The 72089-nt window shown below is 37.2% G+C and overlaps 1 protein-coding gene and 2 long non-coding RNA genes across 4 annotated transcripts in view; 2 read left to right on the plus strand and 1 right to left on the minus strand.

The window, feature by feature from the left end:
• Positions 1–14702: 14702 nt before the first annotated feature.
• On the minus strand, positions 14703–20820 carry LOC136223627 (protein DEFECTIVE IN MERISTEM SILENCING 3-like). Its single transcript, XM_066011739.1, has 8 exons — positions 20655–20820; positions 19572–19663; positions 19231–19345; positions 16964–17201; positions 16460–16651; positions 16069–16386; positions 15186–15411; positions 14703–15105 (listed from the first exon to the last, which is right to left on the minus strand). The coding sequence occupies exons 2-8, from the start codon at positions 19656–19658 to the stop codon at positions 15070–15072; spliced, it is 1212 nt and encodes a 403-aa protein (XP_065867811.1). The 5' UTR covers positions 19659–19663; positions 20655–20820; the 3' UTR covers positions 14703–15069.
• A 19366-nt stretch (positions 20821–40186) lies between these two features.
• On the plus strand, positions 40187–46605 carry LOC136223766 (uncharacterized). 2 transcript variants are annotated; one of them, XR_010686128.1, is made up of 5 exons: positions 40187–40498; positions 43110–43199; positions 43289–43354; positions 44280–44614; positions 46300–46605. It is a non-coding gene; the product is annotated as an uncharacterized lncRNA (long non-coding RNA). The 2 variants fall into 2 exon arrangements; XR_010686127.1 differs by having other exon boundaries at positions 44298–44614.
• A 24443-nt stretch (positions 46606–71048) lies between these two features.
• LOC136221567 (uncharacterized) overlaps positions 71049–72089 on the plus strand; it is a 2071-nt gene continuing 1030 nt past the window's right edge. Inside the window, exons 1-2 of the long non-coding RNA XR_010685177.1 lie at positions 71049–71132; positions 71579–71841. This is a non-coding gene — a long non-coding RNA (uncharacterized lncRNA). The remainder of the gene's footprint in view (positions 71133–71578; positions 71842–72089) is intronic.

Below are 72089 nucleotides of genomic sequence, written 5' to 3' on the forward strand. Positions count from 1 at the left end.
CGTCCATGAAGACTTCCATGAAATCCTCAATCATCTCGGAGAATATAGCCGTCATGCACCGTTGAAAGGTGGCGGGAGCGTTACAAAGCCCAAACGGCATCCGCCTATATGCAAATGTCCCATACGGACAAGTAAATGTCGTCTTTTCTTGATCCGAAGGATCAACGTGGATTTGCATATACAGTAAGACCTTTATAAATTAATAATGTTGGGACCATGAAATTTTATTAATTTATAGAGATTATTAATTTATCGAGTAAAAAATTAGTGATATGGTCCAAGTCGGGACCAGAAGAAATTATTATTTTAAAGAGGTTATTAATTTATCGAGTATTAATTTATGAAGGTTTTACTGTAGCCGGATAGGCCATCGAGGGTACAAAAGAATTTCTGTCCCGCCATTCTTTCCAACATTTGGTCAATGAACGGCAAGGGGAAATGATCTTTTCGGGTGGCTTCATTGAGTTTCCTATAATCAATGCATACTCGCCACCCCGTTATTTTTCGTGTGGGAATTAATTCCCCTTGATCATTTTCCATTACCGTAGTGCCCCCTTTTTTGGGAACGCATTGGACCGGATTAACCCATGGACTATCGGAGATAGGAAAGATTATACCTGCGTCGAGGAGTTTGATTACCTCGGCTTTCACTACCTCTTTTATATTGGGGTTAAGTCGTCGTTGCGGCTGCACAGAGGGTTTGACTTCGTCCTCCATAAAGTTGCGGTGTGTGCAAATGGTGGGGCTAATCCCTTTAATGTCGTGAATGGTCCATCCAAATGCGCCTTTGTGTTTTTGCAACACCGCAAACAATGCTTCCTCCATCTCTTCTGTCAAAAGTGAAGATATAACAACAAGTAAGAAATTAGGGGGTTGCAAAACCACATATTTAAAATTAGGAGGCAAGGGTTTAAGTTCCAAAATCGGAGGCTCTTCGAGAGATGACTTTGGTTTTGATTTGCTATCCCGGTCCAAACCCTCGAACTGGCTCCTTGCCAACAAACATTGTTCTATCTCAGAGGAGTATTCAAACGTCTTGTTCAATGGCTCCTCATCCAAATGCTCATTACCATTTGTATCCGAAAAGGTTTCCACAGAAGACCTATCACAAAAATCCTCAACAAACAGATCAATAGAGTCTACGGAATTTAAAAAGTTACAATCCTCTATGATATGAGACGGGAATTTCATGGAGTTGTACACGTTAAACACTACCTCTTCGTCTTACAACTGTAGGATAAGCTTACCTTCGTGGACATCAATGAGAGTCCTACCCATTGCAAGAAATGGTCGTCCTAGGAGGATCGATACCGAATCGTCTTCCGCCATGTCAAGCACCACAAAATTGGCGGGGAAAATGAACTTGTCCACTTTCACCAAGACATCCTCCACAACTCCTTTTGGCTGGGCAATGGATCTACCGGCCAATTGAAGCGTTATATTGGTAGGCTTTGGCTCTCCCAAGCCGAGCTTCCTAAAAACAGACAAAGGCATTAGATTGATACTAGCACCTAAATCACATAAAGCTCTACTAAACTCAACATTACCAATCATGCATGGGATAGAAAAACTTCCTAAATCTTTGAGTTTAGGTGGGAGTTTATTCGTTATAATCGCGGAGCATTCCTCCGTAAGCGCTACCGTTTCATTATGTTCTAACTTCCTCTTTTTGGTGAGGATTTCTTTAAGAAACTTCGCATAGGTGGGCATTTGTTCCAATGCCTCCGCAAATGGGATGTTAATGTGAAGTTTCTTAAAGATTTCCCAAAACTTGCCATATTGGTGATCTAATTTTTCCTTTTTAAGACGTTGCAGAAACGGGAGCTTCGGTACGTAAGCCCCAATTGGATCACAAACATTCTCATTCTTATCCGAGGAAGTCATGGTTTTCGGATCCGAACCGAGGTTGCTTACCACTTTCGGTTCGTCACTTACCTTTGGAGCGGTTGGAATCGCCTTTGGAACCGGTGGTTCCAAACCCTTACCACTACGGAGAGTTATTGCTTGTGCGGTCTCCCGGTTCTTGGGCCTCGGGTTTTGTTCGGTGTTAGTCGGGAGAGACCCATGTTGTCTCTCTTGTTGTTGGCGATTTAATTGGGCCACTTGATCTTCCAAATCCCTGTAAAAAGCCTCATTGTCAACAAGACGAGAAGATATGTCCTTGAGGAGATTAATTACCGTAGAGTCTTGCACATTGCTAGGAGGTTGAGAAATTTTTGCACCTTGCGCGTTGGGGGATTGGCCCAATCCTTGCTCCTTGAACTCATTATGGAATCCAGATGGGGGCTTCAACACATTTTGATTGTTGCCATAAGACAAATTCGGGTGTTAGTGTTGAGGCCTCCATCCGTCGTTATTATTATTATTACGGTGGTGATAAGCATTCGAGTTATGATAGGAGTTATAATTAGAATTATACCTTGGTTGCCCCCTTACATAACTTACGCTCTCGGCATCGTCGGCAAAAGGGCTTCCGGCTTGACAATCCTTACCATGGTGGTCACCACCGCAATGTGAGCACATCAGGACCTGTGCTGTATTCTGGAGGCTCAATTGTGCCATTAAGGCGTCTAGCTTTTTATTCATCTCGATCATGGAGATCTTGGGAGCCTCGTCTTCCACGACAAATGTTTGATGTCGCGAGGGTCCGGCAAGCCGATCTTCTTGCCACTGGACACTTTTCCTAGCCAATTCATGGATGAGCTCGTAAGCCTCGCTTGCCGATTTTCGAAACAAATACCCACCTGCGGCGAAATCAACGGTTGCACGATTAGTGGGAGTTAAACCATGGTAGAAGGTACTTACCAAATCATGCTTAGGGATGTCATGGTGGGGGAAGTTTCAGAGCAACTTCCGGAAACTAGCCCAAGCTGAATGAAGGGCCTCGCATTCAAGTTGCCTAAAGGATGTGATATCGTTCCTCAACTTAACCGTTTTGGATGGCGGGAAGTAGTAGGAAAGGAACTCCTTCTCAAGCTCCTCCCATTATGTAATCGATCCCGCCTCCAACGAGTGCAACCACTCCAACGCTTGTCCTGTCAAAGAGAAAGGAAACAACTTTAGTCGGACGGCCTCAACCGGAACACCGTTTTGCCGAGAAGTTTCAGCACACATAAGAAATTTATCGAGATGTTCGTTAGGGTTTTCATGGGGTTCCCCTCCGAATTGACCAAGTTGTTGGATTAGTTGGATCATGCTAGTCTTTATTTCATATGTGTTGGCCGGAATGGTGGGGGCAACGATTCCGTTGCGTTTTTGAGGGCGATGCGGAGCAAGAATCTCCATCATTGTCCGGGTGTCGTTTCCACCATTGCGGTTGTTATTCACGGGTTGAATAGGCGGCCTTTGGTTGGTCTCGGGTTGGTTAACTTCATTGTTGAGGTTGGTCATTTTCTCTCTCCAAATCCTACAAAGAGTACGTTCAATTTCAAGATCAATAGGAACGAGAGTATCACTCCGAGATCGGGTGTGCATAAAATAAATGAATAGAGAAATTATAAACAAGAAAGAATATTGTTAGTAAAAAGTGTATATAAACAATTTATACAAAAACAATGCTTAGACTAACAATAAAACGTTTTTGTCTAATATTAGAAGAAATTATAAATCCCCGGCAACGGCGCCCAAATCTTGATGCGTGGCGCCTAGGTAGAGCTTATGAAATATATATTATGATAAGGACGTTATGACTATGGATGTGATCTTCCTAAATGCTCTATCTCTACTAGATGCTACTACTTAGGGGCAAGTGTACCCCTTCGTATCAAGTAATAATCCGGTTAAGACCGGGTATCGAATCCACGGGATTTATAACTACAAGTATTAAACGACTCGGTTTTATACGTTATCTAAGCGGTGAATACTTTGGGTTGATTTGGGAAACAACTACAAAATACTCCTAACTATGGGTGAGACAGATTTATATAACGAAAACTCTACGAAGTGATATGGATGGTGATAAGTTATAAGTATGTGTTTGCACTATAATTTAATTTTTGGCTTTTAATTATTTTTAATATATTAAGTGGCCTAAGTTACGTATAAATAGATTTTCCAATAGGGAACACCGGAGGAAAACTATTTTCTAAGATGAACCTCAAGGGGAACCTAAGGTAAATCAAAGGAACATCAGAAGGCCAGTTAATATTTTAATGTATATTTTTGTGAGCCAATTAGAATGCAGGAAAGTTAGAAAGCGTCAATTTCATCGTGGAATCAAAGTGGACCGGTTACTCAATGTGGTGGAGAACGTGGATTAGTGGAAAGAAGCAGGAAGTTACCTCCAACATCTACAAAAGGGAGGAATCACGATGAAACAAGCCCAATCAATCAACTCAACAACAACTACCCAAAACTCTAGCAAATTATCTCTAGACTTCAGCATTTTTACAATTCTCGATTATTTCCTTAGATTTAATTTTCAAGTGCAAAGTTCATTCCAGCTTCCAGTACATTTTTATTTTATTTGTTGTTCAACCATTTTCTGTAAGGTCGGTATCGTTTTGATAATCGAATCTTAGGAATTTTACGGTCTCTTTATTCCTTACAATCGTTTTGATAATTAGAAGTTAGCAAGCGCACTCAATTTCACTCCATAGTTTGATAATACTATAATTATCTGGCACGCCCGCAATTTATTCATCAAGCAATAATGTCTATCAAATATGTTTAACAAAGAAATCTATCTAGAAGGGAATCAAATCAAACATCCTCTAAATCTATGGTCTTCAGATCTTCCCAACAAGCCCGAGAAGCCGATCGAAGTTTTTGACGTTCGGCAACCCATGCTTTAGCTTGGTCATAGTTTGTTCTCAAAGAGTTTTCCATGAGTCTCTTTTTCTCCCACTTATCTTTCTGGAGGTGGCGCAACTTTTCACCTTGGACTATCGAGCTCATCAGTTCATCTTCAACTGTCTTCAACAGTTTCTTGACTTCTTCCATCTTTTTATACCTTTGGTCGATCAATTCAATGGAAGACTCAACTTCTTGGTCGACAATAGAGTTACTTTCACACAACTTTTGGTAAAGGAGGTGATCGGAGGCACATGAATCTAACTTCTCACTTAAAAGGGCCAACTGAGGTTTCACAGCTGAGTAATCAGAATGCCATGAGTGAACTTGAGTCTTGAAGCTAGTCAGGCGTTTCTTAAACTCAACAGAAGAGGAGCGGTGAATAAGATCATCAATAGTCGAAAAGAGCATCGTCAAATGTTGAGTACAAATTGAGGATATATCAAGATCAAGTATCGATCGTATCATATTCTTAGAGGCAGAAGTATGGTTTTTATCAGGTGCATCACTATGAGTGTCATTCTCAAGAAAGGAGAAGTCGATGTTAGAAGAAGGATCCTCAAGAGGAAAAGCTTTTACTCCAGCAATTCTATCTAGGAGTGCCTGATCAAAAGTAAAGAAATCTATTAATAATAAAAAAAAATCCTAAAGTTGGAAGTTGGTTTCATTTACCTCAGATCTAGAAACAATGGGAGTGTCATTCTTTGATGGAAGTTCCCCTACATGGTCTATGATGGCTAGATCAGAAGAAGATGGAGGTTGAGGGATATTGACCACGCCTGAAGCATGGATCTCACCTACTGATGGCGAAGTACAATCAACTTGTGCTACAGAAAGTACACCACCATGCTCTGCCTGGTTGCCTTCATCACCTGGGTCAATGGTATCAGCCGGAATATTAGAGGACTTGTCCATTTTTTGCCTTTTTAAAGGAGGGGTATCATCTTCCAAGAGTCTCTCATCTGAATCTAAATCCAAATCTTCAAAGTTAACTTGGGCAAGGAAAGCAAAATCTACTTCAGGGAAGTCGTCGAGGTCGATAGATTCATCAGGAGCAACATTGGCCACAACAACATCACTATCTTCATCTTCATTGGCATCTTCCTCATCAACCACCATCCCTGTGTGGAGTATGTGTGAATGGTCTGGTTCAAATCAGAGATGAGAGGAAGTAGAAAGAAGTCAATCAAGAAATTTACCTGATGCTTCTACTTTTTGTTGAAGGTAAGGAAGGCGTAAAGACCACCACTGGTCAAACTCATTAGTAACAATTGAAGAGGCCTTGCCCACTTTTGACAATTTGAAGTGAAAACCATCATTGAGAAGCCGATGTACACGAGATTCAGAAGCTTTATAGCATTCTTCCAAAGGGAGTAAAGGAGGAGCAGGAATGACCTGAATAAGGCCAAACTGTCGAGCACACAATGCTGGCCAATACAACTCGAAACACGTCGCCGTCCCTGTGATAGTTGGTTTGAAGGTGGCACCGACATGGAGGAAACGAGTTGATAAGAACGACTTCCACATTTCATATGTCTCATCCAGGTTGATTGTAGAAGCTTTCATTATTCTTCCAGATTCTGGCAGTCTAGAGAAACAATAAGTGAACCTCAACGGAGGTTTATCTTTCAAACAAGAGAAAAACTTGAAGAACTTCTTGGTCTGGGTCATTTTGGTTCTACAACTCATCAGAGACCGACCAATGGGCATAGATGTGTCTAAAACAGAACTTTGAAGCTGAGGAAAGTAAGCAAGGAGCCACAATTGAACGATCCAGAGGTTTCCACCAAGGCGGGTGAAAGGTTCATTAGAGACCACGTGGGCAATGTGATGATAAGTTGCACCCAACAACATGGATCCTAAAGCCAATTTTTTCCCAGTTGCAAGCTCATATGCAATCTCCTTGTATTTTGCAGTTACTTTGCCAGATGCAGTGCAAAAAATATATCGGCAAACAAGAGTCCACAAAAAGAGAAAATGATCAACCCGCTTTCTCTTTGGAGGATGATTAGCCATATATTCGATCAGCCTCATCGAATCCATAGTTCTGTACTTATTGAAGAATTCTGGAAGCTTATGTCGAACTAAGGAAGGTATCTCAAGACCAACCACTGGTAGTCCTGTTAGCGCAAGCACATCCCTCAATGTAACAGTCATCGGCACAGGTGGAAATAGAAAAGCATTACAGTTACGTGACCAGAAACCCAAAGCTGCATACAAAAGATTCTTGTTTATCGGAAGCTCTATCTGGGACATTTTAATCAACTCATTGATTCCAAGATTGCACCATTGTCTCTCATACGTCGGCTTCAACCGATTCACCCAGGTAGACCATGCTTTTGTGGCAGTTTCACTAGCAAGACGGGGCCAACTTTTGCATTTAACATGGCGGCCGATGAGAAGATCAGGTTTCATCAAAAGAAGTTCTCCCTCTTGAGATATTGGAAAAGGCACATGAGGAGGTTTGTCTCGACCAGTCGGCAAAAGAGCATACAATTCATCATCATTAAAATTGATCTTGATTGTGTCAGGTTGATGTGCTTTTCCGAGTTCACCAGCACTTCTTCCAAGAGGAGTTGCGTGTGACTTTCTTACAGGTGGAGCAGTTGGTTTTTTGATAAAAGGGGTTTCTGCCAAATTAAAGGTACAAATTAAATTTTTAAAATTTCAGCAGCATTTCCCCTTAAATTCTAAAGTCCCAAAAATCATGTCAACACAAAATTGTTCTTTCAAGAGTGTAATCCATTCACCAAATATCAATCATCAAACACATTTGAAGTCCATTAGCTTTTATTCACAAGTTCGGTGGTAAGTTTACCTTTGGAAGACATCTTGGCGGTGATTTTGAGTAAAGGAGTTGCACTGTAGCTACACTGAACCTCAAGTGTGGTAACACCTTGATTAAAGGAAACCGATCAATGATTAATCCGGCCTTTAATCCTTGAGGTCTTCAAATCCTTCGTCAAAAGAGGAATCGGTTGTGCACTTATTCTCAGAGACTTCAATCAAAGGTACAAGCGAGCAAAGAGTTGGTAGTGCAATCACGAAAAACTTGTTAGCACCGTGATTAAAGGAAACCGATCAATGATTATCAATGATTGATCCGGCCTTTAATCCTTGCTACCGGTAAGCGTATCGTCACAACAGGAACTGATTCGGTTCAATAAGATGCAACGGACAAAATAATTCTTCAATCTGCAGAGCATTAAAAGAAAAAGGTACTGGTTATTATTACTCTGTATAAAAAGAAAAAAAAATAATAAGAAAAAGAAAAGAGTTGAGCAAAGTGAGAGGAGAACAACAATCTGGATGAAGCTTTCTCTAATGTACGATGTCGTTGAAAGACAATAAAGAAGATCATATGAAGGAGGCAAAATTGATTGACAGGAAAAATAAAATAGCATCCATTTATTCTTGAAGCGAAGTTGAAGACGACCCCAAGAGCACACCAGACGACAAAAGAACAGGTAAATAAGAGAGAAGAGTGGACATCATACAGAAGAACAATGAAAAGCAAGGGAGAAGAAGCCGTCAAATTCCGCCGCATGAAACAGAGAAAAAACAAGCCAGGTTTTACCTTTTATATTTTAGTGTTGGTTTATGAGTAGGACTTCTTTGATTTTTTAAATTCTTTTTCTTACCTTTTTCCTTTCCTGCTAACGTCTCTTTCATAATTAATTGTTGGTGTCAAACTCATTAGTTAATTCGTTTGTCCTATTCACAATTGAAACTCTTGTTTATTAAATATTTTTTGAGTCTAGGTATTATCTTTTTGTTTTACTTTTGCGTCTAGGTATTATCTTTTTTGTTAAATGATTAACTAGTTGTTTGTTTAGTTTTGAATTCATCTAATTTATATTTATTTAATTAGTTAGTTATTTTCAACTCCTGAAACTTTTTTTCTTTTTTTAATTAAATATTGTTTGGGTCCAGTATCATCTTTTTGTTTGTTTAATAATAATGAAAGAGTAGCTCTTATTATTAAATTGTAGTTAGGATTAGCTTGTCTTTTAACGGTTTCTAAGATTAAATACTTAGTCTTTTATTTCAATTAAATATTTTAATTTTGCTTTATTTTATTTTATTTTTATGCATTTTCGATTTTACGGAGTCTAAAATATTTGCTAGAGACCAACCATAAATTTTCGACTCTAAAATCCATACTTGTGGGGGATAATTATTTGCACTATAATTTAATTTTTGGCTTTTAATTATTTTTAATATATTAAGTGGCCTAACTTAAATAGATTTTCCAATAGGGAACACCGGAGGAAAACTATTTTCTAAGATGAACCTCAAGGGGAACCTAAGGTAAATCAAAGGTACATCAGAAGGCCAGTTAATATTTTAATGTATATTTTTGTGAGCCAATTAGAATGCAGGAAAGTTAGAAAGCGTCAATTTCATCGTGGAATCAAAGTGGAGTGGTTACTCAATGTGGTGGAGAATGTGGATTAGTGGAAAGAAGCAGGAAGTTACCTCCAACATCTATAAAAGGGAGGAATCACGATGAAACAAGCCCAATCAATCAACTCAACAACAACTACCCAAAACTCTAGCAAATTATCTCTAGACTTCACCATTTTTACAATTCTCGATTGTTTCCTTAGATTTAATTTTCAATAGCAAAGTTCATTCCAGCTTCCAGTACATTTTTATTTTATTTGTTGTTCACCCATTTTCTGTAAGGTTGGTATCGTTTTGATAATCGAATCTTAGGAATTTTACAGTCTCTTTATTCCTTACAATCATTTTGATAATTAGAAGTTAGCAAGCGCACTCAATTTCACTCCATAGTTTGATAATACTATAATTATCTGGCACGCCCGCAATTTCCCACGAAAGAGCCAAACAGTATGATAAACAATGACTCCAAATATGTACGGTTAATGGTTTACTCTTGCAATGACGACTACGTGTAGAGTGATCGATCCGTGAAGTACTTAGACTACGTGGTTCCTAGTCAAGGCGTGTCTAAAGCTGGGGATTAAAAACTAGGGCCCGTAAGTTCCGTGGTTTGTCAATTCCTACGGTTTCCGGTGCGTCACTTCCGGTAAGGCAACACCTATATGAATCCCTAAAGATAGCCCGAATGGCGTCGGAAATCGCGTTCCCCTACATAATAATCAATTACGAATATCAAAACAAGTAGCAAGCATCAACACATATAAAGAAATAGAGATTGTAAATCATAAATTATAAATATGAAAAACGTAAATATGGAATACAACCAAGCCTAGTACATAGGAAGAGTATAAGCAAGTGAAAAGCGAAGAATCCGCCCTCGGAACTAGCTAACCGAACTCAAGGTCGTCTCTTAGGACTTGGAGGTGGAACTCTCGAGCTTGGTGAACGAGGATGGAACGGAACCTTTATGTAGTGACGGAATACACGAACAAGCTCTCAAGGTGATAGAGTTTTGCTATGTAAAATTTGAATATCTAAATGAGTGCTACTCACCCTTATTTATACACATCAAGCTAGGGGTAAAATTGTAAATTCACAAGATACAAGCATGGAGATACATTATTTCTGCAGTTTTCCCAAGACACGCCACGCGTAGGGTTGAGGACGCCCCGTGTATTGACCCATTTCGTCAATAATCTCTTGCATGTGGGCCAAATTCAGATTTTGTTGTCTCAACCACGCCCCGCGTAGACTGGGGTATGCCCCGCGTGGTTGAGCTCCTGAGATTTAATAGCTTCAATTATGCCTTGTACGCCACGCGTAGCCTGGAGCACGCCCCGCGTAGGTGAGTCCCTGGATCTTTGGATTGAAGAATTTCCCAATACGCTCCGCGTATAAGATGGGACGCCCCGCGTAGAACCTGTTGACTTGGGAGACCATGCAGTCTGACCTTCATGATTGAGTGTATTATTGCATATACGCCCCGCGTGGTGGTTCACACGCCTCGCGTATCAGTGGGTAAGTCCCACGTGGTGCCTGTGGATTGCTCAATCAGTTCTGACTAGATAACACGCCCCGTGTATGTCGGTGGGATTTTGCTCCTTACTCGTACCTGAAATACAATTCTCGAGAGCCGAGTTAGCTTGACGTTTTATTTTCTAAATTTAATCAAAAATAAAGACAATTAACCGAAAGTTCGGATTTTATTTTTATTTTGTTATTTTATTAAAAACTCCTTATTTTTGTAATTAAACTTATTTATTTGGTCCTAAATTAAGCCGTAAACCATGCTAAAAGATAGGGGCGAAACGTCCCTATCAATGCTCTTAAATGCATGCTTGAGTATGTTTATCTTAGTGTTAATGAATGATGGGGAACTGCTTTCATTCTCATGTATCTCTCATTAAACATACAAAACCCAAAGTAGGAATACAAGGGGTTTGTATCAAGGTTTTCTAAAAAATGAAATGTTGTTTCGTGCTTAATGCAAGAAAGAACCAACCTTGAGGACTTTTGAAGCTATAGTAAGTCTTAGAATCTTAAGAACACACGAATGTTGACTTAAGTGAATCTAAAGCAGAGACTTTAACCTCACCATATTTCATTCATGAATAAATAGACTAAATTTATATTGTAAGCAACCTATTCCTGTCGTGGCTTAGCCTGTTCCACCCTCTTATTGAGACAAACCATTATCTTTTGAACGAACTAGTAGAAATTTGTTCACTTTTAGTCATTTCATATCAAATCATACAAAACCATTTTCAACCAAACAAAGAAGTTACGTTACCATGAACACCCTATTTATAAGGTTTTTCTGTTAAAGTTATTCATCAATTCCTAAGGAGACGATACTCTACTTACTGAAATATTACTTGTATCTAGTGCACTTGCTAGAATCTACTTTTAGGACAACACATGACATACTAATAATTAAAAAGGTGAAGTAGATATATGGGAAATTTACATATTGGTATTCGCGATGACAATTTTTATAATAATTTATGTCGTTGTAACTTGTTTCGGATGACATAGGTCGTAACCAATCATGTCAATGGATTTACTTTCAGATGAGAGATTCGTTTATTTTAATGTCTTTGTATTATTGTTTACATGATATTTTTTTAAACATAAATGTCACTCTTTGCCTTTTTCTTCGAATGAATCTGGTAATGAAACATAATCAAATGAACAGAATTTATGTATATCAATGATTTTAAATTTATTGGAGACTAATGCTCATAATCTGTTTACATTTGAACTAGACAAATTTCTGAATGTAATTAATATAAGGTAAAAATAATAAGGAATTAATACATCTCCAAATCTGTCAATCTTTTAAAGGCGTGGTGTTGGAAGCAAAATCCAACTTGATCTTCATATATCTAAGTCATTATTAGGCCTAGAATCCACAAGTCTTGATATCTGTAAAACCAAATGATGCTCATTAATTACGTACCGTATATAGAGAGATCTAATAACTCTCATTTACCCTTTTCCCTTCCTAAACCTTTCACTTACCCACGCATAAAATAAATATGAATCTTTTACCAATTCTCAAGTGTCCACAACCCAACACTATACTTACTCTAGTCATATCGATCATGGATAGACGTATAAGGGACCTTCATAATCGTGTTTAGGTGCAGATTTCCCTACTCCGGCATGAGGCACCCATATGGCTTATCAATAGTTATGCAGGTCATGACCGTCGGCAATGGACTGTCGTGATGAAGGGCCCTCCAAACACCCATTATGAAGGAGGTGTATTCATAGTCCATATGGACTTCTCTGTCGATTTCCCCTCCACACCTCCAGTTGTAAGAACATGAACTTATTAACACATAGTAAGCAGTTCATATATATGCATATACACTAATGACATTACTATTATTCGCAGCTCATATTCAGGACCAAAATTGTTCATCCTAATATCGGTCCTTTGGGGTATGTATCTGTATCTATTCCCCAACTACTTGATCGCCCTTCCCATCATATTGCCACTGTAAGATGATGCTATAAATCTATACATTTGCCTATGTTTGGTGTCTAATTTATATATGCATTTTCTAGCTGTTGTGACATATTTATGGAATGTTGATAGAGCCATTTGAGGGGTCATTTCCTCGCCGAGAGCGAATTGCTGAGCAATAAATCAGCAATATGGCAGGTTATGTAGCAACTGCCAGGAGATAGACTGAAGAGCATGCATGGGAATGATGATGTGCGAATAACAAGCAAGGGAGGCATGATGATGTGACGTGCGAATAGTGTACAAGGGGGGCGTGATGTGTGAATAGCAAGGAGATTTGGATGTTAAACAAACACTGAGCTGGATGGTGTGGACTACTAGATGGGCATATAGCTAATCTTGAAGAACAGAATGCTTATTGATTACAAATCTACTTGTTTAGCATCCAATCTCCTTTGTTGCTATTCGGGCATCACGCCCCCCTTGTCACATCATCATGTCCCCTTGCACGCTATCTATTTTTTATAATGCAAAGTAGAAAACCTATTCAAGTAGACATATGTATATTCAAGTGACACAAAACATGCTATATAACAAGTAGACAACTTATTCGTGTATACATGTCTATTCCTAAATTGGTATAAAACTTGTGTTGATAGCATCATAAATCCATCAATATACTTCACTGACACAAAACATGCTATATGTATATTGAAGTGACACAGATAGCAACATGTTCATACATATACTCATAGTCAGTTCTAGGTCCCTAAACAGAACATCAACCATAAGCTTCATACATGCAAGCTTCATAGCAATACACATACACAACCATTGTTTATCAGATACTCAAGTCGGACTATTGTATACAAATGAATTTAGTACATGGCAATTCTTATACACAACCGATATGTTGTAGACATGGACATTATTTCACTCAAGAGTATGGACAATCACAATATATACAAGGGACACATAACATGTTATATGTTACTTGAAAGCTCATTTACTATGTGCCTTCCACTTGGATTGTACAGTTCATGATGAAGTGAGCACGGTGAAAATTTTCATTTCGAAGTCATTATTGGTCAAATTTGGCAAAGTAAAAAAAATATGTAAAATTTTGCAACCATAGGGTTGTGTTTGCAAAAAAAATACCACATGTACCAGATCGCAAATCGGCCAAACCATAGGGTAGTTATTTGTAATTAACCCTAAATAAAAATATAGAACTAAATAAAATGATAATATATAAAGTTAATAGGGAAAGAATATAATATGATTAATTTAATTATTATGTTTAGCTTAAATTGTATATATTTTGTAAACGTTAAGTTTAAATTCGTATTATTTTGTAAACGTTAAGTCTATATTGGTGCTATTTTGTACGTGAGCCCTAAATTGATGCTATATTATAAACGTTAAGTCTAAATTGATATTCTGTTGTAAGCGGTAAGCCTATATATATTGGTACTATTTTAAAAGTTGAGCCTAAATTGGTACTTCCACAAGAACCTTAGGCCTATTTTGGTACCTTATCCCTATAAATTATGACCAAGTTTTTGTTTCTATCGATTCTTTAAAATTAATAGTGAAAATTTCGAAAATAAAAACATAGATGTTTTATTTTTATAAAATAGGATAAAGAGTTGTCATTTCAAATTTAATTTAATCTATTTTGACTATTTTTTTTTGATAGGATAGGAAAGGAAAAAAAACAAACACCACAAAAGAAAAACCTAGCCCAGGATCAGTCTAGGAAAACCGACCCCAACCATATCATCCATCAGAATAGAAGAAAGGAAGTTAGAAGGATAAGAGAAGGTAGAAACTCCCAGACTAATCTATTTTGACTATTAATTTTAAAGAATCGATAGAAACAAAAACTTAATGATTAGATAATTATTTCCAAAAACACACTAGCTTAATATATAAGAACATAGAAACTAGTAAATTATTTATCCGAATTAATCAAAAAGTATGCAAAAAGAAAACCCCATAATAATTTCACATAATGCAAAAACTTCAGGGTTTATGAAAGAACTTGTAAAAGTTGCTCCAACTCAGTCAATACAAAAAGTCAGTTAAAAACATTGATTATGAAGATGTTAAGAGTCCAGAAATTACTAAATTTACCCACTTATACTCCTAATGGTTAAAAACTAAAAGTAAAAAAAATGGCAGATTTGCTACTCCTAATACGAACCGGTCCTTACTGCACACCACAGATCCAAAAGGATTGTTTCAAACCATTGACTTCACAAAACCAATTGCTCCTGGTAACTGAATAAGCTGCCCTTTTCACGAAAAGAAATTCGTAGCCCATTCAAAAACGATAACCGAATAGAAGACTTTTCCGAGTTGCTATCCTGATAAGGATTTGATTCCCCCTTCTAATATCATTTCGGGTTGAACCTATCCTGTCCTCCCTGCATCTGAAGCGAGAGCAAATGCTGTTGAAATTTGCAAAATACAACTCCAATCCAACTCAATTAAGATGTGTTCAGTGCAATACCTGAGTTGTGTTTGCAGAGGTTTGTGAGAGAAACTTAACAAACTCTTCCTTCTTTCTCTCAAAATTGAATCTTGCAGAATTCAACAGCATTTGCTCTCGCTTTAAATCCTCTGTCAACTTCTCCTTTTCCCATGTCTTCTGTTTGAGTTGATTCTCGGTTTCCATGTAGCTATCAGGTGGATTTGCTGACATGGAAGGTTTTGGAAATCTTACATCAACATCAGTCCTGCGGAAGAAAAAAATTCCAGAAAGAAGAGATAATGTAACTCTAAACATAGGGTATGCCAAAATATGTTATTTACTAGCCAGATGCATCGCATGAAACATAAAGGGCGGTCCGGTGCACTACGCGTCCCCGATAAGCGAGGGTTCGGAGAGGGATCCCATCACAAGGGTCTACTGGGGCAACCCTTCCCCTGCCAATTTTTTTGGCAAGAGGTGGCTCCTAAGACTTGAACCCGTGACCTCTCGGTCACACAACAACAACAATGTTTACCGTTGCGCCAAGGCTCACCCTTTGAATCTACCATTCTAGAAAAAATACGTCTTTCTTTTCTTTTGTATGATAGTTGTACAAAAATTGGGGGAAGAAAAATCCATGCACCAAATATCATGAGTTGAATTTGGAAGGTCAGAGGCTAATGCTATGAACATTAGCTATGAACCCTATAGGTGGCCTATTATAATCGAATTATAGCACATACATAATTCTACAATCTATCACGATTCAAAAAGACATTTCTTTCTTAGTGCATTTAAACTACCTACATGCAGAAAGCAAATTCCGAAATACCACAAAAGGAGATGCTGTAAACCAATGAAATTCACCATTAGATTCGATTGGAAGACAATTTCATGTCAATAATGAAAGCAAAATACTTACCGATTCCCCAAGGAAAAGAAACCATTAGGCTTAATAATCCCTCCATCAAGTGAAATTGCTCCATCACTTAGAAGTGGAAGAGCAAGTAGCATCTCCTCCCTACTTTTGTAAACTTGCAGGCGAGAAAAGAGGCTGTAAAATAGAGTCTCTCTGAGGCCATAGACATCAGATACATATAACAAATTCATGTAATCCACATGGATCATGTTAACAGCGAAACCAATAAATCCAGGTGGGCACTCGCCATTAGGCAATTTTGGCTGTAGAAGATCAAGCCTTCTTTGAGGATCATCATCCACAAATTCACCACAGTAAGGTCTACAAGGGAAAAAAGTTTGTAATTCAAGAGCTGAATTCCAAACAGCAATAAAGAAAAGAAAGAGATACATGCCTTAAATTTTCGAGACAAATGACAAGAAATCGACCATCCAGAGTCCGTCCTATAGTAGTACCAAAGCCTCGAATTCCAGAATCACTATTTATATGGCCTTCCTTGCCATAAGTTTCAAGAGCTTTAACACCTTCATAAGTCTTGCAAACAATTCCTAGCATTGTCTCTACTCCTAAGTACTCTGAAAGAAGCCTGCAATTAAGAAAGAATAAGTAAAAGTAGATTGAAAATAGTGCAGATAACTAACAACAACTGCATTATCATGCAGCTCTTTAAAGCAAAGATCAGTGTGGCAGTAAGTACGGAGGCATTTCACTGATTGAAAATAATAAGAGATCTTCGAATTGTGGAGTACATAAATTAACTTACTACATTAGAACCAGGAACAATATGCTATATTAGCAAGGAAACTAATCATAAGACTTATTTCATAGAAGAGGAAGAATCTACATGTTAGATAGATAGTAAATATCAATAGCAGATAACATGCAACTTCAAACTAACCTGCTAAGATTATCATCATCCACCTTGCCCAGAGTAGCAACAATACCAAGCACATCCTTAGTGAATGCGAGTTGAGGTGCATGAGTACCATGGCGCGTTGTCAGCTGACACAGAATGCCTGCAGCAGAAGTTTCATGCTGCAGAATCTGTTTTACTGTTTCTGTCTCACTCTGATTGGAGGAATTGCTTTCACTTTCACCACTAGGAGGTCTTGCGGAGTGATAATTACCAAGAATAACTGAAAGGAAACTTGTCAGTAGCAAAAAATGAAAATGGAAAAAGAGATATTATGCATCACAAATGATTATACAGATAAAATCTCCAAACAATTCTAGCATCTAAAAGTAAATCCTTCCATTCGGAAACACTGACTGGAAGTTGAGATAAAAAAAACTGCTCACACTATAAGTTCTGAGCTTTGGATTGAGTTACGGGTCCTTGACTATGAAATCAAGAAGTAAATCTTCTTTTCTTTTTCGACCTAACTTACCTATAATGAGAAATAATTTCGTGACCTCTGAATTTGTTATTCAAATGATGCTTACTTTATTAATGATAAACACTTCCTTGTTATAACTTATAAGAGTACAAAAGGCAGACTTGAACTAGAACTCCTGCTCATATTATAATTCAAACTTCCTAAATAAAAATTCTGAAAATAAAACCATACCCCTATTAGAATTAAAACTTCCTAAATAGCAATTCTGATAATAAATTCCTACTCCTCAAGGACTAAGACTTCCTAAATAAATAACAATTATGAAACTAGTAAGTCCTAAACCTAATCAAAATAACGATTTATTATGATATAGACTAGCTACAACAGTTTTAACATTGCCTCCCCCTACAAAAATGAGTGTGATCTCATGCACAAAAATGATAACTGGAGCTACTTCACCAAAGCATCAGTTGGTGATAGGATCTTCATCATCTGGTTCTAGTAAAGGTTCCTCCGGTCCTTCCAGCCAGTGATATCTTTTATACTGATGTCCTCATGTATATGATTAGTCATAATTATAACAAATCCCCTTAGTCTTTCGTTTCTCGGTCCTTCCAGTGTTGGCAAGCAGTCCCATCTTGATAATTTCTCTTTTTTCATATAGCCTTGGTAATTCAGCAGATTTATGCAACTCTACTTCGACCACTATTGTGCCTTTCAACAGTGTGTTGATGCTTACAAAAATGCTCACACATATGCAACCAACCAGCTCAAGGGATCATACGACCCATCAAACTTAGGAAATCCAGTTTCGAGAATTTTGGAAGCAGACCTCCTCCTGCCGTCGTATTCTACTGTCCACCCCATGTCTCCTTCCTTGTTGTACTCTCCTCAATGGTTTCTAGTTGGAGTACCATGGCCTCCACCTTTGGCATGTCTTTACAGTATGAAGCTAAAAAGGCTTCAAACTGTTTTTCCAGATTACTTGATTCACCCATAACTTGCTCTAATACCACTTTGTTAAGCTCCTGAGTTTTGGATCAAATTACGGGTCCTTGAACCTTGAAATCAGGAAGTGAATCTTACTTCTTTTTCTTTCGAGATAGTATGATGAGAATTAATTAATGCAGCTCGTTAGAGAGAAACCCGGATCTCTATGATGAGCACACCTAACCTCTGAATTTGTTTTTCAAAGAGTACTTTACCAATGATAAAATGGTTCCTTTCTATAATAGTACAAAAGGCAGACTTAAACTAGTATTCCTATTCTATTAGATTTAACACTTCCTAAATAAAAATTCTAAAAATAAACTACTATCCTATTAGAATTAGAACTTCCTAAATAATAGTTCTGAAAATAAACTCTTATTTCTACTAAGACTAAGACTTCCTAAATAAATGATAATTCCGAAAATAACAATTTCTAAATAAATTTACTCTGATTTGGACTAGCTACAATAGTTTCCTAACAACATCATTTTCTGTTTATATCAGCAAAAACTTTATTGAAATATCTTGTCTAATTAAATTAACTTATACATTGAAGGAAACAGTGTATATGAATGACAGATCTAAACATTGCTACCACAGTACTTAAAGCACCTGGCGAACCAAGAATTAATGGCCAACAATTAAAAAAAGGTGACTCAGTTGAATTTGTTAGGTAGCTACCATGCTTAAATTAAAAACCATTACACTACACAACATAAATTTGTTCCTAGATGTGCTTGTATCCAAGTGAACTGCACATGCAAATACTTCTTAGCTGAGTAATCTTCAAAAAGAACTAATCCTCTAGAAGAGGCACAAAAAATAAAATTTAGCATACCTTGCAGATCAAGTATTGAGTCTTCTAATTTGTTTCGTTGAGTTTTCAAAATTTTTAAGTTATCCTCATGCTGCTTGATTTGGATTCCTGTTGTGTGTAGATCATCTTGAAATTTCTGCAAAGGTTACAATTTAACAATTAGTTCTTTGACCTACTTTACATTGTAAATAAGTTCCAGTAACTTAAAGGATGTCTAAAAAAATACAAATTGCAATGTGAAATTTCGGCTTTTTTTTTACAAATGTCAACTCCATAAAAATAAAATATAAATGACAGAAGAATTGCTTTTGATTTACACCCACATCACAACAAAATGTAAAGATCCTATGCACACTGAAAACCTTAGAATTGTATATGACGGATTGGGTTTGCATAGAACCACCATTTTGTATTTCATTACTTGGGATAATACTAGCTTCTTCTTCCATCAGAGCTGACAAATCTTGCGGAAACACTCTATGTAAGAATTGCAGCTAAAACAAAAGGATCGACTTAACATTTGCAACTATGAACATATCATCTCAAAGAGCAATATGACACTATTTTCCTTACGCAAATAGGTAAAGCAAGGCACATTTGTATGCATCACAGTGCACCTCAAGAAACAATAAAAAGCCGACAAACAAAAACTATATTTACTAATAATGGAAATAGTCATAGTAATCTTCTGAAATCTAAAGATGATAAAAGTCTAAAACATATGAAGCCTCAGACATAATTTCTTTATGGTCTCACTGCATATAGTGAACAAATTAAAAGCCTTCAAAGCTTATGCTTCCAAATAATATCCTAATTATTGGAAGATGAAGTCATCAAAATTAGCTGCAAAGTTTAAAAGTTCTCTACCATTCAAAAACTAGGGCTGACAATATAATTTCTTTGATAACAACCATGCAAGCATATACATGGCTTCTACTCTTCTACATGTCAAAATTTTCAAAATATAGTTCACTGAGTGAAACAAAATGAATCCAGCCACACTAATCACCATCCTTCTTAGGGTCTCCAAATTTATCATTCTCATTTAAGCAATAATTCAAAGAAACTTCCTTGATGTTCAAACAGCAATCACAATGAAAAATCAATTTCCAAGCCAAGAGCATACAAATTTCACCAGAATTACAGCTCTACTATGAAGCACCGATAGGGGTATGCATACTGGTGCTAGTACTCGAATGGATACGCCAAACGACATTTCTAAGAAATATGAGATACGGTATGGCGCGGATACAGCAAATTTTATATATAATTAATAATATATATATCATTTATAATGAAAATTCAAAAGATACATAAATATATAAATCACAAATCATATTCATAAAGTGATTATAAAAACACAAATAATACTCTCAAGTCATTATAAAACCACAAATAACATCTATAATATTAACTAATAAGTAATTAATTCATAGCAAATCGACCAGATGAGAGGAAAAACTCTATCAAAGTAGATCGACCAGATGAGAGGGATCGACTTCAGCAAAGCAATCGAGGAAGACAACTGATTGCACAGAACCACTGAACAGAAGAACTCGATCAGATGAGAGAAAAGATTTAGGAATTTCAAATTTGTTAGGGTTCAATGCATCGCACGGGAGAGATTTTCAATTTTAGTTTAGGGTTCAATCGATTTCATGTCCGTATATACTAGTAATCCTGGGATTATTTCATTTTAATCCTTATATTTTCTGAGTTTTAAAAAAACCCTTATACTTTCATAGTTTTTATTAAAAAAAACCCTAAAGTATCCCCGTCCCCCTGCGTATCCCATCATTTAAAAAAAACATTGTAGCATCATTTTTTGATGGGGCATCATTTAATAAAATAATATTATTTATTTTCTTTTTCATTTATTTTATATACATAAAAACCAGAAATCAAGAATCATTTAACACTAATAATCAATCCATACAAAATCATTTAACTCTAATAATGATGAAATGGGTTGGAGTAAAAACATTGTAGCAACATCAAAACAGATAGAGAATATGATGAAAACATGGTTTGATGCAGTAAATTTGATGAAATGTGTTGGAGATGGTCTAAGCACTGGTTAGTTGCAAACTGAAAAGAAATGTTCATTAAACCCAAAACACAATATTACCATCCATACGTGGTTCAGATCAACGCGGTTAGGTTTTGACAACAACAAATTTAACTTGTCAAAACTAATTTGTGTGACTCGCTTATATACCAAGTAAAACAAAATTCACTTGAAATTATCTGATTATCGATTTATAAACATCCATGCAAAACAATTTTACTTAGAAAGAGAGGAATTGAGTCCAATTTACATTAGAAAATTTGAATTATCCCACTGATCAAAGAAAATTAAGCAATTAAAAAGAACCGGACGAATTCCATCTTAAATTACAAAATGCACAACTGGAAAATTATGGACCCTAATTTGGTCGATCCAACAATGAGCTTACCCGGAAATATAACTATAGAATTCCTGAGCCTTAAAGACCTAGGATGGGCAAAGAATAAGATAATAATTTAAATAGTTATTGAGTTTTGTCATTGTATTATACTATTAGGTAATTGTGGTTTCCTAAATACACTACCACTATGTTTAACAGGGGTGATATACGAGGTGATATAGGGATAAAAAGTGGCTCTTTATATACGTTGTTTGTTAGAGGGGGTGTACAAGGAAGGATAGATGGGTCGAACTATAATAAATTTTTTTTTTTAATTTATAATCATAATCAATGTATCTTCCACATGATTTTTTTTATGTGAGACTAATAATAGTAGATTGACTCTCTAAACTTGTCCATAATTTTTTTTAGCTCCCTCAACTTTGCAAATGCCTTACCAGCTCTCTAAACTTGCTTATTCCGTAACAACTGAATACAAAAACCATAATACTAACTCGTGTTAAAGTGAAAAAATACCCATAATGTTTTGGAACAGGAGTAATTTTACCCCTAACGTCTAAAATGGTGCAATTTTACCTAGTAGCCAAGAGCAAATTTACCTTTAACATTAATAAATTGGGTTAATTTGAGAAATAATTCATCAAATTGTCTTCTCGGTCATGAATCTTGTCATCGGTAACAAATCACAAACATATGTTAGGATGTGGAAAAAAAATATACTATCTTTTGTACAAATTGGACAAAACAATTCAAAAATTTCACCAATTTATAAATTTGCTCTTGGTTTCCAACGTTAGGGGTAAAATTGCACCATTTTACACGTTATGGGTAAAATTACTCCTGACCCAAAATATTAAGGGTATTTTTTCTCCTTAACCCTACTAACTCTCGTTCCTCAATATTTCGATCTCTCAATCCTGCAACACTAACTCTTATAATAGGTTGAAAGGTAGGGGAAGAAAAAAATTACCTCACAAATAGATGAAGATGTATTTTTAGAATTTAGGTTTAATAAGTTTTCGTATTTAGTTGGTACAGAATAATCAAGTTTAGGGAGCTGGTGAGACATTTGCAAAGTTCAGAGAGCTAATAAATTTTTATGGACAAGTTTAAGGAGCTGGTAATAGGAAATAAGCAAGTTTAGAGAACTGGTGAGACACTTAAAAGTTCAGAGAGGCAATCTACTATTATGGACAAGTTCAGGGAGTTGGTGATGTTTTAGGCCTAATTTTATTGACCTATTTTAAAGCTTAGTAACCAATTCACAATAGAAGCTCGAAAAAAAAAAAGTGAAAAGACTAGTCAGACTTACCACATATCATTTGCTTAAATATAAAAGGAATCTATAGTATATACTAAATTTGTAGTTAATAGTACTGATGCATCATCTCTTGAAGATATCTATGGCCGGATGTGTCATTTTCTTAAAACACTGTAACTCTTCTTCTTCACAACTTTTCTCCTTAGCTTTGCATAACGATGATCTGTGTTTTCTAACCATTTGTCATCTTCGTCTTTTGTCAGCCGGGAGTAATTCGAAGAGACGCTTGTTCAAAGAAGCTCGGATCTAGTAATCTTCACCTACCCCCAATGTATATATGGAATCTACACCATTATTTAAAATACATAAAATTAATATGATTATTTTTATTTGTATATATAACTGCTTAAACAAATTCAGTAAGTAACACCATTTTTCCTATAAAATGAAATATTATAGATTTGTTTATTTACAAAAAATTTCAGTAAAAATGGGGTGATGGTTTAGGGAAAGGCCGGACATCCCGACTAGGTCGGCATATTATTAAAAAGCAAAGGAAGAGTATACAAAGGAATAAAGAAACAAAAAGAGGAGAACAGAGCAAAACTAAATTCTAAATTGCTCAACCCAACTATAATCTTCATAAATGAAAGAATTACAAAATGAAAGAAAGGTATCTCCGTTCCCGTCCCGTTAATCCCCAATGGGGATCCCCATTATTCCACGTGATAATTGATTTTTTGGATGATTTTAAGTACATTTTAACTAGGTGATTGATTGTTTTCAATTTTTAGTTTTATTTTTATTTGAAAATTTTGAGAATGGTTGTTAATATTTGGTATTATTAGCTACTGTTTCTTAAACGTTTTGCCTTTACTGATTTTTTAAAACGGTCGGTGAATAGGGAATGGGAAATGTGAATAACTTTTTTTGAACATCTCTAAACGGGATATGGGGTCCCTGTGGGGACGGGGATGGAGATCAGGGGATGGGAAATGCATTCCCCGCCCCATCGGTTTACATCCGTAGAGAATTCTTGCAGCAGCAGATGAAATCTCTACTTCCACTTGCTCTACTATTATTTTGTATAAACTCAAAAACAATCCGGTGTAGGCTAGCATCATCACCTATGGAATGTTCAATTTATACAAACGAAAAGTAAAGTTTAAGTTCCATATAAGAAGGTGTTTCATCTTAACAAATTACTAATTAGCATAGATTGTCTTACCACATCTTGTGAATTGTCATTCTTAAGCCAAACCTATTGTAAACAAAAAACTGAAATGAAAGGTTTTGGACAATTTTGACTTCATTTTTATTTTCACTATAAATTGTAAAAAAAAAACATTTATGAAACCTGTTCTAGAGCTAGTACATATTCTTCATTAGACAATTAAATAATAGTAACTTTGTAAGGATTTTATAAAAGGACAGGTTCACACTGAGCTCATGGAATTTTTCATTATGGCATATATATTCATTTGAATTAAACACACTTTCTTCTTTGTCTATGTCATAAGGATGAAGGCTGAAACATTGTACTAACGGTGACACATAATATTAATCATAATAAAGCAAATGGATCATAACATGAAGAGTCATATATATTTTACTAAAACTATTATTGGATCTATATTGATAATTTTCATGATAGAACTTCCCATAATTAAACAAGATAACATCTTATTAATATTGATGTTCAGTCTGGATATGTTCAGGTGGTGATCCAGGTCCAGGGTTATGAATTGGGTTTGGTCCCCCATGAGTTTCTCTCAAAGAATGACTGTATGTCGGGAGCTGGGGTGGTTCTCCAGGTCCGGGGTTATGAATTGGGTTTGGTCCTCCAGATGAGAGGACCTCTGAAAGAATGACGACTGTGATGAATTGGGTCAGGTCCACCAGGAGATAGTCTAAAAGAATGACCATAAACTCGGCTTGACTGTTCATGATCAGCAGTAATGAGTTGGGATGGGTGATGAATTGGGTCTGGTCCACCAGGAGATAGTCTAAAAGAATGACCATAAACTCGGGATGACTGTTCATGATCAGCGGTAATGAGTTGGGTTGGGTGATGAATTGGGTCTGGTCCGCCAGGAACTTCTCTAAAAGAATGACCATAAACTCGGGTTGACTGTTGAGGATCAGCTGTAATGAGTTGGGGTCGGTGATGAATTGGGTCTGGTCCGCCAGGAACTTGTCTAAAAGAATTACCATAAACTCGGGTTGACGGTTGATATTGAGCTGTAATGAGTTTGGGTGGGTTATGAATTGGATCTGGTCCGCCAGGAACTTGATTGAAAGAATGACAGTAAACTTGAGGCAATTGAAGAGAAGGATTTGCATTAGAAACTTGCACATTTAGAGCATGAAGGAGAATGAGCATCATAGCTCCTATTGTTGATAAAATCATACTGGATAAGTGTATTGCATTAAGATATCCAATTAGAGGGATATATATACAAACACTGAAAATCTTAGAGGATCTAATATAAAACCATGAATTGCAAGCATACAGAATTTGAGTTTTATATTTAGCAACTTGGGTCAGAGGAGATTTGGTCCCTTGAACCCAAACCAATATTTTCACTTGGACTGGATTTGGCTTTCATGTTTTCTAACAATCATACACATAGATAACCAATATTTTCACTTGGACTGGATTTGGCTTCTATGTTTTCTAACAATCATACCCATAGATAAGCTTGAGTGGGTAGCTTCATTTTGGTTGCAAAAAAAATTAAATTCACTTAACCCAATTCAAAATCTTTTAGTGATAGAAATTATATTTAGCATCTTGTTTTCTTTCATGTATAAACTCTTTTAGTGATAGAAATTTAAAAATATATGACAATTTTAAAATTTCAATGTTATTTTTGTATTAGGAAGTAAATTAACACCATCTTCCAAAAATTTGATTCTAAATCTATTTAACAAATTTTAACCCATTAATAATATTATATTTGATTTTTGTAATGTTTTCGTAAATCAGGTGTAATTTTACTATGAGATGTTCAATTTGTGTTTGCGAGTGAATCTTATTAATAGTTAATCATATTTTATTTTTCTGATTAATATTATTAGCTTTTATTGTATTATATTGTGTAAGGGTTGATTTAAAAAATTTATTAACAACCTCAAAATGAAATTTTTCAAGAATTAAAATTTTTTAGTATCACATTTACTATGAAATAATATTTTTTATTTTTTTAGCTTTCTCTCTCAAGTGTAAACATTAACTTTCTTTTAATCACCAGACAATGCATAAATCACATCAAAACTAAAAAGTTGAAGAATTAAAATTCTTTAACATATGCTCTTTAAAACATCCTCTTCAAGAAGTCCATCATTTCACAAGCATGTATATCTATGAACTGTTTTTTTACATCTATGTAATGTGTAAAAGTTAATCAATGAAGTCATGTTATAGTTATCCGCGAAGTTCTGTGATTAAATTGCACGTTTGAGTCGTGATCAATTATTTTTTATTCATTAAGTCATTATAAATTAAACTGTTGATTAATTATTTTTAAATACAGTAAGTCTCTATTTTTTAAATGGATATACTAAGTCTTTGATTAATGATTTTTTTTTTCAATATATTAAGCCCTCCCTTAACAATTCATTTATGCCAATAATTCAAAATTGGTTTAGCATGCATAAACTGTTAGCATATCAATATTTTTCTAAAATAAAATGTATATGCCACAAGCTTTGATTGGTTTGCTAGCATGTGAGACAGAAATGTACAAGTTATGGATACAAATATGCATTGAAAGATGCCGCAAAATACTACTATGATATCAGCAAATGTTTCAAAAGGCTTTGGAATTTGGATATGCGTAATAAAAGCAAGATATTATTTTGGGTTAATTACAAATAACTACCATGTGGTTTTTGTCGATTTGCGATGTGGTACCTTGGTATTTTTTTTTTGCAAACACAACCCTATGGTTGCAAAATTTTACATATTTTTTTTACTTTGCCAAATTTGACCGATAATGACTTCGAAATGAAAATTAAGAGTCAAATGATATTTCATGCAACTTTAATTCTTCAACTTTTTAGGTTTGAGGTCATTTAGGTGTTGTTTTTTATGAGAGAGACATATAATATTTAGAGAGAGAAAACTTCAAAAATGATGATTTTAAAAAATTAAGAATATAGTTCCATAGTAAATATGATACCAAACAAGTTTAATTATTGAAAATTTTCATTTTGAGGTCGTTATTGGCCAAATTTGGCAAAGTAAAAAAAACATGTAAAATTTTGCAACCATAGGGTTGTGTTTGCAAAAAAAAAAATCACAGGTACCACATCGCAAATCAGCCAAACCACAGGGTAGTTATTTGTAATTAACCCTTTTATTTTTAATTGAAGTTATTATTATTATTTGATAAATTATTTTTAACGAATAATGTATTAATTCTCTTCCAATCATTAAAGAACTAAACCACTTCAAAGGGAATAACAATCTAATTTTATATTGAACCACACAAAATTAAGAAATAGTTATTTATTTGGATTCTCATTCTCTGAAATTTAAACCAAACATTCTTTAAAAGAAGTCTGTGTTATTACGTGTAGTCTTACTTGGTTTTTTTGTAGTCGTACTTGAGGATTTTTTTGGTGATAAGGGGAACATCCTTAGTAGTCACAAATAGAGATTTTTTTTAGTGATAAGGGGCTCTTTGTATTTGTTTCGATTATCCGATTAGCCTCTTGAATTTCGGAGTTGTCTCAACATGTTTGAAATGCTCATTTGCTTCTTAAGTTCGGGTGGAAAAACCATGAGGTTTGGATAAGTTAAAATGTATATATCATTTTAAGCAAGTTTAGAAAGCTAATCGATAATTATAACCACTCCAGGTGGACAATAGTCACTTTAAGCTAATTTATGGGTTAAATAAGTCATTGTAAAAAACTTCAGAAGGCTAATGAGAAATCTACAAATTTTAGGGACCTATCGGATAGCCTGGGAAAGTACAGAGGGATGTAGTTTAACATGTAGAAAAACTCTTTATTGTCATCATAAATTAACAGTTAATTTAAAATATTGTGATTTGTTTCTATGAATTATTATTCGTCATGAAAGGTATTACTTGGGTGTCTTCTATGGTTACTTTATTTTTGACAAAGTACCATTACTTGGTGTGTTTTCACCCTTGGATAATGGAGTATAAAATTAATCCAATGGTGAAAACACACAAAGTAAGGCTTACTTTGTAAAAAACAAAGTAAGCATAGCCTTTACCTATTACTTGGTTTAGTAGCATCTTAATGAAATTGTGACCCTTATATATCCATAAATTCATCAAACTTGTAATTGTTGGATAATTTTGAATAAAATTATATATTAATTTAAATACCAATTGAAAAAAAAAAACTCTTTATCTGTTCATAGTGTTCTTGTTTTCCTACTAGGGTGATAACGAGCCTAGACATTGTTTGAGTATTTGAGGCATGTATTACCAATTTGCTTAAGACAAATGTCATTGTTTGTACATTTTTAAGGCAGACTAGTTTGTTTTCTTAAGAATCTAACAAGACGTAATTGTTTGTCCAACACTAATTGCTGCTACATAAATTATGCATTTATGATTGCAGAATAGATAGAAGAAAGCAACACTAACATAATGCATCTTGATAACATGTATTAACATATTAAATACAAATTTGAGGTATTCTTTAAGGGTGCGTTTGGTATGGAGTAATGCAATGTAATGTAATCAAAATTGTAATGTAATTAAACTTATAATGTAATGGAATGGAATGGTGATTCTATTACCATGTTTGGTAAAACAAGTGATGAAATGTAATTACCATTACAATACTTATGTTTGCTTAGTTAAATGTAATCGCAAAATTTTATTTACATAATTAAAATCAACCAAAATAACATGAAAATCGTGAAATTAGTATATAATTTTCCGTGTTTTCATAGTATTTTTTACATTTTTCTTATTTTTCATGTTTTTTTTTTTGTTTTTTTTTTTTCGTTTTTAGGTTTCCTATTTTTTGCGTTTTTGAGAATGATGAGAAGTGATATTTGACAAATGAGAGGTTAGATGGAACTTTAAAGATAGAAATTATGATTATTTGTTGGGTGTAATTAGAATTCAATCCATTTTTTTTATGTAATGGAGATTACAATTGTTGTTAAACAAAATTTAATCTATGGATTTTTCATTCCATTACAACAAAATTTTAAAGTGCAACCAAACATAGTAATGACCCTTCAATGTAATGGGCATTCCATTACAAAGCTTATTACATCTTACCAAACGGGCCCTAACAGTTCACAAACATATAGTGCCAGCTTGCATTTCAGCATATAAGCCTATTATCTTTTGTTTTTAAACATTCAATATTAATAAAGTTAATCTTTAGAAACAGCCCAAATGCAAACCTTTTCTTTGAAAAGCCTAATAGAAGTCTTTTGAACAAATTCCATACTATTATTTTCCTTAGTTTTGCCAGATTTTAGAGGCATGCTCAATTATACAAATGCAAACCGGGTGACTTTGAGATAGTGGAACTAGAAGAAACACTTTTCAAGTCACCATCAAGTCTTTTATTCTCATTATCAGGCAAGTAGTCTTCACAATACATTTGTCTCACATTATTTTTTAGCAGACAATTATTGTGATTAGGAAATGAGGTACCTATCATTCATATGTTAAGTTACCTACGCACAAAAGCTTTAGTTTTTGTTTCTTAGAATAATGAAAACTGGTGATAACCTAAGGTTTTTGGTTTTGCTAATCTTGTTAAGAGCTTTTGATATTTGATAGTTTATGGTTTTGTAGATTTTAGTGTTCAAGTTGTAATTTTCGTTGCTAAAACGAAAAGGATATAAAGAGGATGTGTGGTTAGGGATAGAGAAGAATCGGTATTGACTCTAATCTTCAAGATTGCCACAAATGCATTTAGTTACACTTGGATTGGTAACTTGATAATTGTCTTAATTGGCTTATCAACTCCATTTTCTTTTGTCCTCTTTTTGGGTGAAACTTTCTTTATAATTTTGAGTGCATAAAATAAATCATACGAACGTTGTTGTTGCAGATTCATACAAAATTAATCAACTAACCAGCGATTCAGAAGAAGCTTTTGGAAAGGAAAGAGTATTGGATTTTTTTTTTCTTTTCTGATTTGTAGAAGATGCCCTAATTTTAATAGATTTTTTTTTTTTTAATTCTTCCGGTTCTTAAATGATAATTCTGCAGATTATATTTTGTATTATTTTGGTGTTTTTTTTGCCACCCAATTAATTCTTCTATATGTATGCTTGTTTATTCACTGTTATAGATTTCATATAATGGATTCAATAAAGTTATCTTACCGATTAGAGTTTTCAACGGAACCGGTGGAATTTAGACTTCTGATTTTTTGTATTTTTTTTTCTTCTTTAAAAATTCTGGTCTATTTTAGGATATCCAATCCTAATCCAAACTCTAATTTTTGTTTTAATTCAATCCGTCATTCTTCACAATTCAATGATGGTTAGTGTTCATTTTCCGTAGGGTAAATAATTTATTAGTCATTTACTTTTTAACTAACACAGTGTTTAGTCCCCTATTTTAGAAACAAATTATAATGTCCCTATCCTTTGTCATTATTAAACATTTGATCATTTTGGCTATTTTTTTTCGATTTTTAACCGTTATATTTGGCATTACGAAACAAGCAGAAAATAACAGAATAACATGACCATTTTGCATTGTACTATAGCTTTGTTGAAAGCTAAGATATGTTTGGTTAGAAATCTAGACAAAAGGACAAAGGATTAATATTGACAAAAATTAGAGATCTTATAATGTGTTTTTCAAGACAGAGGACTAAATAGTGTGTTACGTAAAAAAATGGAACTAATAAATTATTTACCATTTTTTTATTTGAAGGCATAATTCCATCAATTTCTTATAATGGTTAAGAAATTTTGAATAAAATATCAAGTAAAATGGAGGATTTTACAATGACATCTACATTGGCAAACATTTATTATTTGGAGTTTTAATTTTATATTTTTTTTTATTTTTTTGTCCTAAAATTCTTCTTTCCTTAACTTTTTCTTTTATTAGTTCCAATTAATTGATTTGAGATTAATTTGGTTGGTGATACAACTTAAATATTTCAGTTAAGTTACAAAATCATTTATCAACCAATATTTTTAAATTCAATACTTATTTTTAGTATTTATCAAACAATTATATCATTTAATACTTTAAGAATTTATAATAGTAAACCCTTAAAATTCAGTACCTATTTTTTCAGAATTGAATTTTAATTTTATCAAACATCACCTTAATGAGACAACATTTAGACACCTTATTTGATAATTAAAATCTAGCGTGTGAATTAGAACTCGAATTCGAAAACTCTAATTTAAGCAATTTGGGATTTTATCTCTAAAATATATATTTTATTTGATAATAATATAACTGAGTAGTAATTATATTCTTTAAATATACAAGTTTTAATTTTGTTTTTTTTTTTTAGAAAACCGGCTATTTTTAAGAAATGGAAACATTATCAATACAAAGAGCAGCATCTAAATAACTAGAAGCAACAATATCATTGAAGAAATTAGCACTAGAACGGGGATGGCAAGCCATTAAATGGGCACACTGTTCGGTAATCAAGGGACAAAAGCCACATCACAATATGGACTAATAAGTAACAAATCTCGAATTTCTTATAACAATCTTGAGCTCAATAATATCACGAACCTTTGTTAAAATGAGATCCACCACCCTTTTAGCATCCGTTTCAAATTGAACATTCCGAAAGTGGAGTGAACCCACCCTGAGTATCGCATCTTTGTTTTCATTACTGCAAACAGAGGTGATGTGACGACTTTCTTCATTTATTAACTGCTTACTGTTGAAACATCTTTCCACATGATTTTGATTTGACAAAATTATTTATGTGAATGATAAAAATATTCTAACACATTAAATTTAAATGCTTTGATTTATTCATACTAATGTGTTTGTTCAATGTTGAGTTAATTTGATTTATAAGACATCGAGATAAAAAGCCTAAAGGCCCATAAGGGAAAGTTAAGCCCAAGTCAACAGATCAAGACCGCACGACCCAGGAAGACAAAACGCAGTCGTTCTAAGCAAAGCACTAGCTCAGCATGAAGAATGATCGAGAAGCCTTCTATCAATTGCTTCAAGATGAAGCTGCTGAGTTGAACGACAAGAATTTCAAGTCAGCGGGAGAACAGAACCAACTTAGAGACAAAGTATTTCTACTTTGGGTAAAGCTCAAAAGACGCAGTAAGCTGTTTGAAAGACTTTACTATATGGAGAAACATTATGTTCATCTGACGAAAAGCTGCTGAGCACTGCCGTAGACAGAAGATACAAGAATCTCATTGGCCAACGACACTAAGCACGTCCAGAATGAAAGCGACAAGAAGCCGTTAGCCTCCAACGGTTATTTCGAAATTCAAAATCACCGGTATTCGAAGTGTCACTATAAATAGGCCTTTCAAATGCTTCATTCGATGCATATCTTCAATCAAGTCGAAACGCTGACCAAATTCATACTTGAAGTTCTGTGAGAAAAGCAAAGCAAATCTTACACCAATTCCAATCATTGTGTAAAAGTCTAGAGTGATTTCATTCATCTAAAGTGTCTTAAAAATTGTTGTTTAGGATAAACACTTATCATTTCTAGAAGAATAGAAAGGAGAAGCTGAGTACTCGGTTATAGTACTCAACGGTAGTTATAGGAGTGAGTAGAGGAATAGAGGAAGGTACTCTTGTATACTCAGCTTCTTTTGTGAAGGGTTTCGTGCTCTACCTTTAAAGAGCTCAGTAGAGGATTCAAAAAGCTCGGAACGAGTTCCAGGGACTGGACGTAGGCGGAGAGGCCGAACCAGGATATGTCTGTTGAGTAACATATTTCTAACCTTTAAACTCCTTTATATATTGCTTGCTATAAAACTGACTAAGTAACGAACAGACACTGAGTTGAGTGCACTAAGAAACTGAGTTCAGGAATAGACTTAAGTGCTATCTCCTGACTCAAGGAAAGAAGCAGACTTAGTCACCAGTTGACTAAGCTTGTGTCTTAAAACTACTTAATGCCGCTGTGTAAACCTTTTCTAAAAGAAAAGAAGTCAGTCTTAACGGACAAAATTTTAAATAGTTCCTATCCCCCCCCTTGGAACTAACCTTGTCACGTTATACGGGACCAACAAGTGGTATCAGAGCTTAAAAGCTCACTGAGCAAGATATAACTATCTTGAGCTGATCCCCACAATGGCTGAGAACAGCACTTGTTTCCTCCCAGGAAATCAGACAACTGATATTCTTCCTGAGGGACTGTCTATTACTCGGCCTCCTCTGTTCTTCGGGTCTAACTACACCTTCTGGAAGAACAGAATGAAAAATTTCATTCAGGCAACAAATATGAGTGCATGGATTTCTATAGTCCAATGCCCATTTATTCCTGTTGAAACTATTGACGACCAAACGGTTGTTAAAGCTGAGACTAAGTGGACAGAGGATGACCTCAAGAAGCTACAAAATCATGCTTCGGCTATAAACATGCTTCATTGTGCGTTAGATGCTGCAGAGTACAACAAGATTTCAGGTTGTGAGTCAGCGCATGAGATCTGGAAGAAACTGGAGGTCACCTACGAAGGAACCAACAAAGTTAAGGAGTCCAAGGTGAACCAGCACATGAGGTTGTACGAGCTGTTTGAAATGAATGATGATGAAGGAATCTCTGAAATGAACTCAAGATTCACAAACATTATCAACGAGCTCAAAAGACTTGGCAAGATCTTTACTGTGGAAGAGCAAGTCAAGAAGATACTGAGGAGTCTTCCCAAAAGCTGGCAAGCCAAGAAAACTGTTGTTGAAGAAGTTCAAGACTTGACCACCTACAAGTATGATGAACTCATTGGATCTCTACTGACCCATGAGATCTCAATGAAGAATTTTAAGGTGAAGGAGAAGTCTGAGGACAAGAAGCAAAAGTCTCTTGTCATGAAAGCTGACTCCACTGATGGGAGCTCAAGAGACGATGAAGAGATGGCCATGTTCACTAAAAAGATGAAGAGGCTGTTCAGAAAGAATGATAAATATTCCAAGAAGCCTTACAAGAAGTTTGACAAGTACAAAGCTGAGTCTAGCGACAGCAAGTACAAGAAGGATAGCTCAAAGCCCATCACATGCTTTGAATGTCATCAAGCTGGCCATATCAAATCAAGATGTCCTACCTTGAGGAAGGAAAGGAAGAACATCAAGAAGGCAATGGTGGCAACCTGGAGTGATAGTGATGAGTTATCATCATCAGGAGCTGATGCCACTGAGTCAGCAAAGATCTGCTTCATGGCAGATGAGCTTGCTGAGCCTTGTGTTTCTGAGCATGCTGACCCCACCATTGCATCTGACGATGAGGCACATTCAACTGATGTAATATCACTACCCCTGCTCAGAAATGAAATGATAAATGCCCTGAGTGACCTCTACTCACTTATCAAAAACTGTAACAAGAAGGTTAGAGCACTCAGCAGGTGATGTGACGAGATTGAGGAGGTCAAACTGAGTGACCTTCGATATCTTCTCCAAGACAACTCAACTTTTCATAGCAACGTAGAAACTATGCACAAGTTTGTCTCAGAGGTCCAATCAGATTCTAAGAAACTGAGAAAGGACATCACATATATTCAGAACCAATTCAAAGTTCCGAATAAAAGAAATATTCCTCTGAACACTCAGTACCGAAGTACTAGTCAGCAGAGATGGAATCCTCAGCGGAATGTCTAGTGTGACTTCTGTGGGAAGAAAGGACACACCATAAAGGTGTGCTGGCATGCTCAACACTGGGGTGCTGGCCAGTGAGTGAGATATCCTAAACGGAAGGTCAGTTGTGACTTCTGTGGGAAAAATGGACACACTGTCCAAGTGTGTCATCATAAGATTAAGTATGATACTTTACCTGCTGAGCCTAACAAACAAGGACCCAAGAAGACTTGGGTACCTAAAGATAACTAGCTATATTGCAGGTAAGCCGGAGGTGTGCTGAGAAGTCAAAAATGTGGTACATTGACAGCGCATGCTCGAGGCATATGACGGGTGATGAAACTCAGTTCATCACACTTGTGCGTAAACGAGGTGGAAATCCTACTATTGAGTAGGGTCAGGAACCGTTGGTGGTAATCCTACTATTGAGTCAGTCTCCCTAGTCAGTGGACTTAAATATAACTTACTCAGCGTAGCTCAGCTATGTGATAACGGGAGAAAAGTTATATTTGATAACGCTGGATGTAAAATACTCGAGGGAAAAACAAATGAATTGATTTTAACTGCCCCTGGCCAAAGGAAGAAAATTCTTGGCTATGGCACAGGAGACTTGGTCATATAAGCATGGACCTCCTGGCCAAATTAGCAAGAAAGCAATTAGTTGAGGGACTGCCAGAACTTAAGTTCGAAAAAGATCAATTATGCAACGCTTGTCAGGCTGGAAAACAAACTAAAACGTCTTTTCATAGTAAAAACATTGTCTCAACCAAACGTCCACTAGAGTTGTTACACTTGGATCTCTTCGGACTAGTCCATCCGCTGAGCTTGGGTGGTAGAAGATTTTCCTTGGTCATTGTAGATGACTTTTCTCGGTACACTTGGATCATCTTGCTGAGTAGCAAGGATGAAACCTTTGAGACGTTTTCAACTTTAGTAAGAAAACTTGAAAATGATAAAGACCTAAAGTTGTCTTACATCCGAAGTGATAATGGCGGAGAATTCAAAAACCAACAGTTTGTTAAATTCTGTGAAGCCAGCGGCATTGACCATAATTTCTCTGCTTCTAGAACGCCTCAACAGAATGGGGTAGTTGAAAGGAAAAACAGAACCTTGGTTGAAATAGCCAGGACAATGTTGAGTGAGCATAGGCTTCCAAAGTACTTTTGGAGAGAAGCTGTCAACACAGCTTGCTACATACTTAATAGGGCTCTAGTTAGAACCATATTAAAGAAAACTCCATACGAACATTGGAAAAGACGAAAACCCAATATTGGATACTTTCGTGCCTTCGACTGTAAATGTTTTATTCTAAATACTAAAGACAGCCTTGCTAAGTTTGACTCAAAAGCTGATGAAGCTATCTTTTTAGGTTACTCAATAAACAGCAAAGCATATAGAGTTTTCAATAAACGAACTCAGGTCTTAGAAAAGTCAGTACATGTTGAGTTCGATGAAACTAACCCTGCAGGAAAAGACAAGCAGCTGACTGAGGATGATCCATACTCAGCACCCGCTGACTAAGAAACAGCCGCTGAGTCACTACCTCAAGGGCTGACCAAAGGTAAAAGCGAAACTAAAATTGTTTTCACTAACCAATCTATACCTGCAGAGATTGTTGAAACACAACCAGCTCAAGACATCACTCTACCAAAAGAGATCAAAATACCAAGAGGTCACTCAGAGAGTGCCATTCTTGATGTTGCTGAAAACACCCTGATGACAAGAAATCAATTCAGGAGATACCTCAGCAACGTAGCATTCGTCTCAGTTCAGGAACTAAAGAACTTCTCTGAAGCTGAGCACGATGAGTTCTGGATGAGTGCAATGCAAGAAGAACTTGATCAGTTCAGAAGAAATGAAGTATGGGACTTAGTGCCAAATCCAAGAAGCCAGAAGACCATAGGAACAAGATGGGTCTTCCGCAACAAGTTAGATGAACAAGGGAACGTGGTCAGAAACAAAGCAAGACTTGTAGATCAGGGCTACAATCAGCAAGAAGGTATTGACTACGGTGAGACCTTCGCCCCAGTGGCAAGGCTAGAGGCTATAAGAATTTTATGTGCATATGCAAGTTATATGAACTTTAAATTGTTTCAAATGGATGTTAAGAGTTCATACCTTAATGCAGTTATAAACGAGGAAGTCTATGTTAATCAGCCTCCAGGGTTTGAGGATCCCAAGTTCCCAAACCACGTTTATAAGCTCAAAAAGGCTCTGTATGGTCTCAAGCAAGCACCACGTGCTTGGTATGAGAGGCTGACCAGTTTCCTGCTGACTAGAAATTATGTCAGAGGTAAAGCTAATACAACCTTATTCATTAAGAGGAAGGGTAAAGATACCCTACTGGCTCAGATATATGTTGATGACATTATTTTTGGTGCCACTAATGAGTCCATGTGCAAGGAATTTAGTAAGCAGATGCAGACTGAGTTTGAAATGTCAATGATGGGAGAACTCAACTTCTTCCTTGGACTTCAAATCAAACAAGGGATAAATGGCATCTTCATCAGTCAAACTAAGTATGCTAAGGAGATATTGAAGAAGTATGAACTTGAGAATTGCAAGTCAATATCTACCTCTATGGGCACTGACACTGTCCTCTGCGCTGACGAAAATGGTAAGTCAGTAGACAGCAAATTGTACCGAGGTATGATTGGTTCTCTACTCTACTTAACTGCTAGTAGGCCGGACATTCAGTTCTCAGTATGTTACTGTGCTAGATATCAATCTAACCCTAAGGATTCTCATTACATAGCTATAAAAAGAATCCTTAGATATTTGCGAGGCTCAGTGAATGCAGGTTTATGGTATCCCAATACTCATGGTTTCACACTCATTGGATACAGTGACGCTGACTATGGACGAGACAAACTTGAACGAAAAATCACCTCAGGAGGATGTCACTTCCTTGGAAGCTGTCTTGTGTCCTGGTTCAGTAAGAAGCAGGCGTCAGTAGCCCTGTCAACCACTGAAGCTGAGTACATTGCTGCTGAAAGCTGTGTTGCTCAAGTCCTCTGGATTAAGCAACAGCTAGAAGATTATGGCATTCAGACTAAGACAATTGAAGTCAAATGTGACAACAAGAGTGCCATTGACCTATCAAAGAACCCAATCCAGCACAGCAGGATGGAGCACGTCAGCATAAGACATCACTTCATCAGAGATCATGTACTCAAGGGAGAGATAAAGCTGACTTATGTTCCAACGGATGAGCAGCTTGCTGATATCTTCACAAAGCCACTGGTTTGTGAGCAATTCAACATACTTAGAGAAGCCATTGGCGTGTGAATTACCATGCTGAATGATTTGTGCTAAATCAATAACTATTACATGCTGAGTGGTTATCTTAAGGTGAGCTACTAAGCACACGAATAATTCTTTTGCGTAAAACTAACTACTCAGAACATTAAACGTTTGGAATCCTTAACACTGAGTAAAGATCCGTTGCAAAATTTAATGCGAAACACGCGAATTAAATAGCCACCTAGAATGACGTAAGCGCAATAATTAGAAAATACATGCGCCGAATGTGTCATAAATGCCAGAATCTTTGTCGATTGAGTATCTCGAGGTCAAACGGCCACCTCAACGCTTCAGATCAACTCGACACCTCTATAAATAGTGGACGAATTCCCACTTTTACCTCTTTACGCTTAGAAATTTATGGTATTCAAATACTCTCTTCAATAAAAATTCCCAAACTTCTCAAACTTCTCTAAGAATCATGTCTAACGATTCTCAGAATGTCTCCGGTGCCGGTTACGACGACAACCGCTCCGATGAAAATCCTCCATCTCCTGCTCAGCAGGAATATAGCGAGACTCCCACCAAGTCTCAAGAAACCAGTCAGCGTGACCACTCTAATGTCACTACACCGAGCAAGAAAACCAAGGCTGACCAAGCTACCTTTTCGAAAGGGAAACAGAAGCAGGATAAGGGAAAGACACCACGGACCTACTCCCTAGTTTATAACAGCGTAAGGGGTTATAAGGTTGACCACTCACGCTGGTTCTCGAAGGGATTTGTGGAAGCTGAGAAACCCTTCTGTGAGTGGATCTCAAAGAACGGCTGGACCGAGCTGTTCTCAACTCGAGAAGCCACCTACCCTGAGTTAGTAAAGGAGTTCTACGCTAACTTAAGAGCCACTGATGATGATCGTAACTACATGGTCACCAAGGTTCCAGGGAAAGATATCTTCATCGACCCTCCTTACCTTGCCTCACTGCTAAAGCTGAAAACCGAAGGAGCTAAACTTAGAAAATCAGGTGACCAAGATAAAATTGAGTATCCCGCTGAGTTTGTAAACCTGTCGGTCATGTCGGGGAAATCTCGAGTACCTCCATGGGTCAACATCAAAAGATGGCCCACTACATACTGACCAATTTCCTCTTTCCAAAGGTCAACTCCACCAACTCAGCGTCGAACTTCGAGCAGTGCTTCATTTGGCACATGCTGACCTACCAGCCGATCAACATGCCAGTCTTTTTAATCGGTGGTTTTCAAAGAAGTACTGGAACCCTTAGGTTAGACTCTATTATTACCAGAATCCTCAAAGATCACCAGGTGAGTTTGGTGGAGGAAATCCACACTTGGGGTACAGAAATCACTATACCATAGATTGGCTATTGCAACTACGTTTTAGAAAGTGTTGTCCTCAAATGTTAATAGCCAAATTGATTTGATGGACACTATTCATGTATATCTAATGCAACGTTTCATAAAAAAGTGTTGCTCATGATAATATTTTAGTTGTTTTATTCTGCTAAGGCAACATTTACAATTAGATGTTGCTTTTTTTGACTTGACAATTAGCTAAAGCTACATTTATCAAGTGTTGCTTTTAATAAAAATAAAAAATATACCTAATTTTATAGTTATAATTAGAATAAATAAAAATCGTGTTGTTCGATAAAATTGAAAATTAGGTTTTGAAAAGATAAATAATGAATTTTAAGTGTTAAAAATTATAAATGATGAAGTTATTAAGTGATGTAACTACGATAAATACTGAAAATAAATATTAAATTTAAAAATATTAGTTAATGATATTTAACTTAAAATTCCAAGTTAAATATTTTGACTTGACTGAATAACTAAATTTTAACTTAATTGAATAATTTAAATGACCGAGATAAAACAGTTATCAAATAAACTTAAATTAAAGGTAAAAATACAAAATTAAACCATATGGTTAGATCGATTTTCAAACACAGTCTAGTATTTTAAAAATTTACAAATGGAATCCGTTTGTCAACTTCTAAAAAACGGGATTGTGTTGAAAAATCGATCTACTAGAAGGTTTATTTTTGTAATTTCTCTTAAATTAAATAAATTCTTAACAAATTAATTTGTATGATTTTTTGTGATTGCAAGACATCTTTGTCATGAAAATCTGTAGAAACTTTTAAGACTCCCTCCCATTAATGTTTCAAAAAAATTTGGCTACAATTTTTTCCACGAAAATAAAATCTAAGTAATAATGAAAAAAAATTTAAGGAATAACTTATGGGTCATTTTCTAAAAATTCACGAGCACCACTTCTCTCTAGATGATGTTTTTTCCGCCTAGTCCTCTCTCTCATCGGTCATTCCCTTTTTCTCATTTCCTTGGACTCTTGCTCTCACCTCTCCCCATTTCGTGCCAGATCGAGTCTATCTCCTTCCCTTCACTCCCTTTTCTCTTAGTCGGAGTTCAAATTTTGCTTCCAATGGTGTAGTTGCCTAGCTCGTTGTTAGAGTTGGAGAAGGCTTCATGGCATCGTATCCCAATGAATTCAATCGATAAGGATTTGGGCTGAGGAATTCATTCGACAACAGGAAGGGAGAAAAGTGTTTCAATGGCCTTCTAAAGATGAGGTAATAAACTCTATCTTCACACTTGTTTCACTTGATTGATATAGTGATAATGGTGCTGCATTGTCGACTCTTGTTCCTAATTTTTACAACTCAAATCTTCTCTTCTTTTATCCTTAAATTTATTGAATTTTTTAACAGTTGAGTTGAATGGCATAAAAGAAATTTTTTCTTCAATGGCTAGGACATGTGTCAAACAAGTTCGAGTAGTAGCTTCTGTGTATTGGATTTGTCCTAATGGCTCTCCTATTGATCATCAAGTTTGTTTATTTCTGCCTCTTTTACTAGTGGTTGGTTTAAAATTATCGGTTTTGGACCCCATATTCCCCTTTTCAATACTCTTCATTTGCAGCCATTATGGATATATTTTTGGTAAATGGTCATGTGTTCTAGTTTCCCAACAAATATTAGTGTTTGTGCTGCATATGTATGCTGCTTGCGGCCAATATACGAGAGTGCATATAAGGTGTTTGAATTAATTCATCAGAGAGTTCTTGGGAGATGAATACTCTCATTATTGAGTTTGCTCTTAATTATCTTTGATTAGCTTAATCTTGATCCTAAAAGCAATTATTAACACTTTCAATTTCCTTATTTAGTTAGTGTTTACTGGTTTTATATTCATTAGTCTACGTAATAGAGACAACAAATAGAGGTGAGCTGCAAATCAATATCTAGAATTGTTATTGCGCAGCTAGCTATATAGATTGGCCTTAAATTGCATAGGACCACTCAGCCTCTCCCCTTGTCATGACCTACTTCTCACTTGTTATCATTTGTCATACTTTTGTATCTAGTTGAATTTTGAGATTTAAGATCCAGGCTCGGGAATATGTGGACTTATTTTTCCATCAGGAATTAAGACCATTACATTCCCACAACGAAACCTCTTCCAAAAGGGCTTAATATATAATGGATGATGTGAGTATTAGATTTCCTCCTGAAAAGAATCTATGAAGAAAATAAAGTAGAAAATTTTGTTTACATGAGGATTTTCCCATCCATAAGAATGAAGTTTTGGAAACTTCAGATGATGCAGAATACCATATTAAGATGAAATACCCTGGAATAATGACCCTTGGAAATTGTTCGACTTCAGCCACATGAATGAAGCTGCTATAAAACAGCACATGTGAAGGGAACAATCTGTCTTATTTCCATCCAGAACCACTAAAATAAGTCAAACCCAGTTTTCAGAAAATATGGTAAACTGGTGTCCATGAATCTTAATAACTATAGAAACATGGTATGGTCTGATAAACAGCAGTCTGCTCTAGATAATTAATGTGGCATCTAATGACTTTCATTGGTGTCAACCTGTTATAAATTCTTTTATTTAGTTGTGCAAATTGGTGGAGGTTGTGAGGATCTTTTGTTCCTGAATTGCTATGAATCTTAGAGGATCTTTTTATTTGGTTGTGCAAACAGCTAGCTATATTCTGCAGTTGATATATAAGTAGTCACTGAATTGCTATAATTGCTATATCTGCTGAACTTTTAACAGCTGTAGTTATTAGTTAATGGTTCAAAAATGTCCTTGACACTTGTTCCTTTCATCATAATTGGCACTCTAAATTTGTTTAACCTCAATTCTAATATAAAAGAAGAAATACTAAAAAGATCATACAGAGAAGAGATAAAGGACCATCGATCAGCATCGAAACCAAAATAGCACGTAGAAATCGCTATATTACAGTCCTCTTCCTATTGGTTTCATAATTAGATAGATAACCTTCAAAACAAAGCATTCGCTTGAATTTATAGCAATAGCATTATTTCTTTATATCATTAGAATTAGAAGTCTGGGTAGTAGTTATTTTTCCATTTTTGTTTAGAGACACCTTTAAGCTGGGTAAGAAGTCTGAAAAGTTGTTTGAGGAGAGGTCTAATATCTCTAAGCTGCCCAACTTGCCAATGGCTTTGGGAATGCTACCTTCGAATGAATTGTTGGATAACCTTAGAACCTTTAACATTTGTAAATTTGATATGGTGGCTGGAATATTTCGTGAGAGTTGGTTTTGACAGATCAAAGAGTTCTATTTTGGAATGAAACACCAAATTGCTCATGTTCCCAATAGATGATGGAATGCTTCCCTTAATTGGCGATGAAAATTCAACGAAACGTTGGAGAGAGCTTGATAGATTTCCAACAGAATTTGGCAATTCTTTCAAAGGATTAGGTCCTATAACCAAATTTATCAAATTCCTGCAATTTGTCAGAGGAGTCAAGAAATGAAGCACTCTTTGTGAAGGATCATTGGTGAGTTGATTGTCCTGAAAATTTAGAGTTTCAAGGAGACTTAAATTGCCAAAAAAAGATGGCACTTTCCTACTTAGAGAATTGTTTGATTATACCCCCTCTTCCTTGTATGAGTCATCCAATCCCCGGTAATAGATATTTTTTAACTCATTCCCACCTTGTGGGGCTGCATCAGTAGGCGAGTCTTTGCCTAAGTTTTGGTCTTTAGAGGTATGTAAGTATATGTGTGTATTTGATTCATGACTCGAATCTCGATCTGACAACTATGGTCTTGATATAATTTTTTGCTCAACTTTTTAAGTTTCTGTTCTTGATATATGGCTTATATGAAAGAACAATATCAATATTTTTCAGACTGGGCCACAAAAAGACTTGATCTTGGTCTCCTGCACATGATTAGGAGTTGAACATACCAGAAGGGAGCAAGTTCCAAAAGCTGAGAGGGTTAGTGATTTATTGTGCTTTAATGTATCTTTTAACAGTTAACTGTTGTAGTGTCACCTAAGCAGCGTTTCTGGTCATAATTTCTCCAGGCTGGTAAAGACTCACTGAGGAGATCGGGCATTGGATACACAATCATTCGCCCTGGTCCTTTGAAGGTACTTTCTCCATTCCACTTTATAAGTCATTGGTTGAGTAAAGAGATATAACAGTTTTAGAATTCTAGGATTATTGGTTGTGGCTGAATTTTTACTATTGACTGAGTAGCTTATAGTCTACAAACTGGCTAGTTGGAGTCTATCTGAGTTATATTTTGATTTGATGAATAATATTTGAGTTATGCACATCTTAATGTTGGTATGATGCAATATGTTATCTTGCCCTCCTAAATTTTCTTCTCGAATTATTCTTATTTATACTGTCTTTGATCTGTTTCTTGTCGCTGTAAGGTGCTAATTAGGTAGAATTTTCTTAGACATTGTCTTTGATCTCTTTGAGAACTTTCCTAACCTTGAGGATGTTAATGAACAAGCTATTAGAGATCTACATGCGAGTCAACATTGTTTATTTGTACACATTGGTGAAAGTTAATATGTGCAGAAAATATATTTCTTTGAGCATTTTGATATCATCTTAAATAAGTTGGACAATTAGCACCACCACCATCAAAGTGCAATTTATATTAAAGCTTACCATTATGTCTATTGTATAAGAAGAAGGTACTCTTGTCATGTTACAAATATGAAACAAACATCAGAAAATAAATTTTCCACCTATGATTTATAGTGTTTATTAGATGCAACTAATATACAAGACTGTTATTCAAATAACAATCTAATTTAAACTGTGATAGCTTTAATATTTAGAGATGCAAATTCTAACCTTGTCGATGCATTGTGAAGGCATTCTATAAGGCATCTAAACAGAGGTTTGATGCTAATTCTGAATTTAAGGAGAGGGCATAAAGAGCAATGGTTCGCCTCCATGTAAAAAGCTTATGTATTGTGCAATATCTTAGTAATGAAAATCTTTATGTTTTTTTACACAATAGATCAAATGAATAAATTGCTAATCATATTGTAGTGGGAGTTAATTTGTTAGGGTTCAGTGAAGGGGTGATGTTTGCAGAGAAGGCATGTTGGACATGAAGAAATGGATGGATGCCTTAAGCGGAGGGGCAATAGATATAATGGTGATGGAATTGTTTGGGAGAGACTTCTAGTCTAATTGGTTTGTTGAGTATATGGTGAAGGATATGAGTATGAGTGTGGATGTAGTGGTAGAGAGTGAAGCTGAGAGAGTCGATGTGTTGCCTAGAGCTACTTTTAGTAAGCGGTTGTTTGCTGGGATGGTGGCAAATGGTGATAGGCATCTGGGAATGCATGTCTTAATTCTATCATATAGAGACCCAATGGCAAGTAAGTCTTTTCTCTCTCAATGGCAATTATCAAATTGGTTTTTGAGTTATGAAGTAAGGGAAAATCTTTTTGTGTAATAGGACCGAACAATTTAAAAGTCTTGATGATATGGTGTTTAATTACTCTTACATGTTGTAATGTCTGTGGAAACAAACCTATTATATTACTTAATATGATTTAACCAAAACTCAATTCCTATATATGTTAATATCAAACTAGTTGGGATTGATTGAAATATTTTAAAAAAATGGCATAGTACATCCCTGGCCCTCTCAAGTTGACCAAAAACTGTAACTGATCCCTGAACTTCAAAGCTTACAACTAACCCCCTCAACTTCTTTACTTGGAACAAATAACCTCTAAAATGCCATGGGGCAACATGTGATCGGAACTTCAAAACATTACAACAAACTCCCTAATATCACGTGTTGCCAATCTCGCACTACCATATGGTATTTGAGGGGTTATTCAAATTGAGGTCAGCTGAAGTTTTCGGACAACATGGGAAGGCTGCGGATATACCACGCCTTTTAGAAACATGAAAAGGTTTACATATGATCAGATATTTTACTGCATAATGAATTCAATATGAACTTATGATGTTATTTGCGAATTCAACTTCAGTACAATATGAACTAATGATTTTATTTGTGAATTCAACTTGAGTATTACATGAATTTATTCATTTAATTTAATATATAATGCTTGGATAATGTTGAATTTGGAATGTTTAGTTTATCCAACTTTACAGGTGTGCTATTTTATATTTTATGGTTGTTATTTTATGATGAATATAATAATATTGTGCTTATCACTACCATGTGAGATCTCTGAACTAGTACATGTGTGCATGCATAGTACATGGCACTTAACTTAAAGTTGCAAGTCTAACAATTAAGTTCTTGGTGTTTTTGACGTTGTTACCCTGTATTTGGAAGTATTTTCACATATTCTCTAATTTTTTAGTCCTTTTCCAATAGGAAAAGGCCTTAAATTTCATAAAACCTCAAAAAAAATCCTAACCTTAGAACATTTAAACCTTTTTTTAAAATATGAAGGTATAAAAAATACACCCTCGGATTTTATCTAATTAGGTCTATCTTGGTTAGCTTTTTGTCTTATATGACTTTTAAAAACTTTATTTCTCATTAGGACTATCAATTTCTGACACGATAATGCGATTTACAAAGATAATCCACCTAACAGTGTGATTTACAAAGATAATCCACCTAACATGATTATCATTTTTTGGCATTTATATCATATGTAATCATGTGGAGTATATAGATCATATATACAGCATGATTGTGGCACATATTCCAATCTTGTGATTGTAGTCATAATGCCATATTTGTTATAAATGATAGTTGATAAGACCTTAAGTCTAGTTAATGCAAACATCAAGGTCACATTTTAAAGATGAAGACCATCTTGTAGTTAATGGTTAGCTAGGAAGTTCATTCGCATATCCCATATTCTTCTTCTTGATTATATTTTTAGATAATGATTTGTAATGAATGAAGAATAGTTTGTTCCGTAAGTTCCCTTTACTCATCTTAAGGCAAGCTCACCCTTATTACTAATATTCTATTTGCAAACTCAGAAATGGAAACTTGAGATATATGAACTACTAAACAAGTTATATATGTGTTGACATGTGTAACTTTTATGATTTGGGTATATAGGCAAGGATTAAAGCAAAGTTGTCTGGATGGGAAAACATGTAGATAATTAAGGGAATACTTGGAGAAGCACCATCTTGCAGCTATTACACAAAGGTTGGGCTAAATGAATCCAACATTGGATCTAAATTTGGCTTCTTCCGATACCATCGACTCTCTTACTTCAAATTTATGTTGATGAACGAAGAACGAATTATTTATGTTTGTGATGGTTAGATACTTATTGTAATATTGAATTATAATATTATTTATGTTGTCTGTTTCCTTTTTTTTTTGTAAACAGATGTTATATTGCCTTTTGTTTAAACAATACACAATTAAATTTTTTGCTTTTAAAATTAAACAATGTTGCTTTTATGTTACAAAGCCTTGCATTTGTTCATAGAAAATTGTTGCTTCTGATTAAAAAGAAGTTCCTTTATTATAAAATATTGTTGCTTTAGTTAACAGACAGTTGTTGCTTTAGATAAAAATATTGCATTTGTTAAATAAAAAATGTTGCTATATACTATGACTCGGCACTGCTTAAAATGTTTAATCAAGCCTTTGCCATGCTGACTGACAGTATCACTTGGGTTGGAAAGTCTCAAGAATACATTCTAAGTATGCTCAGTGCATCGGTCAGGGTTCCTCGTGAAATCTTGGATGATGGTATTCCTGTTTTTGATGGTATAAATGAAAGCACACGCAAGCTTAAGGCATTCTCTGTACGGTTAACTCGTGTTGCCCTCAATGATACCTTCATTACTCCTCCACTCGATGCTGGCAAAACGGGGGAGAAAGAACAAGCTGAAAGAACTCAGCATACAAGAGAAGCATCCGGAAGTCAGCAGAAACAAAAGGGAAAAGCAAAAGAACACTCTGCCCACATCAATTACAAGAAAAAATAGCTTGACTAGGAATGCTAGTTTTTGCTTGAACAACTTGTGTTCTTTTCCTAATGTATTTTGTTGTGCTGACCATTAATACAAAACTATTCATGCATCTACCTTTTTAAAAATTGACTAATCTTATGTGATGCTTACTTATGTTTTGTGCTAAACATTAAACGTATCTTCATTAAATCAACTGTGTTATGTGCTTACATTGCTTCATAATTGTCTGTTGTGTTGATCTATAAGTTGGCCTCTTTTAACATGTCTTCTTAACTAAAACTCATTGAACAAAGATATACTCAGCGTACTCTGTTATCTAAATCTTCTGCTCATCTTAACTGAGTTAAATAGAATATGTTCCATGAGCTGACCTTAGACTTACTTGATTAAACCTTGAAATGTTTAAAGTAAAACTAAGTCAGTAGCTCAACCCTTACGGGGAGTATCTTGAGAAAAACAAGGTCAACTATCATGGGGGAGCTCAACACTGAGTTCCTTACTGAATATTTTTGCCAACATCAAAATGGGGGAGTTTGTTGAAACACCTTTCCACATGATTTTGATTTGACAAAATTATTTATGTGAATGATAAAAATATTCTAACACATTAAATTTAAATGCTTTGATTTATTCACATTAATGTGTTTGTTCAATGTTGAGTTAATTTGATTTATAAGACATCGAGATAAAAAGCCTACAGGCCCATAAGGGAAAGTCAAGCCCAAGTCAACAGATCAAGAACGCACGGCCCAGGAAGACAAAACGCAGTCGTTCTAAGCAAAGCACTAGCTCAACATGAAGAAGGATCGAGAAGCCTTCTATCAATTACTTCAAGATGAAGCTGCTGAGTTGAACGATAAGAAGTACAAGTCAGCGGGAGAACAAAACCAACTTAGAGACAAAGTATTTCTACTTTGGGTAAAGCTCAGAAGACGCAGTAAGCTGTCTGGAAGACTTTACTATAAATGGCGAAACATTCTGTTCATCTGACGAAAAGATGCTGAGCACTGCCGTAGACAGAAGATACAAGAATCTCATTGGCCAACGACATTGAGCACGTCCAGAATGAAAGCGGCAGGAAGCCGTTAGCCTCTAACGGTTATTTCGAAATTCGAAATCACCGGTGTTCGAAGTGTCACTATAAATAAGCCTTTCAAATGCTTCATTCGATGCATATCTTCAATCAAGTCGAAACGCTGACCAAATTCATACTTGAAGTTCTGTGAGAAAAGCAAAGCAAACCTTACACCAATTCCAATCTTTGTGTAAAAGTCTAGAGTGATTTCATTCATCTAAAGTGTCTTAGCAATTGTTGTTTAGGACAAACACTTATCATTTCTAGAAGAATAGAAAGGAGAAACTGAGTACTCGGTTATAGTATTCAACGTTAGGTATAGGAGTGAGTAAAGGAATAGAGGAAGGGACTCTTATATACTCAACTTCTATTGTAAAAGGTTTCATGCTCTACCTTTAGAGAGCTCAGTAGAGGATTCAAAAAGCTCAGAATGAGTTCCGAGGACTGGACGTAGGCGGAGAGGCCGAACCAGGATATGTCTGCTGAGTAACATATTGCTAACATTTAAACTCCTTTATATATTGCTTGCTATAAAACTGACTAAGTAACGAACTCACGCTGAGTTGAGTGCACTAAGAAGCTGAGTTCAGGAATAGACTTAAGTGCTATCTCCTAACTCAAGGAAAGAAGCAGACTTAGTCACCAGTTGACTAAGATTGTGTCTTAAATCTACTTAGCGCCGCTGTGTAAACCTTTTCTCAAAGAAAAGAAGTCATCCTTAACGAACAAAATTTTAAATAGTTCCTATCACCCCCCCTTGGAACTAACCTTGTCATGTTATACGGGACCAACACTTATCATGCTATACTAGAGCCGAATCTTCTCTTCGAAACTAAACTCAGATTATTGCCCAATTTAGAGGAAGAAACACACATGAGGATAGTATTAACGCTTCCTTGTTTTCTCTTTCTTTTTTGCTTAGTAAAATATTATTTAGTAGTCTCGGAGGACTTAGGGAGTATTGGTTTAACCTCATTAAATTAGGAAGGTCTCATCTCCTTTTTGTTAATTAGATTTTAACATTTTTGCTTTTTAAAATTTATAAAACGGATAAGGTGCAAAAATACCCTAACATTTACACCCAAGAGAAATTTTACTGTTAACGTTGGTAGCCAAAAATATTTAAAGTGAAATTTTTTAAAAACTTTTTTTAAAATATATTGTATTTTTTACTAGTTAGGACAAAAAAAATTATATATTTCGTCCAATTTAAAAATATTTATCCAAAAAGCTGTTTACTGTTCCCTAGAAGGTTTGTTTGAAGTCCTTAAAGGAAGGAGGGTTGGGTATTAAACACCTCTCGACCCTTAACTTGGCTATGAGTGGTAAATTGGCATGGGGCTTTCCTTCATCTAATTCCGTATGCTTTAATTTGTTGAGGACGCGCTTTCTAAATAGGGTTGGTTTGCCAAAGATTCAGTTGTAGCGATCGCCCGTTTGGTGGTCTATGAAGGCCGCCTATCTTAAGTTACGGTAGAATTATTTTTGGTCATTTGGATCATCTTCTGAGTTGTCATTTTGGAATTCAGAGTGGATTTTGCCGCCCCTGGTTGAACAGCTTGGGATTTCTATGTCTGACCGTTTGAAACTCAATGATAGAATCTCAGATTTGTATGAAAATGGCAACTGGCGGGATCTTCCGATGCTGGCTAGTCCATTGCACCAGCGCATCAGGAATATGAATGGAAATGGCTCTGAACATGATTTATCCGTTTGGAGACGTGCGAGCAATTGTCTCTTCATGGTAAAGTTATTCTATCACTGGCTACGTGCTCCTCCGACTTTGCCATTGGTTTTTCAGTCAATTTAGAAACCTTTTATTCAGCCGGCACACTCCATGATCTGCTGGCGTGCGTACTAGGATTCTTTACCAACTCATGTCGCGCGCTCTAATTTCTCGCTGTGCGATCTGTTTAATCGCTTATGAGACGAGTAACCATTTTCTTGTTCATTGCCCCTTTGCTTTTCAAATCTGGTTCAACATATCGACTTTATTGTTGAAACACCTTTCCACATTATTTTGATTTGATAAAATTACTTAAGTTAATCCATGATTAAGAGGCAATTAAATTTAAGTGTTTTAATTTAATTGTACTAATGTGTTTGTTCAATGTTGAGTATAATTATAAGTGAACATAAAGTATGACAGAATGAAGTCAGCATGAGGCAAAGAAGCCGAGTAGAAAAGAACTCAGCTTAATAGAAGAAAAGTCACCTTCAGAATAAACGCTTGAAAATGAAGCTGACCAAAGAAGCTGAGTTGAACACAACTCAGCATCAAAGAAGAGAAGTCTTCCTCTAAACTAAAGCTTGCAGACGAAGTTGACCATGGAAGCTGAGTAGAATATGACTCAGTCTCGCCAGAAACAAAGAACAAAGGCAACGTCAATAAAGTCAAGCTGATTGTTCGTTAGGACAACGCGAATGATCCGTTTGCAAGAAGACAAGATCCGACAACTGCCTGCATCAATACAGAAGCTTTGGAATTATGCACGAAGACAGTTTCGAGACGCATGGGTCAACTGGCCGTTGGCTAAAAGACGAAACTGGTGCTAGAAGATGAACCTAGCGGAAGAAGACAAGCCTGGCGCCTACTAATTTCAGACGACAGGATTGGCCTGCTATATCTGTATGCTGACCAGTGAATGACGTAAGGAGCCGTTTGAATTCAACGGATACTTCCAGATTCAAATGATTGTCGCATCAGGAATTCACTATAAAAGGACAAGTGCTTCACTTGGATCATTTGCCGAAATACAAAAAGAAAAAGAGCATACATACAAAAGCACATTCAAACAACAAGAAGATCTTACACCAAATTTCTATTTCTATGTAAAAGATAGATTGAATTTGTATTCATCTAAAGTGTTCTTCATCTAGAAAGAACAAGTTTGTATCAATTGTAAAAATTGAGAGAGTGGTGCTGAGTACACGGTTTTAGTACTCAGCGGTAGAGAAAAATCTAAGTGTTCGGTTATAGCGCTTAGTGGGGTTGAGTAGACGAATAGAGGAAGGTACTCTTGCATATTCAACTTCCTTGTAAACGGTTTGTGCTCTACCTTTAAAGAGCTCAGTATTGGATTGAAAAAGTCCGGAAGGACTCTGGGGACTGGACGTAAGCAGTGAGGCCGAACCAGGATAAATCTTGCTGAGTAATTCCTAACCCTTTCTCTCAATATATATATATATATGTTGTTTGCTTAAATTACTCAGGATATAAATTGTATAAGCTGACACTGAGTAATCAGAGTGCTGAGTTGGAAGCTGACCTTAAGTGTTAATTCTCAACTCACCTGTAAAACGGTTCTAGTTAGTCTCTGACTAAAGCTGTCTTACATCTCTCGGCCGTGCTGACCAAAACTGAGTTAAGTAATTTAAAGAATTGATTAAGTCAGCGTAATTAAGCGAAAAAGTTATATTAGTTCATAACCCCCCCTTGGAACTAATCACACGGGACCAACAAGTGGTATCAGAGCTTAGTAGCTCACTACTCAAAGATATAACTATCTTGAGCTGATCCCTATAAATGGCTGAGAACAACACTCGTTTCCTTCTAGGAAATCAAACAACACAGATTCTCCCTGAGGGATTATCAATTAGTCGGCCTCCCTTGTTTTTTGGATCAAACTATACATTTTAGAAAAACAGGATGAAGAACTTTATTCAAGATACAAACATGAGTGCATGGCTTGCAATAGTTCAAGGCCCATTTGTGCCTTACAAAATGGTTAATAACGAGAAAGTTGTTAAAAGTGAAACTGAGTGGTCAGAAGATGGCCTTAGAAAACTACAAAATAATGCTTCGGCTATCAATATGCTTCACTGTGCGCTAGATGCTGCAAAGTACAATAAAATTTCAGGTTGCGAGTCAGCACAAGAAATATGGAAGAAGCTGGAAGTGACCTATGAAGGTACAAGCAAGGTCAAGGAATTAAAGGTGAACCAACATATGAGATTATACAAGCTGTTCGAGATGAATGACAACGAAGACATCTCTGAAATGAACGCAAGATTCACCAATATCATAAATGAGCTGAAAAGAGTTGGCAAGAACTTCACAAAAGAAGAGTAAGTGAAGAAAATCTTGAGAAGTCTACCCAAGAGCTGGAAAGCTAAGAAAACAGCTGTGGAGGAAGCTCAGGACCTGACCACGTACAAATATGACGAGCTGATCGGATCTCTGCTGACCCATGAGATCTCAATGAAGAACTTTGAAGCTAAAGAAAAGTCAGAGGACAAGAAACAAAAATCACTTGTCATGAAAGCTAACTCAACCGAAGCTGACTCATCAGATGATGAGGAAATGGCCATGTTTACAAGAAAAATGAAGAAGCTGTTCAGAAAAAATGACAAGAACAGCAAAAGGCCACTCAGAAGAAGCGATAAGTATAAAGCTGAGTCCAGCGACAAATACAAAAATGAAAGCTCCAAGCCTGTCACGTGCTTTGAATGTCACCAAACTGGGCACATTAAATCAAGCTGTCTAAATCTGAAGAAAGAAAAGAAAAGTAGCAGAAAAGCTATGGTGGCCACATGGAGTGACAGTGATGAGTCAACCTCATCAGAAGCTAATGCAAATGAGTCAGCAAATATATGCTTCATGGCCGATGACGCTGCTGACCTCTCATGTGGATCTGACCAAGAGGAAGACTCTAATGAGGTAACATCTCTTCTTTTGCTCAGAAATGAAATGGTCAATGCCCTGAGTGATCTCTATACACTGACCAAAAAGTGTAATAAGAAAATTAGAGCACTCAGCAGGTGGTGTGATGAGATTGAAGAGGTCAAACTAAGTGACCTCTGATATCTTCTCCAAGACAACACCAGGCAAGATGAAAATCTAAAAGTCATGCATGGTTTTGTCTCGGAAGTCCAAACTGAGTTAAAGAAACTGAGAAAGGACATCACAACTATACAGAACCAGCTGAGTACATCGGCCAAGAAAAGGTTCTATCCCAATACTGAGTATCACGGTACTGGTCAGCATCGACAGTACACTCAGCAGAACAGTCAGTGTGACTGTTGTGGAAAAAGAGGACACACGTTATTAGTGTGTTGGTATGCTCAGCACCATCATGCTGACCAAAAGAGGAAATACCCTCAAAGGGTAATCCTTTGTGACTATTGTGGTAAAGATGGCCACACCATAAATGTATGTCGTCACAAATTAAAACAAGATGTATCACCTGTTTATGCTAACCAACGAGGACCCAAAAAGAATTGGGTACCTAAAGATGAATGATTTAAAATGCAGGTGAGCCTGAGGTGCGCGGAGAAGTCAAAGCTTTGGTATATTGACAGTGCATGCTTGAGGCATATGACTGGTGATGAAACTCAGTTCATCACACTTGAGCGTAAACGAGGTGGAAGCGTAAGCTTCGGAGACAACAAAAAGGGTAAGATAGTAGGTTCAGGTACTATCGGAGGTAACCCTACTATTGAGTCAGTCTCCTTAGTCAGGGGTCTCAAATATAACCTATTGAGCATGGCTCAACTATGTGACATTGGTAGAAAGGTTGTATTTGATGCCACTGAGTGTCATATACTCGAGGGAAAAACAAACGATTTGATTTTAACTGCCCCTCGTGTTGACAATGTGTAGATGTTGAGTTTAGAAAAGAATTTTTCGAAAAACATATGCTTAGTGTCAAAGGAGGATAACTCCTGGATATGGCATAGGAGACTTGGTCATGTAAGCATGGACCTCTTTGCCAAATTAGCAAGAAAGCAATTAGTTGAGGGTTTGCCCAAACTTAGATTTGAGAAAGATCAATTATGTAATGCTTGTCACCAAGGTAAACAAACCAAAAAGTCTTTTCAAAGTAAAAATATTGTCTCAACCAAGTGTCCATTGGAATTACTACACTTGGATCTTTTCGGACCTGTCCAACCACTGAGCTTGGGCGGTAAGAGATTTTCCTTAGTCATTGTAGATGATTTCTCTCGGTATACATGGGTACTCTTGCTGAGTAGCAAGGATGAAGCCTTTGAGATGTTTTCAACATTAATAAGAAAACTTGAAAATGATAGAGATTTAAAACTAGCTCACATCCGCAGTGATAATGGCGGAGAATTAAAAAAACCAACAGTTTGATGAATTCTGTGAAGTCAGCGGCATTGACCACAATTTTTCTGCTCCTAGAACTCCTCAACAAAATGGGGTTGTTGAAAGGAAGAACATAACTCTAGTTGAAATAGCTAGGACAATGCTGAGTGAGAATAGGCTTCCAAAGTATTTCTGGGGAGAAGCTGTCAACACAGCATGCTATATACTCAATAGGGCTTTAGTTAGACATATTCTTAAGAAAACCCCCTATGAATTTTGGAAAGGACGAAATCCCAAAATTGGATACTTTCGTGCTTTTGGTTGTAAATGCTTTATACTCAATACGAAAGACAACCTAGCCAAATTTGATTCTAAAGCTGATGAAGCGATTTTTCTAGGGTACTCAACTAACAGTAAAGCATATAGGGTGTTTAATAAACGAACTAAAGTTGTAGAAGAGTCTGTCCATATCGAGTTCGATGAAACTGACCCTGCAGGTAAGTCAAGTCAGTCTGGCGAAGATGGCCCAAGCTCAGCTTCCGCTGACCAAAATGGAGCCGCTGAGTCATTACCACACGGGCTGACCAAAGGTAAAAACGAACCTGAAATTACCTTTGCTGACCAATCTAAAACTGCAGAGATTGTTGAAACACCTGCTGTTGACAACTCAACATTACCCAAAGAAATTAAAATTTCAAGAGGACACTCGGAGAAGTCCATTCTTGATGCTACTGAGAACAACCTGATGACAAGAAATCAACTTAGGAGATATCTTAGCAATGGTGCGTTCGTCTCAGTACATGAACCAAAGAATTTCACTGATGCTGAGCACGATGAATTCTGGATCAATGCTATACAAGAGGAGCTTGATCAATTCAAGAGAAATGAGGTATGGGATTTAGTACCAAAACCTAGGGATCAAAAGACCATAGGAACTAAGTGGGTCTTTAGGAACAAACTAGATGAGCAAGGCAATGTAGTCAGAAACAAAGCCCGACTTGTAGCCCAAGGCTATAGTCAGCAAGAGGGCATTGACTATGGTGAGACCTTCGCTCCCATTGCTAGGTTAGAGGCTATACGTATATTATGTGCATATGCTAGTTTCATGAACTTCAAACTATATCAAATGGATGCCAAAAGTGCTTTTCTTAATGGATTTATAAACGAAGAGGTATATGTTAGTCAGTCTCCAAGGTTTGAAGATCCAAAATTTCCAAACCACGTTTATAAACTCAAGAAGGCCTTGTACGGTCTGAAACAAGCACCATATGCTTGGTACGATAGGTTGACCAGTTTCCTGCTGACCAGGAACTATGTCAGAGGTAAAGCTGACACAACCTTATTCATTAAGAAAAAGGGTAAAAATACCCTGCTGGCACAAATTTACGTAGATGATATAATCTTTGGTGCTACTGACGAATCTATGTGCAAAGAATTCAGTAAACAGATGCAAACTGAGTTCGAGATGTCAATGATGAGGGAACTCAATTTCTTCCTTGGATTACAAATTAAGCAAGGGAAGAACGACATCTTCATCAGTCAGTCTAAGTATACCAAAGAAATGTTAAAGAAATTCGATATGGAAGAATGTAAGCCCATATCTACCCCAATGGATACTGACAATGTCCTTTGTGCTGACGAGAAAGGTAAGTCAGTAGACAGTAAGTTATATCGAGGTATGATTGGCTCTCTACTTTATCTTACTGCTAGTAGGCCTGACATTCAGTACTCAGTATGTTATTGCGCAAGATACCAAGCTGACCCTAGGGAATCTCACCTTATGCCTGTAAAAAGAATTTTCAGATATTTGGAGAGCTCAGTTAATGCAGGTTTATGGTATCCAAATACAAATGACTTCACACTCATTGGATACACTGACACTGACTATGGACGAGATAAGCTAGAGTGTAAGAGTACTTCAGGAGGATGTCACTTCCTTGGAAGCTGTCTAGTATCTTGGTTCAGTAAGAAGCAATCGTCAGTGGCCCTGTCAACAACTGAAGCTGAGTACATTGCTGCTGGAATCTGTGTGGCCTAGGTCCTATGGATTAAGCAACAGCTGGAGGATTATGGAGTACAAATTGACACAATCGAAGTCAAATGCGACAACAAGAGTGCCATTGACTTATCCAAAAATCCAATCCAACACAGCAGGATGAAGCATGTCAGCATTCGACATCACTTCATTAGAGATCATGTACTCAAAGGGGAGATCAAGCTGACCTACATACCAAGAGATGAACAGCTTGCGGACATCTTTACGAAGCCTCTGGCTCGTGAGCAATTTAACATACTAAGGGAAGCTATCGGTATGTCTAATCCTCTTCAATAAAATTCTATGCTAAATTGAATGTTGAGTGATTACCATGCTGAGTGATCTGTGCTAAATTAGTAACTACTGCATGTTGAGTTAAATATAACATTAAATCACCCTATGCTAAGTAGACATACATACTGAGTGATTATCTTAAGCTGAGTTACTAAGCACACGAATATTTCTTCTACGTAAAACTGAGCACTCAGAAAGACAAAAAAAAAAGCTTGAGATTCTAGACACTGAGTAAAACCAGTTGCACAATAAATGCTAGCACGCGCATTGAATAGCCACCTAGGATGACGTAAGCGCAATAATTAGAAAACACATGCGTCGAATGTGTCATAAATGCCAGGATACCTGTCGATTGATCATCTCGATGCCAAACCGCCATTCCGATCTATCAGATCAACTTGGCACTCCTATAAATAGTGGACGAATTCCCAATCATCTCTCTTTACATTCGAAATTTCTGGCATTCAATCTCTCTCTCTCTCTCTTAAATCCCAAACCCTCTCAAAATCTTATCAAGAATCATGTCTGACGATTCTCAAAACATTTCCGGTGCCGATTACGACCAAAATCGCTCCGATGAAAATCCTCCTTCCCCTGCTCAGCAGGACTATGAAGAGACTTCAACTGAGTCTCAAGGACATGGCAGTATGACCAAACTAAGGTTCGCACCTCCAGCAAGAACCCTCAAGCTGACCAAGCAACTCCGTCAAAGAAACAGAAAAAGGAGAAGCAGCCTAAGGAGCATGTTTTCCTCCCTGTATACAACAGCGTTAAAGGTTGTCAGGTACTCCGCTGTCGTTGGTTCTCTAAAGGGTTCGTAGAGGCTGAACAACCCTTCTGTGAGTGGATCTCCAAGAACGGCTGGACCCAACTCTTTTCTCTCCCTGGTAACACCTATCCACACCTGGTAAGGGAATTTTACACAAACCTCAGAGTTAACGAGGACAATGTTGACCACCTGATCACCAAGGTCAAAGGTAAGAACATTACGATCACTCCTTCCTATCTAGCAACTCTGCTAAAGCTGCCGGCCAAAGGTACAGAATTCAGGACCACAAACGACCACGCCAAAATTGACTATCCCGTTGAGTTCTGTAAGCCGAAGGACCACAAAGGAGAAATAGCCAGCACGTGTATGGGTCAGCCTCAGAAAATGGCTCATTACATCCTAACCAACTTCTTATTCCCAACGGTCAACTCTTCCTCATCGGCCTCAAACTTTGAGCAATGCTTCATTTGGCATATGCTGACCTACCAACCACTAAATATGCCCGTCTTTCTTGTCGGCGCATTTCAACGAAGTACCAGAAAACTTAGGCTGGGCTCCCTTATCATGAAAATCCTTCAGGACCATCAAGTAAGCACGGTTAAAGAAGTTGAGACTTGGGGGACTAGCCTATAATCAACTGATTAAGTCCAAGAAAGGAAAGGGGGCTGTGGTTGAAGAGGAACCCGAAGAAGGGGATAATATGGTTGAAGCAGCACAAGATGTGCCAACCAAGAAAGGAAAGAAGAATTGGGTGATATTGGAGGTCAGTTTCATGCTGAGCAGACAGGCTCTGCTGTGCCAAGTGCGAAAATTACTGCTGAGCAAAATAAAACAGTTGATGCTGAGCAAACTGAGAATCAAACTGAGCAGCTAGTACAGGACAAGGTTGTGGAAGGTCTCGATGCTGACATTGGTCCTATCTCTGCCTCTGAGTCACTTGACTCTATTGCTGCTGACCCCTCTTCTCAAACCAATAAGGACAGCACAAGCAAATGTAGGCATGTTATACGAATGAGAATGCATGGAATGATCACGATCAACATCAAACAAGTAAGAAAAATCAGAATTCATTTCATTGATAGTGTTGGCGAGTACATCATCGGATTCAAATAAAGCAGTAATACAATTCTCATCATCAGGGTTCTCGGGTTTTTCATAAGCTTTGGAGGTACCGGTTCATCCATCCCTCCCACCGTTGCTTCAATAGTGATCACCTGCTCCTCGGCATTCAGGTCTAACATCATGATCTCCTCGACAAAGCAGCTCGCCTCTCCCTTGCCCCAGCTGGTTACATCATTGAAGATCTCAAAGCCCGGCAGAATCTTTCCTTCGGCGCTAGTCCATGACTCAGGAGTCCCCGAACAAACCTTTCTGTGCCCCTCATTCACAAAATACTTCCTTAGGCCCACTTTTCCTTCATTACTTACGTTGGACGGACCTCCCAGCTCATATCCCAAACCCCTCCGGGTTTTCTGACTCTTGAAATCCGGAAATTCTGGCAACCCTTGATGGTGTGCTCCCAAGCCCATACCGGGGATGAAACCCCCCTTCATCATTTTCACCACATCGGAGGTTATGCTAGACTCGTAGATCCCAGAAACTTGGGATCCGGAGAAAAGTTGAGGCTCGATTCCCAATGCCACCACCGAACTCAATTTCTCACCTCTAATTGTCACTATCTCCTCCCCGAAGGGGAATTTGATCATTTGATGGAGCGTGGAGGGCACACCTCCCAACTTGTGGAACCATGGGCGTCCCAACAACACGGCAAAGGTTACCGGGATATCCAGCACCGTGAATTCTGTTTTCTCCTCGTGCGGCCCCACTTTCAGCTTGGCCTTAAAAACTCCTTCGATGTGCCTACGGCTATCATCATAGGCCCTGATCACGGTTTTCGAGGCAGTCAAATCTCCTCTTTCTACCCCCAACTTGGACAAAAGTTTTAGTGGACAAACATTAATGGCTGATCCATCATCGACCATCACACAGCTAGTCTTCTTCCCGTTAATTTCAGCTCGGATGTACAAAGGCTTGTTGTGAGCCTTCCCCTCTTCTGGGAGATCTTCGTCAGTAAAAGTGATTTCAGTCTTCTTCCGGGCCATAATTGCCCCTACTAACGCTGTCGGCTCAGTATCGGTAGAGATGACCAAATTCTGCAGCTCTTTCATCAGATTTTCACGGTGGTACTTGGAATGGCATAGGACTTCCCACACCGTAGACTTAGCTTGTGTTTTCTTCAACTGCTCGAGGACTTGGTCATCTGGCTTGGGAGCCGATCCTTCCCCTATCTCAGTCTCAACCACAGGTGCCTTTCCCACGGCCACTCGACCTGATCTTGTCATGATGGCGATTTCCGGCTCATCATCAGATTCATCCCAAATATTGATAGGAATCCTCCGATCAGCATCCTCCTCGTCCGAGGAACTTTCCCAAATATCCACAATCATCAGGTCCATTACGTGAGGAACGTTTGAATTCAAATAAAAGGGATCTGCTGATCCATACAAAGCCCAGCCTATCAAATCATCATAATCCCTGAGGGATACCCTACTCATCCTCCTCGCCGCCAACGGAATTGCGCCTCTCTGTATGCACATGAGCTGCACCTTATCACTCATCGTTTCATGACACTGCTCATAGCTGTGCCTCCATCTCCTAACATAATCCACGAATGGTTCCTCGGGGAATTGCCTGATCCTATCTAGATCTTCCAGGGATCCCGTCCATGGAACATACATCTCGTATCTCGCCACAAAAGCATCCCTAAGCGGTATCCAATGACCCATTTCCTCCTCTGATAGGCCTTGGTGCCACAACAAGGCTTCTCCCATGAGGGTTTTCGGGAAATGTTCATGTAATTCACATTGAGGGAACCCGGCGTCATACATATGGTTGCGGAATATCCTCGCATGCTCAATAGGATCTCGGTATCCACCATACCTAGGCATTGCCAACACTGCCTCGGGTGTTTCATAAGAGGGCGAGTCCGGGGTTTGCTCCGCCAGCATCCATATCGTATACTCTTTGATAAACCTCTTCGTCATTGCCGCCCAATCGGTCTTGACATGCATCGGAAGTGACATATACCACATCAACGGCTCACCCATCAGCGAATTACAGAACAAGCTGGTGATCTCTCCTTCATTAAAACCCAAAGGCCCCATGACCAACAAGTAGAAGTGAAGATGTTCCATCGGATCCTTGTTGCCATTATACTTACTGACCCTCGGTAACGGATGCTTGATAGGTCCAATCTGCATCGCAAAGCGCTCTGCGGTCCTGTCCTTAGCTCTTTGGTACTTTTCTAGGAATAAATCTGATAATCGATCCCAATCATGCTTGCAAGAGTCAGGTAATGAGTGGAACCACCCCAAAGGCTCGCCTATTAGCGAATGGTGGAACCACTGAGCAATCTCGTCCACCCCGAAGGATTCAACAAACATACCGTGCATATATTCACGCAAGTGCACATCGGGATCCTCTCCACCACTAAACAGACCCAATTCTGGCACAATAGTCCGAGATGGCCCTTCTCCAGTCTCTTCGGCACTATCTTCATCATACGGTGCTCCACCGTCCAAACCTTCATCCATCGGTTCACCTTCCTGTTCCTCGCCAAGGAAGGACACATATAGACCATTTCCTATATTGCCTTTTTCATCGGAGTCCAACAACTCCTCTTCATTTTCCTCTGAGGATTCCATCACTACACTTTCTTTCAGACCGACTCCGATCATGCTCACCCTATGATTAGGCAATGGATTACGCCTAGTGGAAGGGTTTGCTGATGAAGGATCAGCTATCTTTTTCTCCTCAATCAAATCTTGGATCTCGTGCTTCAACCTCTCACAGTTCTCAATAGTATGCCCATAACTGCTGTGGAATTCGCAGTATCCCCTAGCTTGTATCTACGGAGAAGGTGGAGCTTTGTTATAAGGAGTAAGAGCTTTCAGCAACCCCTTTTTCTGCAATCGTTCGAAAACTTTTGCATAGGTTTGATCGAATTTGGCGAACTGCCTCTTTTCGATAGCATTAAGATCAAGCACTTTCACCGCTGCAGATTCTGCACTCGCACTTAGCCCTCCGGCACAATATCCAGACTTCATCCACTTGGTATAAGCTTTCTTTGGTTCTCCGTCCCCCTCAACTGTCAAGGCGCAGCTATACATTTGGTTGAAATCGGTAAAAGGCATGTACCGCAGCTCATTCTTAATATACGGCAAGGTGTTACCGACTACCATTCGGATCTGATCCTGCTCAAGCAGCTTCTGCTTCATAACCGCGGCCTTGGCTCTCCATCTTTTTACAAAATCAGAAAAAGATTCCCCAGTCTGCTGCTTAGTGCTCTCAAGCTCCTTCAAAGTGACCTCAAGCATGGTGTTGAAGCTATACTGAGCGATGAATGACTTCGCTAACTCTTTCCAATCCCTCTTCGTCACCATTGGCAATGCATGAAACCATGTGAGGGCAGCCCCCTCTAGATAAGTGTTAAACAGCCCCAGGACTTGATCCTCAGTCAGGATCGTGTGTTTCATCACAGCAACATACTGATTCATGTGGGCAGTGGGATCCCCAGTTCCATCGAACTTTTTCATGTCAGGGAGCCGGAATTTCAAAGGCAAAGCAGTTGCCGATAAACAATTCTTCAAGTTATAAAAGTCCTGACTCCCGGAGCTTCCCCCACGCAGATCCTGCACCTCCTGAATGATGTGCTGCTTCCACTCCTCTTTCTCAAGCTGTTTCTGGATATAATCCTGATAGTCATCCTCGTTCCCGAAGTGGGGACCAGTGTTTACCTCATTCTCAGCACGCTTACTACCACTCTTGTTATCCTTCAATTCCAGCTCAGCTAGCGGGGCCAAAATTGCGGCCAACTGATCGTTAATGTTGTTCACAGAGTTTTCCAATTCGGCCACCTTTTCGTCGGTCGCAGACATACTGGCTGAAGACTCAGTATACTCGGACGAAGATGATTCAGAAGCCACAACTGCAGATTCAGAACTGTCAATCTGTAGCTGATCAAACTGCCTGACTAACCGGTTACTCTCGCGAAACCACAACCGCTTAATGATGAAGTCTGTGAGAACGGTCATCCATTAGTATGTATGCATGATTTTATATGCATGATTCGTGGTGTGTGCGTTTATTTATTTACGGATATATAAGATAAGAAGAACAAACGTCAGTCTAATTACACGTATCACAACATCTCTCTTCCACCCTTATTCCTCCACACACTCGATGGTCCAAGTCTCTTTCCTAGGATTTTGGTTTGGGGCTCACATTGCGGTCCAGGGGACGCGTGATGCCATCGATTATTGCGGAAAAGTAAATCATCCATCAGACAACACAGTTCGTTTTAACGTATCAGCGTTCAGTGACTAAGATATCGACCAAGTTGGATTGTCTTTTCGGAATAACTCGTCTTTTGTCATTTTGCGAGACGCATTAGTTTGGGTTTTGACTCCCTTTGAATGCATCTCGGATTTTAGACGTGGTACGAGTTATTCTTTCAGTTCAACCGTTCGTTATTGACAATGACTCGTTCCCTTTTATTCGCGTGGGTTCGTGTCTCGATTTTTGGATTACGACGGGATCTTTTTGGATCGATCGAGAGACGTAACCACGTGTTTATTTAGTGATGAAAGCACTTTTAAGGAACGGACTCATCGCGTAACGGGTTTGTTTTTAGCGTTAAGAATCCGTTTGCTCGTTTTGGCTACGTAAAAAGACGGCGAGTCTTATTTGAGTGCACGGTAATTTTTCGGCTAACAACAACTCTTTATTCTTTCCAATTTATGGGATATATCATCCTAGCGTGGCTATAGAAAGTCAACGTTTCGTTTAATCGCATGCTTATTCGAAGCAGGGATATTACCGTCCTTTTCACTTTGGCACGAACTGAACAAACACGCAGATCGGGCCATATTTCTTGTAGTTTTGGTAACGGTCGAAATGATCGAGCCATTAGTCAAATCCACAGTCTTGTCCATATGGCGCAATTATGCGGTTTGGTTTAATTCGGCTTCGTGATTTTTAAGCGGCGTATATACCAGTTCGAGGCACGTATTTAACGATATTGGTTCATTTTCTTTAACTACCCTCGGGATGAATATATATCGTAGATACAGAATGACTTTGGTCGTTTGTTTATTTTTTCTTTTATTTTCTTAGTCACTTTTGCGGATACGTCCATTTCTCTCAAGAACAACACAAGGCATAACGTAAGAGCTCGTCTTTTATTCGGAAGGGACGGGCCACGTTTGCGAAACTCTTTACGTTACAACGGGGTCGTTCAAAGCAGAAATGTTCTTCGTTTTCGTTCTGTCATAATCTCGTTTTATCCCAACCTATTTAAAGAATGTGAATAACGGCTACCGTTAATATAGTCTTTTGAATCGAGATACAACTATCCTCAATACCAAACTGATTCATACTAATACGTTCTTACGTCATAACGCATTTCCTGAACATGTGCCTTCTTCGGGACACGGAAAGGGACCAGGCGGGTCGCACAAGTTCATTCATACGAGATGACTAAGTCGTCTTTAGTTCGAATCGTTTCGATGTTTTGGGGTAGTTTGTACATCGGTTTAAGAGTATATATTAACGTATCGTTTCATCTTCTTTACATATTTTAGGATCAGACACGTATCATGGCAATTTGAAAACACGAACTGATCCATTCATCACATCAAAAATGGTAACGGGTAATCCTATGGCAACTTCTAAGGCTACTATATGCTGACACGGCTGATCGCGGGACCTCACAGGACCGCACAAATTCGCCCCTAACGAATGGATGGGGACCCTTTGGCGCCTTACTGTAAGGGGGAACTTACACTAGCCTCTTTCGAGCGACGAATGGACTCTCGCTAGAGGTTTCGCGGAAATTACCCAAAAGGTTTGCAATAATGCTTATGAATGCATACGAAAAGAAATAATACGATCCGTCCCCGTTAAGGGCTTAATACACGCCTTTTGGAATCAAATTTCTCGCTTCCCCAGCAGAGTCGCCACTTGTTAGACGAGGTGCCGCGACCTAATCTCCCGGGCGGACCGGGGGGTGGACACCTCATGGCGACGTAAGCGGTGATTGGCGCCGAAAGCAACCAATCGTGGAATCAAGCTGCTCGGCAGGACCGGAGCTCGGAATATGGAAGAGTCGCCACCCATGAATGGGAAAATGAACAGCGATCCCTTGCGGGAGACCAGTGAGGGTTCGGGAAACTTAGGTACGAGCCGAGAAGGCTAGCTCCTTTCCGGAGAAAGGCTACTAGGCACCCCGACATCGCCCGGTTATGAACCACCGGCCTCCTACTCAGCGTGTTAGGCGATAACGGACTAATCGCATATTTCTTTAAGTTTCAAATTCATTTGAAACCTTTTCTTTCTCGTTTTGAAAACCGTTTTGAGCATATATTATGGAAAGCCATTTTGGTAAGGAATCACCCATTTACATCAATTCAAAATACATAGGAGAGAGAGGGGGAGAAAAAAGAATTGATTGGTTTACAATACGATTTATGCTTCGTATTACATACCAACTCTAAACTAAGCTCACTTCCCAAAAACGAGTTTATTTACATGGTTCGTACCTTAATCGCCGTTGGAACGATTTAGGTACGTTTCAAAACCCCGTTTAATGACGTTCACTCGAATCGCCGTTGGAACGACTCGAGCGTTTGAAAAATATTGAGATAAAAGTTTTAACAAGAAAACGTGATTAAGCATACAAGTCAATTTATTTTGTTAAAAAACCATTTAGTTAGGAAAACAATTCAAAAGCTCTATTATTTACAATTAAAAGCAATTTTAATTACAAGGATCGCTTAATCCGTCGTTGGAACGAATTAAGGTTTTAAAACGTGATGTTTTAAGAAATGGTTTAAAAATGTCAAGAAAACGTTATTTACACTTTAGGAATATCTAGAAAACTTTAAGTTTAAATAAGCAAATTAAACTCTCTTTTTTGTGATTTATTTTCCCCTTTTTCATTCAATTAATCCTTACTTGAATATAATTACAACAATAAACCAACTAAACCAAAATTCATCAATTGAAAACCAATTTAAAACACATGTCCCCAAATGCCAAAAGAATAAGGAAAAGAATATGTACATATACACATATATATATATTTTTAGATAAAAATAATGATATACGTATAACTTCGAAAACTAAGTAAAGAATACCATATAATATAACTAAGTATATGTATAATAATGAAAATAACACTAAGTATGATATATTATAATCAAAACATGTAAAAACGATGAGGTAAGTTCACAAATAAGAACATAACCTTTGATTCAAAAACAATATTTGCATCATGACCCAAAAACCAATTAATCATCCCAAAAAGTCACAAAAACTATACATATATATTTATGTAATTTGCAAAACCAAATCAATATAAATTAAGTTTCTAACATAACATAAATATACATATAATATATAGATAATAATTATATAAACCAAAAATATATTTATCAAGTATTTTACATAATTAAATAGAGATATACTTAAGAAGAAATGTCAAAAAGATAAGAAAAAGACTCAAAAATGGGTATTTAAGGTTCCAGCAGCTTTACCGACGGAAAATCCGTCGGTAAACAGCTATTAGTGACAGAAAATGTAGAATTACAGAAACAGTCCACCACTTTCCAGATTTATTCAAAAGCTTTAGATTAGATCTATTCTATCTTTTTGAACTTCCGAACTACCAAAAATGGATCATAGTCTATAACGGAAGTTCTTAAAACGACGTTTTTTTTAAAACGTTATTTTGAGATATTTTTAAAACTTATAATTACAACGTTTTTAATACCCGAACTACCTTTGAATCGGATCACAGTTCGTATTGGGATATTAAAACGAGATTTTTATTTTAAAACAAAACCGAACGTTTATCTAATACGAGACGAAAATTAAATAAATACGAAAAATTAAATAAAACATGATAAATAAATAAATAACTAAATAAATAAAAAAATATAAATAAATAAAAGAAATAAATAAAACGAGTCTAGTCATCGGATAATATCTCAAGCTCGGTATCTGACAGTGGAAGTCGGTTGATTCCACGAATCGTGCTTTTCCGGTGTTTTTTGTACTTTTGGTAAAATTTTAACTTTTAGGAAATTCGGAATTTTTAGGAAAAAAAATGTTTTTCCCCAAAAAAATAACTTTCTCTCTCTAAAAAATGTCTTAGAGTGAGAAGGTCTCCAAAAATCTCCCTCTTAAATGCATTGGGATCTATGCCTAAAATAGGCAACGGATCCCGAAAGCTTTGGGCGCCGCCCAAATAAAATTGGGCGTCGCCCAAAGCCGGTTGGGCGGACGCCCAACATTCGTTGGGCGCACGCCCAACATTAGTTGGGCGAACGCCCAACATGGTTGGGCGAATGCCCAACTATCGTTGGGCGTACGCCCAACTTCAGTTGGGCGCGCGCGCCCAACGATCGTTGGGCGTCCGCCCAACGTCGCTGGGCGCTCGCCCAGCGGCTGCCGGGCACGCTCGCCCAGCGGCCATCGGGCGTGCGTCTCGCGCTGTCGGGTGCGCGCGCCCCACGGTCGTCGAGCGCGCGCTCCGCACTGCCGGGCATGCGCGCCCAACGGACGTCGAGCGTGCGCCCCGCGCTGCCGGGCGTGCGTCCCACTGTCGTCGGACACGCGTCGGCTGCCGCTAGGCGCTCGCACCACGTCGCTGAGCACTCGCGAGCCGTCCACTTGACGACCGCGACTCACATTAACTTTTCTTTTCTTATTATATATTTTTATTTTAAAACTTCCGGAATCAACCGCTTCGACCGTCTTGTTTACAGATTTTCGTCACAGGTCCTCCGACTTGGTGTCTACAACGGTCTTCGGGAAAGTACGAGTCAACTTCATCTGTACTCATCCAAATTATCTCGTGCTGCTCAGTAGTGAATCTTCTTTACTCCTCCTTCCAATCCCGATGCTGGCAAAACGGGGGAGAAAGAACGCGCTGATGGAACTCAGCAGAAGCCTGGTCCATCTTCTGCTGACCCAAGAAATCCAAGTCAGCAATAAAGAACTGCCAAAGGCAAAGGCAAACTTCAAGTCAACATGAAAAGATAGATTAGGAATAGTTCTAGACTTGTAACTTTTGGCATGTTCTATTTTTGTGCTGACTATCAATTATAAGCATCTTTTCTTTTCAAACTGACTTATCTATATGCGATGCTTACCTATTATGATTCTATGCTGATCTGTTATACTTAAACTAAACATTGAACAAAGTAAAAATCTTGTGAACATAAAGAAAATACAAGTAAAATATACTCAGTACACATAAATCTTATACCCATAACTCTGATACCTATGAGCCACACTGAGTAATAACTATATGTTCCAAGTATTGACAATCTTCTAAAAGCTGACCTAGCCTCATCTGAATTAGATCTTGAAAGGTCTAGAATTGCATTAAGTCAGTATAGGCATGTCTTAATTTCACTCAATTAAATCTTAGAAGGTTTAGAGTTAAATTGAGTCAATAGATGCAACGCTTACGGGGGGTAACTCCAGAAGTACAAAAGGTAAATCAATCATGGGGAATCTCGATGCTGAATTCCACAATTAAATATTTTTGCCAACATCAAAATGGGGGAGTTTGTTGAAACACTTTTCCACATGATTTTGATTTGATAAAACTACTTAAGTTAATCCATGATTAAGGGGCAATTAAATTTAAGTGCTTTAATTTAATTGTACTAATGTGTTTGTTCAATGTTGAGTATAATTATAAGTGAACAGAAAGTACGACAGAATGAAATCAGCATGAGGCAAAGAAGCTGAGTAGAAAAGAACTCAGCTTAATAGAAGAAAAGTCACCTTCAGAACAAACGCTTGAAAATGAAGCTGACCAAAGAAGCTGAGTGGAACACAACTCAGCATCAAAGAAGAGAAGTCTTCCTCTAAACTAAAGCTTGCAGACGAAGCTGACCATGAAAGCTGAGTAGAATATGACTCAGTCTCGCCAGAAACAAAGAACAAAGGCAACGTCAATAAAGTCAAGCTCAGTGTTCGTTAGGACAGCACGAATGATCCGTTTGCAAGAAGACAAGATCCGACAACTGTCTGAATCAATACAGAAGCTTTGGAATTATGCACGAAGACAGTTTCGAGACGCATGGGTCAACTGGCCGTTAGCTAAAAGATGAAACTGGCGCTAGAAGACGAACCTGGCGGAAGAAGACAAGCCTGGTGCCGGCTAATTTCAGACGACAGGATTGGCCTGCTATATCTGTATGCTGACTAGTGAATAACGCAAGGAGCCATTTGAATTCAACGGATACTTCCAGATTCAAATGATTGCCTCATCAGGAATTCACTATAGAAGGACAAGTGCTTCACTTGGATCCATTGCCGAAATACAAAAAGAAAAAGAGCATACATACAAAAGCACATTCAAACAACAAGAAGATCTTACACCAAATTTCTATTTCTGTGTAAAAGCTAGATTGAATTTGTATTCATCTAAAGTGTTCTTCATCTAGAAAGAACAAGTTTGTATCAATTGTAAAAATTGAGAGAGTGGTGCTTAGTACTCAGTTTTAGTACTCAGCGGTAGAGAAAAATCTAAGTGTTCGGTTATAGCGCTTAGTGGGGTTGAGTAGACGAATAGAGGAAGGTACTCTTGCATATTCAACTGCTTTGTAAACGGTTTGTGCTCTACCTTTAAAGAGCTCAGTATTGGATTGAAAAAGCCCAGAAGGACTCTGGGGACTGGATGTAGGCGGTGAGGCCGAACCAGGATAAATCTTGCTGAGTAATTCCTAACCCTTTCTCTTAATATATATATATATATATATATATATATATATATATATATATATATATATGTGTGTGTGTGTGTGTGTGTGTGTGTGTGTGTTGTTTGCTTAAATTACTGAGGATATAAATTGTATAAGCTGACACTGACTAATCAGAGTGCTGAGTTGGAAGCTGACCTTAAGTGTTAATTCCCAACTCACCTGTAAAACGGTTCTAGTCAGTCTCTGACTAAAGCTGTCTTACATCTCTTGGCCGTGTTGACCAAAACTGAGTTAAGTAATTTAAAGAATTGTTTAAGCGTAATTAAGCGAAAAAGTTATATTAGTTCCTAACCCCCCTCCTTGGAACTAATCACACGGGACCAACATTTATTTGGTATAAGACTTATACTTGATTCTTCTCTACAGACCCTCTTACAACACGCCTTCTCACACATGTTTAGCTCGCAAGTCCATTCCCTTTGGCAGGTCGTGCTTGTCGACGTTGTTTGGACAATTTGGTCTGTAAGAAATGGTGCTATTTTTGAGAGCAAGCCTCCAAACATTCATGAGGCATTACGTTCTCTTTGGTCTGTTATTCGTAGCTCTGATAGAATAAGCAAAGGATCGGTATGGAATTCTGTTGTGGAGTTATCAATTCTCCATAATCTCGGGTTAAACGCTCGTCGTCATAGGCCCCTCGAATCATTAAAGTTAGATGGTAGCCCTCGTCTGATTGGATTAAAGCAAACACTGATGCCTCTGTGATATCGGGTAGAGCTGGTTGCGGTGTTGTTTTTCCAAATAGCCAGGCGCATCCTCTTGGATCATTTGTCTTCCCCCTTGATTGTGCTTTGATACACATGACAGAATTACAAGCTGCTATTTTTGCAGTTTCGATTGCGAGGTCACGTGGATGGACTCATCTCTGGATTGAAAGTGACTTGACTTACGTTATTCGAATTTTCCATACTCGTGCACAGATCATTCCCTGGGCAATGTGTGTGGATTGGTTAAATTGTTTAGATTCAATGATGCATATACAGGTGGTTGTTTCCAATGTGTTCCGTGAAGGAAATCAAGTGGCGGACGCTCTTGCTAATTACGGACGTCTGGCCTCAGATTTACAATTGTGGAATACCCTTCCGGATTTCTGCTCCCTTTTAGCTAGAGATAATCCCATTGGTATGGATATGTTTAGATTTTCTTAAAGCATTTGTTGTATTGGATTCATATTTTTTCTTCTCTTCTTTTATATATCTTGGATCTTTGCCTTTTCGCAGGTGCCAACCTGGTTGAGATTTCCATTAGGCTAGGTCCGTATTTCAATGAAAAAATTTAAAAATATTAATCTCCAATTCTATTATTAAATCACAAAAATATGAAATTTTATTAGAATCAAATTACGTGTAATTGGTGAAGAATAATAAACAAAATATCGTTGCTTAATAATAATGTTTGAAATTGACCCAACTTGCCAAGGTTGCGGTAAAATTGCTCTTTCTTGCCAATGTTAGGTGTAAAATTGCACCATTTTAGATGTTAAGAGTATAAACGTTAGAGATATTTTTTAAAGCTTGTGCTTTATAAAACAACAAGGTTGAATATATTATGAATGCTTTGAACTTGACCTAAAAAATTGATTAGCATTAGGAATATTAAGAATGCCTCGCTATTGGATTTACATTCCAAAGTAAAAAAGAAAACTAAAATTGACATAAATGGAAATGTATTAATTAGAGAACACAAGATTTTTTTATATTCCCACACTCAATGTAATTTGGTGGGTGTATGTGTAAACCATAAAATCAAGGTAAAATCTGAGCACAAAAATTTATGAAATCTCCGCCATGTATAAGTGTCATATTTCTTTGTAGTCATCAACAAGAGAGAGATCATGGCTGGTCTCAAAGATAATGGAGTTTGTGATAAAAACAACGGTAACTCCATTATCAATCTTGATCTGTGAGTTCCTCTGAATCCTTATTTCATTTTGTTTTTTTTATTATTCTGATTAAATTCATAGTTGGTTTGTTTTTTTGGTTAATCTGATTTTTCCCATCATCTGTGAGTTCATCTGAACCCTTATCTAGGCTAGACATTTATTTTAGTTGTTACTATTTGCCCTTACTCGTATGGGTTTGTGTTGGTGTACCTGTTTGCCAAGTAGCAGAAACTTTCACTGAATGAATATCTAACCAAATACTATGTTTTCATCTAACATAGCACAAACTCTTATGGGTTTGTGTTGCTGGATCCAAACACCTAAAAGGTGCATTTTGTATTGTGGATTTCACTTTCAATTGAAAGAGAAAATCTAAAATCTAATAGCAAATAATAAATTTCCATTTATTTGTGGATTTTATCCTCCAAAATAATAATAATAAACATAAATTGATGATGGTGAATAGAGGTGATCTGATTATGTTCGAGGCATACTTGAGGAGAATGGGGGACAGGTGTAAGATGGTGATTTCAGGAAGTGATTTGATGAGTTACTTCAGTAAGGCCGGGAATATATGCTGGTTTTTAGATGATGCGATCAAGCCGCTACGTCGGACAGTTGGGAATGCAGTTTCAGATGATCGGTACCCGTGGTGGGAACAAACTCAACTCAGCTCTATCTGGCTGCCATCTATGCTTTTTATTCCGGGAGTGGATCTGAACCTACTCGGTGAGTCTAATCGAACTGTAATGTAAGAATTAATTGTAATTTATATATATTCATGGTTCCTTAACTTTGTTTTTATTTTGTCTATGACCCCTCAATTTTCAAACCTCATCTTCCTCAATGAGAACAAATGAGAATAAGTGTTTTATGTACAATCATCATATGCAAAACAAAATTATACAAACAAGGGAACAAAAACTGAAGATATGGGTTCATATCAAGTTTAAAACTTTGTTAGAAGCCTCATCATG

Source organism: Euphorbia lathyris, chromosome 3 (genome assembly GCF_963576675.1).
Source record: "Euphorbia lathyris chromosome 3, ddEupLath1.1, whole genome shotgun sequence".
In the NCBI taxonomy this organism is placed as follows: Eukaryota; Viridiplantae; Streptophyta; class Magnoliopsida; order Malpighiales; family Euphorbiaceae; genus Euphorbia; species Euphorbia lathyris.

Bases quoted from the DNA above. Each gene is read 5' to 3' on its own strand.
- LOC136223627 (XM_066011739.1), bottom strand. From the start codon at position 19,658: ATGGAAGAAGAAGCTAGTATTATCCCAAGTAATGAAATACAAAATGGT. The intron at 15,412-16,068 runs GTAAGTATTTTG...TTTCTTCCGCAG, and splicing joins TTCTTTTCCTTGGGGAATCG to GACTGATGTTGATGTAAGAT. The intron at 15,106-15,185 runs GTATTGCACTGA...CTCTCGCTTCAG, and splicing joins CCTCTGCAAACACAACTCAG to ATGCAGGGAGGACAGGATAG.